The sequence below is a fragment of the Solanum dulcamara genome, chromosome 9 (assembly GCF_947179165.1).
Source record: "Solanum dulcamara chromosome 9, daSolDulc1.2, whole genome shotgun sequence".
In the NCBI taxonomy this organism is placed as follows: Eukaryota; Viridiplantae; Streptophyta; class Magnoliopsida; order Solanales; family Solanaceae; genus Solanum; species Solanum dulcamara.
In genome coordinates, this window is record NC_077245.1 from 73,418,960 (window position 1) to 73,491,048 (window position 72,089).

At 34.8% G+C, this 72,089-nt stretch overlaps 5 protein-coding genes across 5 annotated transcripts; 2 read left to right on the plus strand and 3 right to left on the minus strand.

Moving 5' to 3' along the window:
- Positions 1-625: 625 nt before the first annotated feature.
- On the plus strand, positions 626-4,369 carry LOC129903792 (uncharacterized). The gene is made up of 4 exons (XM_055979314.1): positions 626-1,658; positions 2,445-2,623; positions 2,927-3,132; positions 3,793-4,369. Exons 1-4 carry the CDS (start codon positions 626-628, stop codon positions 4,367-4,369), a joined length of 1,995 nt encoding a protein of 664 aa, XP_055835289.1.
- Positions 4,370-20,665: 16,296 nt separating this feature from the next.
- LOC129903718 (uncharacterized) lies at positions 20,666-22,641 on the minus strand. Its single transcript, XM_055979263.1, has 3 exons — positions 22,355-22,641; positions 21,655-21,835; positions 20,666-21,047 (listed from the first exon to the last, which is right to left on the minus strand). Exons 1-3 carry the CDS (start codon positions 22,609-22,611, stop codon positions 20,763-20,765), a joined length of 723 nt encoding a protein of 240 aa, XP_055835238.1. The 5' UTR covers positions 22,612-22,641; the 3' UTR covers positions 20,666-20,762.
- Positions 22,642-23,920: 1,279 nt separating this feature from the next.
- Positions 23,921-29,951, minus strand: LOC129903329 (pectinesterase 31). The gene is made up of 6 exons (XM_055978856.1): positions 29,543-29,951; positions 28,364-28,468; positions 28,195-28,272; positions 27,576-27,763; positions 24,884-25,057; positions 23,921-24,647 (listed from the first exon to the last, which is right to left on the minus strand). Exons 1-6 carry the CDS (start codon positions 29,786-29,788, stop codon positions 24,485-24,487), a joined length of 954 nt encoding a protein of 317 aa, XP_055834831.1. The 5' UTR covers positions 29,789-29,951; the 3' UTR covers positions 23,921-24,484.
- A 1,217-nt stretch (positions 29,952-31,168) lies between these two features.
- Positions 31,169-36,478, plus strand: LOC129902410 (casein kinase 1-like protein HD16). Its single transcript, XM_055977642.1, has 16 exons — positions 31,169-31,732; positions 32,605-32,736; positions 32,839-32,912; positions 33,024-33,093; positions 33,178-33,233; positions 33,337-33,408; positions 33,818-33,912; positions 34,046-34,112; positions 34,215-34,344; positions 34,427-34,645; positions 34,730-34,872; positions 34,948-35,122; positions 35,280-35,370; positions 35,464-35,621; positions 35,714-35,902; positions 36,007-36,478. Exons 1-16 carry the CDS (start codon positions 31,394-31,396, stop codon positions 36,064-36,066), a joined length of 2,070 nt encoding a protein of 689 aa, XP_055833617.1. The 5' UTR covers positions 31,169-31,393; the 3' UTR covers positions 36,067-36,478.
- A 2,826-nt stretch (positions 36,479-39,304) lies between these two features.
- Positions 39,305-55,721, minus strand: LOC129903431 (protein SAWADEE HOMEODOMAIN HOMOLOG 2-like). Its single transcript, XM_055978988.1, has 9 exons — positions 55,534-55,721; positions 50,280-50,365; positions 50,138-50,183; positions 49,920-50,055; positions 46,262-46,325; positions 40,434-40,485; positions 40,104-40,247; positions 39,839-39,958; positions 39,305-39,760 (listed from the first exon to the last, which is right to left on the minus strand). The coding sequence occupies exons 1-9, from the start codon at positions 55,591-55,593 to the stop codon at positions 39,704-39,706; spliced, it is 765 nt and encodes a 254-aa protein (XP_055834963.1). The 5' UTR covers positions 55,594-55,721; the 3' UTR covers positions 39,305-39,703.
- Between the last annotated feature and the right edge of the window lie 16,368 nt (positions 55,722-72,089).

Sequence of the window (72,089 nt, forward strand, 5' to 3'; positions counted from 1 at the left end):
AGCCATTGTTTATTTTCTGTTATCATTGAAAATGAAAAACCAAATACTAAATAATTGCTATAGAAACACAGTTTTCTATATAATGTAATACTATTTGTTTGTTTTTTTCAAACAGGGCTAAACTAAGATGCATGTGTGGCTTAGTAACCATATTATGTTTAGGCCATGATATTTAATGTTTTCTTAACACCAATTACTTTTAAATTGATAATTTAGAGCTCCGATGTATCGGAGAAGACGAAGGAAACAAAGCCACCATTAAAAGACTTTATTGCAGAGAAAAGGAAATGTAATAAAGTACTATGAAGACATTTGATTTCCTCCAAAGACACATGGCCACAAATAAAGCAAAATGATCACATGCTATGCATTAAGTGTAAATATAGTTTGTTATGGCAAAAACCAATAGTATAGGGACAGGTGTATAGTTAGTGGCTCTCAATTATTCCCTTTCATTGCTATATAAACATGTATTGTGCAGATGAAAAGAGAACAGAAAATCCACTTCAATTTGTTTCTTTGTCATTTTTTATTTTTATCATGGTATCAGAGCTTTCGATCTAAATTTGCTCTCATTTCATTCCTTTTGTTTGTTTTTTTTCTTGACTTTTACAAATCTGTTACAATGGCAGATGATAGTAGTGTTGCTTCTGGGACCCAAGTTCCCATTACAGTGACCAATACTAATCATAATGAGTTTAACAATACCTCTCATCCTTACTTCATCTCACCATCAGACTCTCCTGGCACACTGCTAACCAATGCAGTGTTTGATGGGAGAAGTTTTGGTGGATGGAAGAGAGGTATGTGGATAGCCTTGACAGCAAAAAATAAATCTGGCTTTGTTGATGGTTCATCCCCAAAATCAAGTGCAGGAACTGATAAACACAGAGCTTGGTCTAAGGCCAACAACATGGTTATTTCTTGGCTTTTAAATTCTCTATCTAGAGAAATTTCAGAAAGTGTTCTCTATTACTCTACTGCTAAAGATATATGGACAGAGCTGGAAGCCAGATTTGGCCAAAGCTCAGGTGCTAGGCTCTTTCAACTCCAAAAGGAGCTTAGTGACTTAACCCAAGGTGCTTCTGATATTGCTTCCTATTTCACCAAGATGAAACGACTCTGGGATGAGTTGGATACCTTGGACTCTTTTTCACCATGCCTTTGTGTTTGTTCCTGTGGAGCAAAACAAAAAAATATCAAGTTCAAACAAGATGAAAGATTGCTTAAGTTTTTGATGGGTTTGAATGATACTTATTATGGTGCAAGAGGAAATATTCTCATGATTTCACCTCTGCCCACTGTATCAAATGCCTATGCACTACTAATTCAAGAGGAAAAACAAAGAGAGGTCCAAAACACACCTAAATTTCCAGGGGAATCATCCTCTTTTGTTGCTGCAAATGCAAATAATGGAAACAAGACCTTTACCACTGATTTTAGGACACAAAGGCAAACTTATGAGAATAAGAAATCTGGGATGGTTTGTAAATATTGCAAGAAAACAGGACATCTGATTGATAAGTGCTATAAACTACATGGTTTTCCCACTAACTTCAAGTTTACTAAGCAAAGTAATTTTCAGAATAATGTACAAGGAAATGTTGTCTCATCAAATGATTATTCTGGGGAAATTTTTGCTAACAACACAGATGAAGGTGTGAGAGGCTGGCCATGGATGGTTACAGAAGAGGTAGGGGTAGGTCGAAGAAGTATTGGGGAGAGGTGATTAGACAGGACATGGCGCAGTTACAGCTTACGGAGGACATGACCTTAGATAGGAGGGTGTGGAGGACCTACATTAGGGTAGAATGCTAGTTCATAGTCTCGTTATTCTTCTTTATTCATAGGCGTAGTAGTGCATTACGATCTCTTGCGCTGTGAATTCTGATTTCTGTTATTTCTGTTATTATTTATTACTTTCTATGCTTTGATTACTCTATTGAACCTGTGATGCTATCATTATTTATTTAATCGTTATTTGTTATTTATATTTATTTATTTGTATTTATTTGTTATCTATTCGTTATTTGTTTGTTGTTTTTCTCATAAAGCTTTTAATTTTCTATATTTATCTAACATTTTTTATGCATTTACTTCTGATTTTTGTTATTTCTGTTATTATTTATTACTTTCTATGCTTTGATTACTCAATTTTACCTCTGACGCTTTCATTATTTATTTAATCGTTATTTGTTATTTGTATTTATTTATTTGTATTTATTTGTTATCTATTCGTTATTTGTTTGTTGTTTTTCTCATAAAGCTTTTAATTTTCTATTTTTATCTAACATTTTTTATGCATTTATGCTTTTACTGAGCCGAGGGTCTCCAGGAAACAGCTGTCCTACCTTGGTAGGAGTAAGGTCTACGTACATTCTACCCTCCCCAGACCCCATGTTGTGGGATTTCACTGGGTTGTTGTTGTTGTTGTTGTAACACAGATGAAGGAGTTCAGGGAAAACCCTTATCTACTAAACAACTTGCTCAGGTTATGCAGATGCTGCAAGACATGAACAAAGATGATCAAGGTCCTACCTCTGAAGTCACTGCATCTGCTAACTGCACTGGTATAAAATTCACTCCTAGTCCATTTTCCTTAAATTCCAAAATGTATTCCAAGGTCAATCATAGATTATTCACAAAACATAGTTGGATCATAGACTCGGGTGCAACAGAACACATGAGCTATAACAAAGAATTTGTCTTTAATCTTATGCCTCTGCCCAGGTTCATTAATGTTAGTTTACCCAATTCTCAAAAGGTTAAGGTTTCTTCCTCAGGATCCATCAAGTTTTTCTCTAATTTTATCATACACAATGTTCTATTTGTCCCTAGTTTTCATTTTAATCTTCTATCTGTCCATAAGCTGTGCAAACAGTTTTCCAGATTTTTATTATTCACCACTTCTCATTGTTTTATGCAGGGCCCTTCAATGAAGAGCCCAATAATGCAGCTTGGTGAAGAACAGAATGGCCTCTATGTCCTCAAAGATACAATTCTAACTGTTCCATCTTCTAACAGTCTTATTTCTAGTCTTTCCAGTTCTAAATTTTATTCACAGAAGGATATATCATCCATTTTATCTTGTAGTTCGATTTCTGATGTTCAAAGCCAATTATGGCATGTAAGGTTGGGTCATATGCCCCTTTTAAATATGAAAAATATCAGTAATGATCCTTTTAATGTGTGTTCAAAATTTTCTGTTCCATGTCCTGTTTGTCCATTAGCAAAATAACACAAGCTTCCTTTTCCTAACAACAATATTTCCACTAAACAACCTTTTGATCTAATACATATTGATACATGGGGACCTTATCAAACTCCCACCTATGATGGTTATAAATATTTTCTTACTATAGTTGATGATTTTACTAGGGGAACCTGGACTACCTTATTGACAACTAAAAGTAATGCTTTCCCAATCCTCAAAAGTTTCTTAGCCATGACACAAAGACAATTCAACAAAAAGGTTAAGGTTATCAGATCTGATAATGCTTGGGAGTTAGGATCAAGTTCAGAAAATTCCAGTTTCTTGTCTTCTCAAGGCATTTTACACCAAACATCTTGTGTGGCAACACCACAACAAAATGGTGTTGTTGAAAGAAAGCATAAACACATTTTGGAAATTTGTAGGGCCCTACTTTTTCAATCTAACCTTCCACATAAGTTTTGGGGGGATGCACTCATGACTGCAACCTACATCATTAATAGATCTCCTACAAAATTGTTATCTTTTAAAACACCTTATGAAAAGTTATATGGGACTAATCCCTCATATTCTCATTTAAGGAGTTTTGGATGTTTTGCTTTCACCTCTACACTGTCACAAGGTAGATCAAAATTGGACCCTAGAGCTGAGCCATGTGTTTTTCTTGGATACCCATTTGGAAAAAAAGGATATAAGTTGTTTAGTCTCAAAACCAACAAGGTTCTTGTTTCTAGAAATGTTATCTTTTATGAAAATATTTTTCCATTTGCTTCCGCTACTTCTACTATGCCTCTGTTTCCTTTGGTTCCTCATATTCCTCCTATAGATTATGCAAATGATACTCCTCTCACTATTCAAGAAAATGTCAATGTCCTACCTTCTGCTAGTCATCCTTCTATAACTACTTCTCCCTCAGTTTCTCCTAGTTGTTCATCTTCTCCTATCTCTACTCTCCCCACTGATGTTTTAGAATCTGATAACCCTGCTATTTCTACCATTTCCAATGCTCTCAGAAGATCCATTAGGTCAGTCCATACTCCTGCCTACTTGGAAGATTATGTTTGCAACAGTATCCAACTCTCTAATGTATCAAATTTCTGTTTTACTCCACCTGAAAAATCTCCTATTGCTTTTGCTGCCCTATCTAATCCTAACTAATGTTACATAAATTCTTTATCACACATTCAAGAACCCACAACCTTTTCCCAAGCAATTTTATATCCAAGATGGAAGGATGCTATGACTAAAGAGTTAGAAGCTTTAATCACTAATGACACTTGGGAAGTGGTCACTTTACCTCCTGGCAAGAAAGCATTGCCTACAAAATGGGTCTACAAGGTGAAATTAAACTCCAATGGCAGTGTGGAGAGACTCAAGGATCATTTAGTTGTTAGGGGAGATATACAGATAGAGGGTATTGATTTTACAGAGACTTTTAGCCCTGTTGTTAAAATAACCACTATCAGATGTGTTTTAGCATTGGCAATAAAGAAAGGTTGGGGTTTATATCAATTAGACGTAAACAATGCATTTTTACATGGAGAGTTAGAAGAAGAAGTTTATATGCAGTTTCCTGCTAGTTTACAAGTTACTGATCCAACTCAGGTGTGTCGACTTAAGAAATCATTATACGGTTTAAAGCAAGCATCGCGACAGTGGTATTCGAGATTAACGGCTGCTTTAAAGTTCAAAGGGTTTACTCATTCGTTGAATGATTATTCATTACTTTACAAGACTCATGATTCTTCTATTTCTATTTTAGCCGTTTATGTCGACGACATACTTCTTACAGGGAACAACAAGGAGGAATTGGATGCCTTGAAATCATTTTTAGACTCAGAATTCAAAATCAAGGACCTGGGGGACTTACATTATTTTTTGCGAATTGAGATTATTCGTGAGCCTCAGGGATTGATTCTAAGTCAGCGCAAGTTTCTTCTTGAGCTGTTTTCTGAGTATGATTCACTTAATTTGAAACCAGCTTCTTCACCTTTAGACCCTTATCACAAACTCCAGGCCGACATGGGTGATCAGCTCTCTGATGCTACTGCTTACCGGAGGCTCATCGGTCAACTAAACTTTCTTACCCACACACGCCCCGATATCTCTTTCTCTGTTCAACACTTAAGCCAATATATGCAATCACCCCACAAAGCACATCTTGCAGCAGCACATCATGTACTCCGTTATCTTCTCAATGATCCCGGTCTTGGTATTTTCCTTAATTCCTCTCCTTCTCTTTCTTTACTTGCATTTTGTGACTCCGACTGGGCCACTTGCTCGGATTCCCGACGATCCATCAGCGGTTTCTACATAACCCTTGGCAGCAGTCCTATTTCTTGGAAATCTAAAAAACAAGCATCTCTCTCCCTTTCCTCTGCCGAGGCCGAGTACCGCTCCATGAGACGTGTTGTCGCAGAGCTTACTTGGCTCGTTCGCCTCTTTTCCGATCTAGATTTACCCATTTCCCTTCCTGTTCCACTATTTTCCGACAGTCAGGCGGCGATTCACATTGCTAAAAATCCAGTCTTTCATGAACGGACGAAGTATGTTGACTTGGATTGTCACTTAGTCCGTCAACAGTACTTAGATGGCCTTATTTCCCTCTCTTTTCTTCCTTCCTCTTCACAACCAGCCGATCTCTTTACTAAACCTCTTCCAGCATCTTCTCATCGGGTTTTGTTAAGCAAATTGGGTGTCCGTTCCTCCCCCTCCAATTTGAGGGGGGTGTTGGAATTAATTACATCTCCGATGTATCGGAGAAGACGAAGGAAACAAAGCCACCATTAAAAGACTTTATTGCAGAGAAAAGGAAATGTAATAAAGTACTATGAAGACATTTGATTTCCTCCAAAGACACATGGCCACAAATAAAGCAAAATGATCACATGCTATGCATTAAGTGTAAATATAGTTTGTTATGGCAAAAACCAATAGTATAGGGACAGGTGTATAGTTAGTGGCTCTCAATTATTCCCTTTCATTGCTATATAAACATGTATTGTGCAGATGAAAAGAGAACAGAAAATCCACTTCAATTTGTTTCTTTGTCATTTTTTATTTCTATCAATCTGCATATGCAAGAATGATAGAATGAGGAGCCATTGTTTATTTTCTGTTATCATTGAAAATGAAAAACCAAATACTAAATAATTGCTATAGAAACACAGTTTTCTATATAATGTAATACTATTTGTTTTTTGTTTTTTTTCAAACAGGGCTAAACTAAGATGCATGTGTGGCTTAGTAACCATATTATGTTTAGGCCATGATATTTAATGTTTTCTTAACACCAATTACTTTTAAATTGATAATTTAGAGCATAACAATGTATCTATATCTCAATTTGTTTGTTTGAGTTTTCTCATCCAACCCCACCTACTCTTACAATTATTTAGTATAGAAATTGATGACCTGAAGCTTATTCTGCTTCAATGCATATGACCTGAATTAGTTCTTTGAATCCCTATTGTCCAAGTAAAGGTGAAAGGAAAAATAACCTCAACTTCATCCAAGACCGTCACAAAAACGCAAACCTTGGCTGGCCAGAAGTTTGATGTTCCCGAAGAGGTAATATAACCCTTTTGTTCTTCATGATCTGTTTAATGATTAATTTCAATGGAAATCCGGACTACACTCTTTTAATATTGTTAACTGCTCTTATATCTGCCTTAGCCACTTTCCCTGTACAATTAAACAAACTAGTTTTGTTGGTATTCCTAGTTTAGCTAACTATTTTGGAATGGAGTTAATAAAATAGAAATTTCTATTCCTTAAGGTGGGATTACTCAGCAAGGAAAATAAAATTGATACAGAGCATCTAGTTTTCATGTATTGTTGTCTGGTGTTTGACCACTTTCCTTCGTAAGAGTTTTCCTGAATTTTTGTCCAATTCTTTTGAAGATCTTCACAATCCTGAATGTGAAGAAGTAGCAGTGTGGTTCTTCATTTCTCAATATTGTTAACTGCTCTTATATCTGCCTTAGCCATTTTCCCTGTACGAGACTCCACGACAGGAGTGGGTCCTGCTTGGTGGCTTTAAGTTCTCACAGTACAAGCCAAATCTTTCTTTTTCTTTTTGATAAACATGGTGTCCGTGCACGTCACACTAATTCTAAGAGGTACCTGCTACTTTCACCAGCATAGTTTTTTATTTATTTATTTATTTATTATTTTTTATTTTTTTTACCCCATTTTGGAGGATTTATAGTGTTTCCACACTTCCCCTCCAGTGTGACTCGAACCCAGGACCTACCGGTCGTGGGTGGAGGTGCTTAACCAACTGAGCAAGCCTCACTTGTCTTCACCAGCATAGGTGAGGGGTAACTTTGTCCACCAAGGTTTGACAGGAGTGAAATATTTGTCTTGTTATGAAACTATTACCAATTACCTCTTTCATATCAGAATATCATGTAGAAGACAGAGAATTGGAATGAGGTTTGTTTTGAAATGAAAGAAGATTAATATTTTATTTGTGATCTTCAATAGACGCTTGAATTTCTTGCACTCCTCCAAAATGACTGCCTTTTTGAAATGAAAGAAGATTAATATTTTACTTCACAAGTTGATTTCCATAGCTGAATTGTTCTCTCGTTTGGTTCAACTGAGGAAATGTAACAGTCTTTTGTTTCCTCGCACACCTAAAGACAACATTTTATCCAAGATACAAAATATAGCTAAATGTGCTCCTTATATCCAACTAGCTAGCCTTTTTTCCCCCTTTTATGTAAGTCTAAGATGCTTTATTTTACTTGAAGGTACCGTAGAATGCATTTTTGCAAAGAAATAAAATGAACTTTGTTTGGTTCCTCCATGAATTTAGAAAGAATATTTATAGACTCAGTAATGTCAGGCCTTGTGTGTGTGAGATTGGAGATTTTGAGTATTAGGAAGCTGTAAAATTTTAACAACGCTTTGTTGTGTTAATGAGTAATCACAAAGGCCCATGGTCTAGGTTGGTGACTTCTATTGTATTTTAGAGGGCTGTCTGCCTCAGGTTTGGTTGAATTTGGACGAGTTGATAATGGATTGAATATATATTACTAGTACTGTTTTTATTGTTCTTTTATTCTTTCGAGTTTTCAGATACAGTTGAAATAAGACTTTGAGGCATGTAAATGCAGGTTGATGGAGCATGGTCTGTTATCCCCCGAGAGATCAAAGAAGGCATTTGAGAAAAAGCAGAGAAAGCAAAAGCAAATTCGCATGGAGACTCCTATTAAATCTCCTCCTCCGCGACCATTCATAAGCAAAGCCGAGAACTCAAAAGAGCAACAGAAAGTATCAAAGAACGACTATAAAAAGGCGAAGAAACGACTAAAAAGTGATAGTAGTGATGACGACGATGATGATTTCATTCTGAGCCCAAAGAGAAGAAAAGGGTAAAACAAAAGCTCTGCATTTGCAAGAAAGATAGACTGGAGGAGCCATTCTTGATTTTCTGTTATTATTGAAAATGAAAAAAGAAAATAAATATTTATAGTTTACCAATTGTACAATGGAACTATAGTTGTTATAGAAACACAGTTTTCTCTTTCAAGGATTAGAAGATGAATACAAAAATTATGTGTTTTTTCAACCCCTTTTTGGTCATTTTGATTAGTAAAGATGACTTAGACACAACTAATATTGTATTGGACACTTTTTTTTTTGGATTTTCCATGCGGTCTCTGGTACCCGTATAAGATCTCGACTAAATTCGGATTCGCGCCGGAAAGTCTCACATTTGAGGGTAAAGTGCTCTTCAACAAAGGCGACTCCGTATCCTGGGAATTCGAACTCGAGACTTCTGATTAAGGATGAAATTGCTACAACGTTTGAATATGTATGTTTGCTTGAAGCATTTGGTATTCGAAATTTATCAGTCTGATTAATTCAAATTCGTATTGAGTAGATTCACCAAGAACGGCAGGTAATTCAATATGGTATTTTAAATTTCCTTGAGAAAGAAATTAAAAGCTAAATTATGTGCTAGTATGTATGGAGTTTGAAAGTAATCACTTTTAATCATTTTAGTCCTATACACACATTTACAAGTGATAACAACTTTCTTTCATAGTTTATATTAAGGGATATTTCGATTACGTGATGTATATGATCGATTAAAATAGTATAATAGAAAAAAATGAAATGAACTAGTCAATTGGAAAAAAAGAAAAATAAGCAAAGACTTAGTAAAACAGGTTCTGTTAGCTTCATTTTCTCAACTGAGATCTCACTCACCTGCTTTTTAACTACCATCAGATCAGTTTCTTCGATTACATAAAACTTGGATTAGAATTGCAGCACCGATGATTATGATTCTGGTGAGTTGATTCGTTTATTAGTATCTGTTGTTTCCTTTGCTTTAGTTAGCATATTAATTTGTTGTTGCTACCTGTTCTCTTATTAGGTGTTTTTTTCCATAACTTCTAGCTTTTGTGTTTTCTTTACATGTTTGATTTTTTTATATGCTTACTTGAACGGAGGATCTATCGAAAACAGTCTCTCTACCTTCATAAGGTAGGGGTAAGACTGCGTACAAACCACCCTCCCTAAACCCCACTTGTGGATAGAACTGCGCATGTTGTTGTTGTCTCATGGTTTCATTGCCTTTTTACTTTGATACATCTTTTTAAACATAGCATATCTTCAATTATAAAGAAAGAAAAATGGCAGAATTATCCAATTTTAACAAAATTAATCGGATGGGGTGGTGACTATTATGTCCTATTTGTGCTGGTGTATCTAATCGTTTGACATGATAACATCAATGGGGTCTGGGGATAGTAGGATATATGCAGACCCTACCTGTATCTAGAAGAAGGAGGACGGTCTGTAACTAGGATAGCAGAAAAAGGAGGAAACCTTTGCTTGATAAACATAAGTTATGGTCCCATTTACTCCCTCTTGATCAAGGTATATATTGCGCATACTAGTACTGATTTGAGTAGCTTAAATTCATGGAAGAAAGAGTTCAATGTGACTGTTCCTAATATGGCTTACCAAATAAATATGACGTGGTGGTTCATCTCATTTTTTACTGATGACATGTTGGTGATTGATATTGAAGGTAAGAGTGAAATCGTTATTGATGTAGCAACAGGAATGTTGTTGAGTGAACTTCCTCGGCATGGCTCTGGAATTGTTATCCATTATGTACCAAGTTTGGTTTCTCTTTCCCATCGCCCACCACTTTTGAACTCTTATTTTAGATGCTAGACTAGACTAGATTGTTCGGATTCTTTAAATTTGTCGTTGTGTGTGTCTGATCCTTCCAGATAGTGCATTTTTGAAGGATTCGAGGTAACCTTTTCTTTTTTTGATGATGAAAAGTATTTGGCAATTCTTGTGAATTTCCAGTGTGCAAAGAAAAGAAATTGTGTAGAAAAACTTGGTCTGCATTTGTAAGAATGATATATTAATTTCGTTTCTTGTTACTCATGTGATCAGGTTTCCATTGTTTTATACACTTACATGCTACATTGGAAATCATATTGTTCATGGGAACTTGCTACAAGCTTTTAGTATGTGTATTTTGGACATTCGTATTCAAAATTTACTGATCTAATCAATTCAAATTCGCACTGAATAGATCTACTAGAAGATGTTAAACGTTCGCTACAAAATATGTTTTACATTTTTAGAGTTCGAACTCATTTGCCTTTAGTACTCAAAAGCAAGGATAGCGACTAGCTCTCAAGAACGTGGCTTAATGGTCAATGAAATGGGAGAAAAGTCATCATGAGGTCTCTCAAGTTCAAATCTCAACGATAAAAATCTACTTATAATTTGTATTTAACTAATTAATTTGAACAACATTTTTGCTAATATTAGAGCAACAATTGTGCTTATCAAAGCTTTCATAAAGTTTTTGGTGGGGAAGAACCTTTTTCCCCCTAAAAGTTGGGCAAACACTTCAGCTTTCTAAAATAATCGTCATTTTTTAAACTTTCCATATATAAGCTTGGCCAAACAAACTAAATCTTGGCTGGTAAATCAATTTATTACCTTGTACTTGTATTGATGAATAAAACAAGTATAGAAAGTGAAAAAATTGAGATGCATCTAAGCTGATCTAACAGTACTATCGCTACAATAAACAAAAAGGATAGCTACTGCCACATGCAGTTAAATACTCAATAACAAAGATATAGGTGATAACATGTAACACCATATTATGATTAAGTGGCCATTAAATAGCATGAGTATCTCAGTCTTAGCACTTGTCATACTAGAAGATGTAGCAGAACTTTGATTATAATGCAATATAAAATAAAGTTCATGAACCTGATTTTATTTTTCACATGTGAATGGAGCAGAAGAGATGGAAGATTTAATCACATCATATTTTAGATTCCCAAAAATAAGAAGAAAAATATATTCTATAGAATTTGTGCCAGAAACTCCCATATTGAGGATAAAACGTTTTCTATTAAAGACGACTTTATATGCAGAACTCAAACTCAAAATATTTTAATTAAAAATAAAAGAGTATTTATCACTCCGCTATCATCTTTATTGGTAAAGTAATTATGAAAATTTGGTAGGGCTAGCATTTAATGTGTAGGGGGACCAAGTCAGTACCAGTGCCATCTTGATTTGATAGACATATATATAGGATGAACAAATTTGGTAAAATGATCATATTTGTCTCTTTATTATCAAAAATAAGTTACTATATATTTTTCTTTTATTATACATTTTCAACAAATATATCTTTACCGTTATACTTTGATGGGAATTGTAAAAGTGCATCTTGGCTCCTTGCCTCTTCTTCCATGCGGATTTTCATTATCAAAGTCTCAAGAGAGGTTTCCTTTTGTTTGTGGTGCATAGTTTTTTGAAACTCCTTCCACGAAGGTGGAAGTTTGTCTATTATGCCACAAACAATAAGGTTGTCTCCAATTTTGACTTCCTCGTACCTGAGCTCTCCAACGATCATTATAAAATCTTGAGTTTGATCTATCACTGATTTGTCATCCACCATTTGGAAACGAAAAAAACGGCTAGCAGCATATGTTTTCCATATTTTCTTTGCACTAGAGTAAGTTCTATCATAATAATCATAAAAATTATCAGATAGACAATTAAGAATATAATACCGATACTTGTAGAAATCATTATTGTACTTTTCCACTTTCTCTTGATGAGACATAAGTTCATCATTATCCATGGAGAGGATTTCAACTTTATTAAGATTTTTTTGAGTTAACACATATGAAACATTGAGAAAACTTAAGTAGAAAAGTATTTTACCCTTCCATCTATTGAAATGATTACCATTGAACCGAAATGGCTTGTTTAGATCTCTCATCTTGATATCCGCGGATTTTTCAATTGTAGCCATAATGAATCTCCTTAAAATTGTTGGTGAAATTACAAGATTACAAATTACAATTGAAAAATAAAATGAAGGAAAGAAATTTTCTTCTTGGCTGAGGCGCAGATATCTAGCTCTCTTTAAGGAGATTCAAGTCCACTGCAGCAAATCTTTTCACCGGTCAAGCAGTATTCCTCTTGACTTGTCCCCTCCAGAATACAACAGCCTTATCAAAAAATGTAACTCAACAAACTCTGGACAAGAGTTGAGTTTAAAGCTCCACAAAAAGAAAACTTCCCTTCAACTAATAAGAACTCTCTTTTTTGACAAACTTAATACACTCAATGTTTTCTTACTCCTCAAAACAAAGAAGACTCTCTATTTATAGGAGAGGAAATCATTCAAAAGATGAAAAAATAATGGAATGTTATCATTATCATTTAATGCACCATTATGATTTATGATTTAGTGCACTACTTATTAGTGATAATTATATTAAAAATACATAATGGAATGATTTAGTGCACCACTTATTAGTGATAATTAGATTAAAAATACATAATAGAATGATTTTGTCTTGCACTAACTAAAGATGATAATGAAAAACATTTTTATGCACTAAAGAGAGAATTATTACATATGTCACTTATGCAAATTAATATCACTTAATATTGATATTAAAATGCTAAAACTAATAATTAGCATATGAATTTTTTGAGATATTGTTGCTTCGAATTCAAAGGGTCCTTCTGAAGGACCTATGCTTCGCCATAATTACTAGCGTAACTCAATTTTTTTCGCGTTTCAAGATCTCAAACGCTAGTTCACATATATTCTATCTTGTTAAAATAAAATAAAATTATATATCTAAGACCTATTTAGAATTTCTCTAAACACAAACTTTTAATAATTAATTTTTTTTTAATAAATAAACAGTCATAATCAAAGGGAGAACAATGTCTTCGCTCAAATAGAAAATGTCTTTTTTCAAACTAAAAGAGCATTTATTGTGTCTATTTTATGATTGTTACGTATGAGGACAAGACTTTTAAAAGGTCCTTTGATTTAAGTCATCCTTGATGGCTCGATCTTATATTTTCTTAGTAGATTTAATCAACATGGATTGTGGTACAGTCGTGAGATTGTTTCATCCTTAATCAGAAGTTTCGAATTTGAGCCTTGGATGTGAAAAAAAAATTATTGGGAGCATTATCCCACTAATGCGCGATACGAATTTAATCGGGACTTCAATACGGACTCTAGACATCAAGTGGGAAATAAAAAAAAAGTTCAAATTATTTTTAAAAAATATATTGTGCTCCGAATAGACATATTTACCTCTATAGCATTAAATCTCTATATTTCACCTTAATTTTCCTATGTGAGACATTTATTTTTCAACTAAATAAGAATGAAATACGAAATCAAACAAGTATAACTTTTGTGTGCAATAAATCTAGATCACATTTTTTAAAAAAAAAATTCTAGCACAGTTGGTGGTGAAATGAACAGTAAAACGTTGATGAAATTAGAAACCAAAAAACATATAGTGCCAAGTTGATCGAAATTGTAGAAATTAATGAGGTTTACTAGAATCACCAAATTTAATTCTATCATGGGTCCCCTTGTAAGATCCACTCCATGAGTGTATGGAAGATTTTTATCTTTCTTTGATAAAAATAATTATGCCTTGGAAATGTGGTCAATCGGCCAAAATATTTGTTCATACTTTATTGAAATGGAAACCATCTAAAAGATATCTTCACACATTTTTGTTGAAATTGACAATCGTCCAAAAAGACACATCTTTTTTGAACCGGTCAAAAAGATCTATTCACATTAAAATGTTAAAATTTCTACATTTGCTTATGTCATTGGTGACATAAGGAGGTTTTTTCTCTTCCTATAAATTGATTGATTTTGCTCATTTGTAAATATACCCAAGATAAGAGAGAAAACATATTAGAGAGTAAAGTGAGGTATTTCATAGACTATAAGAAAATAGTCTGTGAAAAAAAATAGAGTGTGAGCGATATTTTTAGTAGGTGGGAGATCGTGTTATTCATTTTTTTGAGTGTGTGGTAGTCATTATTGAGTATTGTACTTGATACTACCCAGTGTAAAATTCTTTACTATAGTAATATTAGTTGTTCCTCTTGGCCCATGGCTTTTCCCTTATTTAAAAGGGTTTCACGTAAAATTCTTGGTGTCATTATTTTTTCATGATATTTCTATTATTTTAATCATATATATTTTTGTGTTAGTCCGCATTTTCCTAACACCCCTTCCTACCCTCCCCCCCCCCCCCCCCAAAAAAAAAAAATTCCATTATAAGTAAAAGTGTTATATATATACATATAACTTGTTTGTTGAATGAATTGCAAAAAAACAAATAGAAGGAAAGAAGAAGAACAGAAATAGAGAGGAAGTATTATATAGAGGTGTACTTATGAGGAATTGGGGAAAATTGGTGTCTGAAATTCGTGAGCCTAGTAAAAAATCTCGTATTTGGCTTGGTACTTATTCTTCACCTGAAATGGCAGCTCGAGCTCATGATGTTGCGGCTTTATCAGGTTATTATTTTTCTCAAATTCTTTTGGACATGTGAAATGTTAACATTTCGAGATGGACCATCGTAGGTGACAAGGATAAGACGAGATAATTTGCCAACAATAAAGGTAAGGTCAAAATAATATATAAAAAAAGGGCAGCCCGGTGCACTAAAGCTCCCGCTATGCGCAGGGTCCGGGGAAGGGCCCGACCACAAGAGTCTATTGTACGCAGTCTTACCTTGCATTTCTGCCAAAGGCAAATTTGAACTTTTTTTTTATTTATTTATGAATTTCAACATGTCATTCACGCTCAAGTTCGATTCTATTCCATAAATCAAACACGAGAAAATTATATTTTGATAATGATAGCGATGAATGTGAACTTATAACATATTGAAATATGCGATTATCTCATCTGAAAGTAGGTGATGCAGTAATCCTCAACTTTCTGGAACTTGCAATTTATCTTCCAAGACCTGCCCTCGCGACATTCAAGCAGCAACAACAAAAGCGGCTTCTATGAAAAATGTTGGTTCTTGATAAAATGTGAGCTTTAAGAGCTCAAAAACTCTATTACAAGCTAGAGAAGGAACACAGAAGGAGGCAGAAGAGAAAGACTAAATAATTCTTTATTCATCTGACTCTCTTGAATGAGCTGTACATCAACTTTTATAGCCATGGTGAATTACAAACAAAATATCTTCTAACTAACAACTAGCTTGCCATGTGCACTGTAACTAACCATGTGCACACTTCTTCACTGCACTTCACGCTTTAGTGCACTGCCTTCACGTGCTTGTGTAACTAACTGCACGTGCTTATGTAACTTACTTCAAATGATAATACAATGTATACAACATATTTGAATACACCCCCTCAAGTTGAAGGGTGCATAACATTAAGCACACCAAGCTTGCCTAAAAGGGACAAATGTTGAGCTTGACTTAATCCTTTAGTTAGAAGATCTGCTAACTGTTGCTGAGTATGAACATATATAGTGCCAACCACCCCTGCTTTAATCTTATCTCGGATGAAATGACAGTCTATCTCAATATGTTTCGTGCGTTCGTAGAATACTGGGTTCGCAGCAAGTTGAATTGCTGATTTACTATCACTGAAGATGGTGATAGGGACCTGAATATGGACATCTAACTCAGTAAACAAGCCTAACAACCATGTGACTTCAGAGACAACTGAAGCCATGCTCCTGTACTCAGCTTCAGCTGAGCTCCTAGATATAGTCTGCTGCTTTTTTGACTTCCAAGAGACCAGAGATTCTCCAAACTTAACAATATAGCCCGTAATAGATCTCATTATGTTGGGACAGGATGCCCAATCAGAATTACACCAATAGGTGAGCATAGTTGTAGGTTCAGAGTGTAACCAAAGTCCTTGACCAACTCTGCCCCTAAGGTACCTTACCACTCTAGTAGTCCTCATCTAGATCACCTTAAAGAAAAGCATTGTAAACATCCATTTGAAATAATGGTCAACCTTTAGATACAGTTAAGGCAATTACTTCTAAAGGAGAACCATGGGAACCGATAGAAGTATCAATAGGAGATGCATCTCCAAAAGGAAAAACAGATTCATGAAAGACCACATCTCTATTCACAAAACACTTCTTGGAGTTGATATCTAATAGTATATACCCCTTCTGTAATTCAGAATAGCCTAGTAGAATAGCAGAAATAGCCCTTTCTGAAAACTTCTCCCTTTGGAACCACATAAGCATAACATAAGCATCCTATGACTCTTAAATGAGACAAGTTAGGTTGCTTGAAATAGAACATTTCATAAGGACTTTTGTTATTTAATGCTGAAGAAGGTAGTTTGTTGATCAAATATACTGCAGCCTTAATGCAATAGCCCCAGTATCTGATGGGTAATTATGATTGAAATCTGATGGCTCTAGTTATGTTAAGAATATATTTGTGCTTCCTCTTCGCCATACCATTTTGTTGTGGTGTGTGAGGACAGCTACTCTTGAGGTTGAAATAGTTAAGTACATTGAGAATTAAAGAACTCGGTTCCATTATCATATCTAATAATTTTAACATTAGAATCAAACTGAGTCTTGACCATTTGAAGGAAAGTTTTGATAGCCACAATAGTCTCAGATTTCAACTGTAATAACTGAATCCACACAAATCTACTATAATCATCCACTATAGTCAAGAAATAAACTTTTTTTGTCTAAAGTAGGGGTCTTATAGGATCCCCAAAGGTCTATATGGACTACATTGAATCTCATACATGCTCTAGAATTACTAACAAGAAAAGTAAGTCTTGTTTTCTTAGCTAATGGGCAAACAGGACAGCTAGCTAATGGTTCACTACTTTTATTGCTGGAAGCTAGATTTAAGGACCTCAAGGTTTGTTGGGATGGATGTCCAAGTCTCTTATGCCATAGGTTGATGGAAATATTGCTCCTGCAGCTACCACTTTCTGAGTGCATTGTACAACTTCTTTTTGTTTCAAGGCTCTCTTGAATATGTACAGACCACCTTTTTCGTTACCAATCCTCTTCACCTTGCCACTGAAGAGGTCCTGTAAAACAAAGAAATTAGGGTATAATGATACAAAGCAGGACAATTCCTTTGATATCTTAGATGCTGACAATAGATTGAAGTGAAAGTTTGGTACATGTAGGACATTCTTCACCACTTCTTTGTCAAATATAGATACTTCTCCCACATGATTGATTTCTACTCTATCACCTGTAGGTAGATGTATTTGATTCTTCTGTGACTTAGGCAATTCATGACTCTTTATTAATAAATATTTGTTTGTTATGACATGATGAGATACACTAGAGTCTACTATCCACTCCTGAGAAAGAATTCTTGGCATTAAACAAGAGCAATACTTGCCATATTGAGTCTAGGTTCTTGAACATCTCTATTCAACATATCCAGTATCTGTTATACTCTTTGTTAGTGAATGTTTGTCCTTTGGCTGGAATTGGATGATTCTCCATTTGACTGGTTGATGCCATCTGAGAATGATCATATTATCTATTGGTAACATTGTTCATTGAGTGTTCCTGCCCTCCATGACTGCTAGCATATGAAGAGTTGGCTATGTTTCTCAGATTATTTGTTGTGATCTGTCCCCCTCCACGTCTATCAGAATTGTTCCTCATTCCATCATTTCCATAACCTGACTTCTTTCTTTGCTTCCAATCAGCTGGATAGCCAATTAGCTTGTAGCAATTCTCTTTGGTATGACCTGCAAAGTGGCAGTATTCACATTTCCTTCCTTTGTAATACTCCCTTCCTTGGCTCTTGTTCACATTTATTATTACAGAATCTATTTTTTCAACTACATTAGCATGCAAGCTGTGTGTTAAATCTCGTCTTCAATGATCATAGCATAAGCTTGATTGATAGATGGTGTAGCTCCCTTCAAAAAAATTTGTCTTCTAGCCCGATCATATGCTTCATTTAGACTAATCAGAAATTGAACCAATCTCAGTTCTTATAGATGATCTGCATATTCCTTTGATTGAGGACATAAGCAACAAGAACTTGGTATCACTGCATCATACTCATTCCATAATGTCTTCAATTGGGTAAAGTAATGAGATACTGAATTGATGCCTTGTGTAAGTGTATTAATCTCCCTATGTAATTGATATATTCTCATGTGATTTACCTTGTCAAATCTTTCTTTCAAATCTGCCCAAACTGAGAATGTAGTTGTGGCATAAAAAAATACCACTGAGAAGCTCTTCACTGACTGTGTTCATCAGCCATGAGAGAACAACTGCATTACAAGTCTCTTATTGCTCATGAAGCTCTTCTATGTATAGTGTTTTAGTGCAGGCACCTATCACGAAACCATACTTTCTTTTACCCAACAATGTGATCCTCATTGACCTAGTCCAAAGTCCATAGTTTTTGGATCCAACAAGCTTGATTGGAATCATTACAACACCAGAGGTATCTGAAGGGCTAATGTACAGAGGATCATTTTGATCAATCTTTGTGATTGTCATTTCTGCAGAATTTAGTAACAAACTAAGCTATTATCTAGTAGAGATCTAAACTCTTATCAATCTAATTCTAATCAGCCAGCATCGAATGCTTTGATACCATGATAAAATGTGAGCTTTAAGAGCTCAAAAACTCCATTACAAGCTAGAGAAGGAACATAGAAGGAGGCAGAAGAGAAAGACTAAGTAATTTTTTGTTCATCTAACTCTCTTGAATGAGCTGTACATCAGCCTTTATAGCCATGGTGAGTTACAAACAAAATATCTTTTAACTAACAACTAGCTTGCCATGTGCACTGTAACTAACTATGTGCACACTTCTTCACTGTACTTCACGCTTTACTGCACTGCCTTCACGTGCTTGTGTAACTAACTGCACGTGCTTGTGTAACTAACTTCAAATGATAATACAATATATACAACATATTTGAATAGTTCCTTATCATCATCATCTTCTTCTTCTTCCACTTCATTATTAGCAACAACAATCAATTTGGGGACAACGTCGAAAGAATTGTCCCAAACCATCGAGCTATCACCACTCGAAACTTGTATTGATAACTCGTTTGATCAACTAAAAGATGAGTTATTATATGTTGATGACTTGAATATGGATGGGTGGTTATATCCTAACAATGGAGAAATAATTTCAAGTTGTATTGAGTTGTCTCATTTATTGTGGAATTAGTAAATGTAATTAATATGCATATGCAAAAATTGTTGGGGGGAGGAAGCACCACAACTAAAGTTTGATATGATGAAAATAATGAAAATAAATTAGACACGAGAATTTTACGTGGAAACCCCTCTAACTGATAGAAGGGAAAAACCACGGGGTAGAAGGATCTCACTATAAAAATATGGAGTACACAGCTCTCAAATACAAGGAGAAAACAACAATTAACACTTCTCTCTTGTAAAAGGAACAACTACTAAAGAGGACACTCAAGACTACAATATTTATCTTGGTGTATAACTCTCTTTGTATACTTACTCTCTCTTTCTGGGATGGGATAAATGAGGGCAAGAGGTCTTCTATTTATAGGAAACTAGAAACGCGTAAAATCCGCGTATTGAACCTCCCTTTTTGATTACGCGTTCAAAACGTGTTTTGTTCCTTTTTTGACTACGCGTAAACGCGTTTTGTTCCTTTTTTGACTACGCGTTCAAAACGCGTTTTGTTGACTACGCGTTCAAAACGCGTTTTGACTATCTTGCAAAAATATCATTAATGTTGATAATTGTTATTATGGATGTATGAGATCTCGTTATTCTTAATAAAAAATTTGGGATTTGAAGTTTAAGGGAAGTTTTAGCATCGTCGCTAATCCGGATTCAAACAACATGTAAGCTGTCATCTGTGTTATATTTTGTATATATATATATATATATATATATATATATATATAATCGTATTTGACTGAATATAAAAAAAAGACCTTTTAATATATATATATAAATAAATAAATAAATTAGCACATACCCAATAAAAACTAAGAAATAATAATTAAATTGTAAAAAAAAACCTATATTGCTCGCCTCACAAATGTTAAATCTTAAAAAAAAATGCATTACTTTTAGATGATTCAATACACACATGCATCTGACGATATTTTTGAAAATTCTACATAACAAATAGAAAAGATAAATTAATTTACAATTGTTCTTGATTAATTCTTCGAACTTCTGAGCCCCTGCATACTAATCCATACAAAGATTCTGATGATTTTCACTCATTTCATTTTCCGCGTTACTAGTAATATATGATGATAAATTCAAATACTTATCTCCCTCTAATTCATTCCTCACATCTCTCCACCTTGCACGACAAAGCACACAACTAATTGATTTTCTTCTACTATTACTTCTCTTCCATGCCATCAAACATTCTTCATGAATAGGGTTTCTACATGTAACACAAGCTGCTAATATTTCCTCTTCATTCATCTCTTCCAAACACACCGGACACGTCGTCCCATTTTCGACCTATCAAAAAAAGATTTGAGACGTGAAATCAACTTTTTTTAAAAAGATATATTGCTCGTATACAAACAAACCCTTTCAGAATATACTATGGAGCAAATTTTTTATAGCCACTAATAAATTACATTATCGGGTCATCCAAAAGATATTTGTACATAAGCTTTCTTAAAATATGCTATTTGTAATCTTGTAAAGATGACATGATGATATGCAAATTCTTTACACCAATATATATATATAGAGAATTTAAGTTGAAGTCTTCAAATATAGTATATATTTACGAGTTTAAGTTATATGATCATCATTGTAAAAAACAAAATTAAACTATTAGGTGATCCTAATAATATCTACATGTTAGCCTCTATTAAAAAGAATGGGATTCTTGAAAATAAGTCTGTGCATCTCTCTCTCTATATATATATATATGTATAATTTAAACCTTCACTAAAACAAGATAATAATTCTAAAAATAAGTCAAATTACTCGCTATAACTGATAAGTGATAAAGATGATCTGAAGGTATAAAAGTTCTCTACACCAACGTTGTATATAACTTAAATTTTGTATAATAATATGATATTATTTATTTATATTTAGAAACTAGACTAACCTTTATTATTACAGGTGAACTCCTCTGTGGTTGTTGAGAAAACAATTGATGAAACATTTCACGTACTTTTGAAGTAGCTAATGCTTCTGTTGAAATTGGTAAATTAAGAAGACGTTGAAGATGATATGGCCGTAGACTCCGTCGATACAGACACATGTCATCAATCGATACGCCCAATACCCTAAATAATTAAGCAACAAATAATATATATATCAACAACAACAACAAATTCAGTGTAATCGCATAGATAAGATATACCCAAGTAATCCCACGTGTTATTGATCGATACGCTCAATACCCTAAATAATTAAGCACAAATAATATGTGTAGGTATGACGCTCTCTAAAATTTTAAAGAATTCAACTTATAATATCAAATGCGGAGTCAGAAATTATAGTTTATGGTTTTGAATCACTATTTTTTTTTTGTTTAAAACATTTAATTTTCGAACCCATAGCTTTCAAAAAATTATTTTTACTCCGCTCCTGATAATATACACTAGCAGTTTAAGAAATTTTCTTGTTGTCGATATATACATACATTTTAACATGTTATAAGTTATAACAGATAGTGTATATATTATTTTCATGTTAGTAATTATTGTCGAGAATTATCTTTTAGATTATCTGATACAATATCAATATAGTTAAAATTCATTTTTTAAATTTTCATAAAATGAACGAAGGATTGGAAAATTTACCTAATGAGCACAAATAATATGTGTTTGCATGGGGTGGTACGATCAGGGCAACTGCATGAAGGGGTGGTGGTGAGAGTCACGGTGTAGACATTACACGTTGCACCTAATACGTAAAAAGTTGCATCGCGACGGTGGAGGAGACGGAGGTGGTTGCTGAGTGCTCGGAATATTCGGTCAGCGAGGGGTTGAGTTGGCGTTATACGACGACGACGGTGCTGATGGTGGTGGTGGGAAGAACTAGAGGGAAGGGATTCCATAATTTTTGGAAATTAGGATAAGGAAGTTATGATTAATTATATATAAATATGTATAGATAGAAATTAAAAAGAATGGAGGAGATTCTTTATAGAGTATGAAGGGATACGTGAGGGATAATTTAAGGTTTAACTAACGTCAAATTAAAGGATACCTTTTGACTTGGTCTTTTCTTTCTATAAAATAAATTGGGTTAATTTAATCTTAAGGCACGTTATATGAAAGTCCAAAATTTGATCTACCCTCACCGGACATCGAACATCGAATGAAAAAATAAAATTAAAAAAGTCCAAAATTTGACATAAAAAACTTTACTTGTACCTAATTTCTTGTTAATTATATAGGGAGGAGCGGAATTAAGTAGACCCTTGTGGTCGAGCCCTTCTCCGGACTCTGTGCATAGCGGAAGCTTTAGTGCACCAGACTGTCCTTTTTATATATATATATAGGGAGGAGCGGAGTCAAGTAGGACTAACGGGCTTCATATGAACCCTTTTTCGATGGAAAATTATAGGGAAACTTACATAAATCAGTAAAGGGCTAATTACTATTTTTCTTACCCTTTTTCAATTTACAGAACCCTTAAAAACATGGTAATCCAGATACATTAATTCAGTAATCCGGATACATTAATTAGGGTTTTATATATCAGCAGGTAGCATTTAAAGCATGATACATTGAACATAGAGATAATTTATGAATCAGAATTGATATATCCGGATGGAAAGAAGGAATTTTTGAATTTTTTTGAAATGGATGGGAGTAATGAAAAATATGATAAATAAAGGAGTGTAATTAGATAATTTTCCCAAAATTATGTTATTTATATATGATTAAAATTATTTTTATATATATTTATAAAGATATTAAATCTCCTTCTGCTTTTTTGTGCGTTTACTTTTTCATATTTTGAATTTTCTTAGGAAAAATCTTGAGACTCCACCTCGGGGAGAATTGTAGGGAGATGGATAATATAATCTTGTTACGTATAAGAAGAATGGTATTTCATGTGTCTAATTTAAGTGAGGCCTATCAATTTCATGTGTATAATTTATGGATAATTATATTATTTTTTTGGTGATAAAAATACACTACTTTTTTTTATGATGTGTGTATATATATATAGGTCAATTTACGATCACCTTGATTATTATTCATTACGACCACATTCACCAATTTGAACTCACTTCAATTAATGTGAGTGTTAGTTGCAGGGGCAAAGTTACTTTGCAACCAGCAAACAATAGGCATGATTCAAAGCTATAAACAAAAATAGATTAAAAAAACAGTACAAATCGTGACAGATAGATATATTATATAATCTAATCAACTGCATTAGATGGAATAAAACTGTCATTCAGAGAATATAACAATAATCAATCCTTAAGATTAAGACTTAGGAACTACCATTTTATTCAGCACACACATATTAACAAGACGCGATAACATTCTTACACATCATCCAATGAATACATAACACGTCACACACCGTAATCACTAAACCATAGCTGATCAACACATTCTCGACTCAATTTATCATTTTAACTATGGTAAATTAACGTAGTTTGGTGTAAACATCAAGTGCGTGTAAACTTTTACCATCTCAACCCCCATAGCTGCTGTATGGAGCTATTTCCAATGGTGAAGGCTCAAGGATGATCTTCATAGCAGTAGAAGATACTCACCCAGAAGCTTTTGTTAACTTGGTACAATAATGAAAGCAACATAGCTACTAGAATGTAACCTCACTCTCACTAAACCTTCACTAATGTTTACTTATATCGCGTGGAATATCAAGATTATACTTTCACAGTCAAAATTAAGGTATTGATCTGCAAAAGGATATCTAACAAGGTAGTGGCGAGACACTGAGCTTTATGCTGAATATGGTATGCGCAATGCCATCCTCTGACACAGCCAAGGGCTTTGTTGATCAGGATCAATGAAGCCATGCATGATAAATTGTTCTGCTTCTTCATCCATCAATTCTCTGGCCCAGGTGACACGTTTTGACGGGCAACTACCCGGTCCATAACAACTGCAGTCGTTTCACCAACAAGATAAACCACCTCAGAGATGACATCTTAACGTTGGCTTCTTTTATAAATCAACTTACACACTTCTCAATGAGATTGTCACTAGAGAGGATTTAGGGCAGATTGAAATTCCTACCTTAATCTATAGTATGCAGTACATGTCTAAAATGTTCTGTGAAATAAAAGTTAATATGATCATTTAGGCCTTGTTGTAAATTAAGGATTTCAGAAGACTAACCGATACTCATAGAAGCAAGCAGTTCTCTCATTTTCTGTTTTACCCCAGTTATTCCAACCGACATGCTTAATACAGTGATCCATATAACAATAGGCAAAAACCACCCTCCCAAAAGGCCCCCATGGGCGTCCAAGATGTGTATAGGAGGTTGCTCCGCTACCGGTGATCACACATCTGCATAGTCCCAGGAAAAATGTTTCAAAAGAATGACAAAATTTAACATGAAAAAGGGAAATTGCAGAGAATAAGTCTCTAAATATTAATCAGACATTGAATTCTTTAGTGAACCAGAGACCAGTGTGAGGTACAAGTACAACCTTAATGTCCCGCAGCTGAGTTAAGCTCAATATCAAGCCTATCAACCAAGATGAAGCTCTATATCAAAAGATTCCTATTGACCCTTTCACGATAAAGCTGATTGAAAGATGGGTTTAATTTAGACTGATGACTCACTAAGTGAAACTTCAACAAGATTGAGGATGTGGCATCATCATAACCTGAAGTGAGCTTTTAACGGGAGACTTTCCAAGAATAATTTAAAGTGAATGAACAATGGAGAGAGATCTTAATGATGCTTTGACATAAACATTAGTGATAAAATGAAGTTTATACTTTCTATAACGCACCATACCTATAGCTAAAAGATTATCTAATTGAGGCATGGTGGAAAATGGTAAACCTCTCTTGAACAGCAAGTCACCGCAGTGAATAAGAGATATTTTGAATGAGAACACAGAACAAAACAGCACTCTAGGTAAAAAATCATCAAGACACAAAACTCTTTCACCCTACTCAAGAACAGAATTTTCCTCGACAGAAAAATGTGTTAACCCTTCAAGTTCCGAGAAACATCACAGAAAACTCCCTTCTATAATATTGAAGTATGATTTTTAGAAGTTCTGCTTGTAACATTCTTTATCCGTAAAAAAGAAGAAGTTATGCTTGCACACCTAAACTTTTATTCCACACCTAAAATGTTGTGGCTATTAAAGCTTTGCCATTAAGGGTAAAATGAAAAGCTCACGTTAAATAGTTTTCAAATTTAAAAAAGCTGTCCTTCTTTCTGGATCAAATTTAAAAGGAAATGCTGCCACATAAACTGGATAGAGGGAGTCGTAGTTATACATTTTTCTTGGGGACAGGTTGTACCGAATGACAGTACCTAACTAAGGTTACTAAGAAGTTCCGGACTTGTGTATGAGTAGCTTCTTACTTCAAATCAAGGAAGTTAATTGCTCAACTTATTTTGAAAAGAAAGACAATATACAAGAAAATATATTGTTCTGCACCTGTTGTAGATTAGTAAAAGAACCAAGCATAGTTTCTGAAACTAGTACTCATCTTGCAAATGCTTATATAGCTAAAAACAATCTACTAGATAAGTAAACTAAAGCACTTCCAGACATAGATGAAATAGTTTTATCTCCTTTTTAGAGAAGTCAACTCCAGTCCCTTTGTTGGAACAAAAAATCCAGTCCCTTTACACAGTCAATGAAATGAAAAGGTGAAGTTCTATTTAGACACTCGGCATTATCACCGCATCAGATGCTATACATTATCCTCAGATAGCGGAACTAGGAGTTGCCTTTCCGAGATAGGGGTGCAAGAATCATTTCCGAGGTGAAAAGGGAATAAAAAAACACTAACAAACTTGATGTCCATCAAGATCTAATTAAGAGCACTTCTTTAGATTCAATTATAGTGACAATGTCACAACACACATGCGAGCGCATGCGCACACACATACATATACATGTTTATGTTTGCATCATCTTGTTTGGATATGCAACTTGATTTCAAAAACAGCATTTAGTAAATAAAGCAAAAACATCTTAGAAGAATCTGTTCTTTGTTATTTCAAATGTACGTTGGTTTCGAGAAGACCTTGTTCAACCTTTTATATAATCTGTTGTGGCATCCAAATGAGGTATCCCAGGATTTATGCATTCAACCATTTACTTTGTGCATCTCATATCCCATTATCAATTAAATCAATGGGACAGGAATGTTCATAGACAAACTAAGTACTATTAATACAGGCTACTAGCATAGAGAATCTGAAACAAGGTGGGCTTCATACATACGAAATCAAATGGAAGATCACCTTGAATGTAATGAAACCAACAAGAAATCAAACAAGCATACCTTTTACAGAAAGTTCATGTATAATGTTCTATTTCTCAAGGGTTCAGACAAATACAAACAACAACAACAACATACCCTGTATAATTTTAAAATTTGGACCAGAACTCGATTTGAGTGCGTCATCCTTGCACATGGGAAGTTTAGGCAAGATAGCAAGACCATCGGATCAGAGAAAGGGCAATGTATCCAGGAATTAGGAATTAAAACCAATATCCCATGGATAAGGTAACTCAATCGGCCAGAACTGGATTAATGTCAAGCAATTAAAGTTTCTTGACAGAGCCGAGATTTTTAGATGTCAAGAAATTTACTATAGCCTATCAATTTAATGATAAACTCGAATCTGCACAAATCTTACTAAGATGTCAAGAAATTTCTTATAGCCTATCAGTATAATGGTAACCTCAAATCTGCACAAAATTTACCAAAAGAGCAAAGAGAATACTGAGTGACAAACATAAGAACCAGCCTGAAGGCAAAAATAAGGTGGTTTATTTTCTAAATAATTGGAGATCTGAATGATAACCAAATCCAACTACTTACAAACCTCAGAAACACATAGCCAGTTGTCTCTTGAGAAGATTTCCTGCTTTGTGCAGTAATGAATCCAGCACCTTTGCAGTGTATGTGACAACTCTCTAAGAGAGCAGTGCTATTACCAAAAATAAAATCTACACTTCCTTCGATATAGCAATCTTTCAAATATTGCTTCCCGTAGTGCAAATACAATGTATCCTGCAAAAATAAAAATAAAAAGTTAAAACCCTCAAGGTCAACAATCATAGACAACACAAAAAAGAGAGTATGTTAAGCAACAATATTCCATGCAATCATGAAATAAAAGTGCTATACACATCTAGCAGGGAGACAAATTTTGGGGAATTAATTAAGGCAGTTGTACTCTTTGGAGCATGGAAGGAAAATTGAACGTAATTCAGAAATGATCCAAAAACATATGAAATCACTCTTGGGGGTAAATCAGAGCACACATAAGCTAGGAAGTTTCTTCTTTGACATGAAGTCCTTGACACACGCCAGAACTAGGAACTGACTACCAAGTTGGTTTCGCCACAAGGTATATACTGCTTCTATACTATAGACATGAAGTTCGAAAGTTCTGGTGAACTGTAAAATTTGACAAAGCATAAAAATTTTAGTAAATGCACCTGCCAACCAAGAAATCTGCAATTATAAAACGCACAACGATCAGCTGTAACTCTGATTGCCACTGCCTGTCCTGATCCCTATTACAAAAGATCAAAAAGAAAGGAAGCACGATGAATCTAGCTACATGCACCATTTGCAAAGAGCAATAGGAAAAAAAATATAGAGTACCTCAGGAGCAGAGTTTTCAAAGGTGATGTTCTCAGCAATAAAATCCTCTCCTTCCACTATTGTACTCCCACATCCAAATGTACCAGTACCAATTAACCTTGCAGCCTAATTGTCAAATACAATGAATATTAAGAACTGAATTACACAATGGTACGCATATAGAGGAACAATGACGTTGAAGCATGTTTGAATGTTTCAGCTAAAATCTTAAACCGTTAAAAATTAACTTTTTACTTAATTATGTTTTACACGGCCTATCACCTATTTGACGGCCAATTTTTCTGTTTCATTTAAAGCTACAGTTTTATACTTATCTATGTCTTCAACACGTCCATCACGTGTATAACATGCCTAGTTGAGATATTTCATTTCATCTAAAAGCTTAAATTATAAAGATAAGACACTTTCCTTCTCTTTTTTTGATAACTGTGGTGTCCGAACCATCTTGCGCACAACTTGATTAATTCCACATCATACCTGCCACCTCCCACCAATAGCACTAGGTATCAGGTAACTCTGTCTACCAAGACTAGAACAAATGAAAAGAAATCACCTAGTGTTTTGTCTCCGTTGGATTTGAACCTGAGACCTCAACCCACTTAATTGAGCACTAGGCCACAACCTTGGGCGCCAAGATAGACACTTATTTAGCTTACTTATGTCTCTAACACATCCGTCAGTTAAATTGTTCTATTCAACTAAAAGCTGAAACTGTTAAAGATTGATACTTCTATAAGCTGAAACTGTTAAAGATTGATACTTCTATTAATTTCATTATGCATTTTAACATGACCTGTATGCTATTAAATTGATACTTTTATTACCTTAAAAAAAAATAGGGCAGTCTGGTGCACTAAAGCTCCCGCTATGCGCAGGATTCGGGAGATTTAGTGCACCGGGCTGCCTTTATTGCCTTAATTATGCCTTTTTTTCCACTGTCCAATACAAGCAACGGCGGAAAACTAAATCTGGATTTGTGCCAGAAACTCATGGAATCCGAGACTTCTAGTCAATAATGAAGGAGTGCTTACTACCCACTACAACCCTTGTCGGTTTCATTATGTACTCACTACATCTACCACATGTATTCCACCAAAAAGATGCCACAAAGGAACATTTTTTATGATGTCTCTAAAAATTTAGAACATAAAATGAAGCTAAAAAGGAAAAAAGATGTACCTGATGGTGATCAATTTTAGTGGCGGTATTATTCCAGGTGAGAACAGTAGCTTCAGGACTAAACCCAGCAAGTGTAATGTAATTTTTCGTTTTCGGAACATAAATTGGCTGCTTATAAACACCAGGAGCTACACGAATCACAGTCCGACACTTATTTGATAATGGAACGGCGTCTATGGCTTCTTGCACTGTCCGGTAATCACCGGTTCCGTCCTGTGACACTGTTACCGACACCCTCGATGACATTTTCGCTAGATTCGACGGTAGAAATTCGCCGGCGCCGGCGATAATATTTTATTGACGGCGGTGTAAGGGCGGTGATGGTGGCGATTCCGATCGGGTCGCGGCGAAGATGAATTTTTTTTAAAAAGGAAACAAAGGAATGTTTTTTAGTGTCCCAATTTCGAAGTGCATTTTATCCTTTAGAAAAAAGAAAAAATAATTATATAATATATTTGATAATAAAAAATATATATTGGAAAAGTTACCTAAGTTCATAATTACATATTAGTAATCACCATTAATTCTAACCATGTTTGGAGAATTAAATAGTATAATTACATTTTTATAATTTCATACTTAATTAAATAATTTCGACAAGACAAAAATGTTAAATTGTGTAATTACATTCCGTTCCAAAAAATAAATCAATTTCAAGATAAGTTTCCAAATAAACTTTTAGGTAACTAAGTATAATTTTACTGTTATATACTCAAAATATATTTACAATTTGATTTGGATAATTGTTACGTATTGTTTCATGATGATCATATTGTATTATATGATATGTTCTAATAAATATAATATTTGAATATCTTATATCGTTCTCCATTATTATATAACATCACGCACCAACAATTAAAATGATAAATTTAACGAAAAATAAGGTAGAACTAATATTAAAAAAATTGACTAAAGATTAAAATAGAATTATCAATAAAGACAAAAATAAAAAGAAAATATTAAGATAATTACGCGATCACGCGAAATCGGTCATTACTGAAATGAAACTTTCTGTCATTATCTAACGATACAATAAATTTAAACAACAATCGAAACAAAAACGATACTTAAACTAAAAATACAATACATTAGATAATAACTATTCAAACAAGATATAAATTATACAATAACAATAATATATTCAGTGTAATTTCATAAATAAAATTTTTAAGATGATAAAATTTACACAAATTTTATCTCAATATTTTTGAAGAATATCAAAGTTATTTTCGATATACGGTGCACCGACATATTACCAAAACAAGCTAGAAGTTCATGATAATCATATTATTTTATTTTTTTTACTTAACGCTTTGAACTTCTTGTACTTCTTAGCCTTATTTGATCTCTTTTTATGCTTCTATTGAGCCGAAGATCTCTCGAAAACAGTCGTTCTGCCTGCATTTTACCTTTTTCTGTAGAATTTCACTGGGATGTTGTTGTTGCTTATTTTAAATATGTTATATTATCACTCTATGATATAATTTTAAATACTCATGTATATGGACACGTTTTTACCATGTAGTTCAAGTTCATATAATTAAATGGAGTTTTTCATATTATTTAATCATAATTAATTGTTATTTTTCATATAATTATAATTAATTTACATTTTTTACAAAAATTAGCTAAGAAGAAAATTTCTTTCATCTTTCTTCATTGCTCCCTAGATTTGGAGCCATTTTTCACTTTCATTTCCCTCCACAGATCTTCACAAATCCAAAACCCTAATTCATGTATATATACACCCATTTCTCCGGCCTCCGATTTCAGAAATTCTCAGTTTGGAACGGCCTGTAGAGATTCTAGAAAGTTCGATTTTTTTTTGTGGTTTTCAAAAGTTGATGGATGATCGATATGCGTCAACTGCGTAGTGCTGTGCGTAAAGGCCGTCAACCGATTGCTCAGAACGTACCACACGCGCCGTCACCGGGAAACGACGAACCGCACGCGCCGATTACAAGGTTGAGGAGGAAAGGTACAGGGAATAGAGCGGGAGGAGGGAGGAAGAAGAAAAACGACGTTGTGAGTGGTGATGATGTTTTGAAGGAAACGACGTGGCACAGAACTGGTGAAGAGGAAAAGGAGGAGGAGAAGATGGATGAGTATGAGAGTGGTGGAGGAAGTGGTAATAAAGGTTTAGCAGCTGCAGAGGATGAAGGCAACACTCCTCCATTGCCTGAAAGGGTAAGAGTATACTAATAACTCGAGCTAGTTATGATTTGTTATATGAATTCTTCGTATTCATTTTTGCTAAATATAGGTCCATTTGATTATGATACTCTGTGTTGTTTGTTTGAGTTTTTGCAAATTCAGATTTTGAACTCTAATCCATTTGATGTCCGCCACCCCTTTTATCGATCTTGATTCGTGTATAAATTCCGGAACAAAAATCGAAATTCTTGATCAATGGAGAAAAGTTGAGTTTGAAAATCTTAGAAAAAGTTTTTTTTGTTGGGGGGCAAAAGCTTCTCAACCAAACACTTCTTTTTCTAAATAGTTTTGAATTTAATTGGTGATGGATTTTGTGCGTAATTTAGAGCTCGAAGTTGGAAAGCTCAGTCTTTAGGGTGTTTTTAGTACACAAAGTCACATAGACCAAAAGCTTCTACCCTCTTTTATTTGTGACTGTTATGTTTTCTTCACCTGATTTCTTGAGTGAGAAGTTTGTTATTGTTTTATTATTTAGAGGTCGTTTTAGAGTTGGGGGTCTTTCGGAAACAACTTTTCTACTTCTACGAGTTAGTGGTACACTCTAACCTCTCCGGACACCACTTGTGGGATTCCAATGAGTATGTTATTGTTGTTTGTTTTGAGGTCGTTTTAAAAGGAATGATGAATGGACGAATGACTGATATGTGTAAGTTGGTTTTTTAACCTGCCTTCGTATCTCTAACATGTTAGGCCTTTGTTAAGTTTCACTTGTCAATAAACGAGTGACTGATTTCCATGTTGCTGTCAGCATAGACAAATTTTTGGTGTTGCTATTCTTGTTATTTATGTAATTGAAGGATTCAGCTTGAGTTGTTGAATTACTAGTTTCCTTGTGTGGGTAACAGGTCCAGGTTGGTGGATCACCAGCTTATAGGATTGAGAAGAAGCTTGGTAAAGGAGGATTTGGTCAAGTGTATGTAGGTCGTCGTGTAAATACAACAAATCCTCACGATCGAACTGGCCCTGGAGCTGTAGAGGTGGAACTTTACTTTTTGCATTTATTTGCCTTTTCTGCTGAATATGTCAGAGAGGTGTCTCTTTAATGTGGAAAATAATCCTACTTTCATTTCTGATTCTAGGTTGCCTTAAAATTTGAGCATAGAAGCAGCAAAGGTTGTAACTATGGGCCACCTTATGAGTGGCAGGTCTACAAGTAAGTCCTCATTTTATTTTATTCATTATATCTGTAGGTCCTTTATTTTGATTTTGATTACCTGGTAATAACATTATCCTACACTTCATGCCATTTCCTTGTTTTCCCTAGTGTCCTTGGTGGTAGTCATGGTGTACCGCGTGTTCATTATAAAGGACGGCAAGGTGATTACTATATTATGGTATGTGATGTCTTCATGTAGTTGAGTTACTTGCATTTGATTTCCAATCTCCACTACTATTACTGATATCCTTTAATATTGCAGGTCATGGATATGCTTGGTCCTAGTTTATGGGATGTCTGGAACAACAATTCCCATATGTAAGATCTATTTTCTATTATTTGTACTCTGGAGCTTATCTTTTGATATCATATGCTGGTTCCTGGAACTAAAGTGTTGGATCTTTAATGTTGTCAAATTCAGGATGTCTACTGAAATGGTAGCATGCATTGCTATTGAAGCTATCTCAATATTAGAGAAGTTGCACTCTAGAGGGTAAGTTTATCTTTCTTATATAAATGATTGTTATGTTACTTCATGCGGATAGCTGTGTTCTATTTTAGAGATTATAAGTCCTGTGTAATCGGCATATTGCCCACATTGATGGAGTTTGGCTCTCTACAGAGGAAAATTGTTATTTGGATGTTATAGAAGGGAGTTATCAAGTTGTCTTGTCGTAACAAGTGGATGTTATCAACTAGATATCTTAAGAATGAGAGATTTCACTAATTACATCTATTTATGTGTTGAAGTCTATGAATCCACAAAATGCTAAACTACTTTACCATATTTGACATGATCTTGTTGAGTGTTGACAATGGTGCAAAAATTTCAGTATTTCAAGGAAACAGTGTATATTGGTTCTGAAGTAAGTCTTATCGTTCTGGCTGCTGTTTTTCCACAGGTATGTTCATGGAGATGTAAAACCTGAGAACTTTCTTCTTGGACCACCTGGAACTCCTGACGAGAAAAAATTGTTTCTAGTTGATCTTGGATTAGGTATAATATTGATTGGAACTTATCTAGAAAGAAAACATAGATGTGTGTTGATCTGTCTTAATCTTTACATTTGATATCTTCGTCATGCTCGATTAATGCAATGTCTCTTCTATTACCTGTTTGAATACTTCAGCGACAAAGTGGCGTGATACATCAACTGGTCTACATGTTGAGTATGATCAGCGGCCTGATGTCTTTAGGTACAATTATCAACAGTTTACCTTAGCTTTTCTTTATGTTCTGTGTCCTTTATGTGTATTTAGATGTGCATTCAATAAATAGTGAGAAAAACATTGCTTCAGAGGAACTGTAAGGTATGCTAGTGTGCATGCTCACCTGGGACGGACTGGAAGCAGGAGGGATGATCTAGAATCTCTGGCTTACACACTCATTTTCCTTCTCCGAGCCAAGTTGCCGTGGCAGGGTTATCAGGTCTGCACTTTTCTCTACTTAATAGCAGTATTTTGTTACTACAGAGTCTCCTTTTTTCTGATAATGAATTTTTTTCATCTAGGGTGACAATAAAGGTTTCCTTGTCTGTAAGAAAAAGATGGCAACCTCTCCGGAAACTCTTTGCTTACTCTGCCCTGTTCCATTCAGACACTTTGTGGAGTATGTTGTGAACTTGAAATTTGATGAAGAGCCTAACTATGCTAAATATATCTCCTTATTTGATGGGATAGTAGGCCCAAATCCAGACAATAGGCCAATTAACACTGACGGTGCACAGAAGGTACTTTGCATGTTTCATCAGTTCTAGGCTACTCCTTGAGTTGAATAACTGAGAGAAGCTGAATTTCATTTTTGATCTATGTAGCTTATATATCAAGTCGGACAGAAGAGAGGCAGACTGACAGTGCAAGACGACGATGATGAACAACCAAAGAAGAAGGTGCGAATGGGAATGCCCGCAACACAGTGGATCAGTGTTTACAATGGTCGTCGCCCCATGAAGCAAAGGTATATACACTTTTGGCCATAATTTGTTTATTTAAGGCTTTCGAAAAATAAAGCGACTATAACATCGGGTTGCAGGTATCACTATAACGTTGCTGATGAGAGGCTAGCTCAGCATATTGATAAAGGAAATGAGGATGGACTATTTATCAGCAGTGTGGCCTGCTGTTCGAACTTGTGGGCCCTAATCATGGATGCAGGGACTGGATTTAGTGATCAAGTTTACAAATTGTCACCTTGTTTTCTTCACAAGGTCTCTTATCTATCATTGAATGTGATCAAACTTGAAGAATACCAGATAAATCTATGTTGCAGATGTCCACGCTATATCTCTTAATCTGATTCAGATATGGTTCACTTTTTACTGATAAAGAGTTTAGCTAATCCTCTGTGCTTCTGTTTGAATATAGGAATGGATTATGGAGCAATGGGATAGGAATTATTATATTAGTGCTATGGCAGGAGCTAGCAATGGGAGCTCTTTAGTCGTCATGTCAAAGGGTTAGAGGAACATCACTGACTTGCTATATATGTGTTTCTTATGTGATTCTGTGAATTAGAGGGTACTAAATTTAGTTTTGCGGTGATTATCAGGTACTCAGTATCTTCAGCAATCTTACAAAGTCAGTGAGTCCTTTCCATTTAAGTGGATAAACAAAAAATGGAAGGAAGGTTTCTATGTCACTGCCATGGCTACTTCGGGAAATAGATGGGCAATTGTTATGTCTCGTGGGTCTGGGTTTTCTGATCAGGTTTAAACCTTTTTTTAATTATATTTTTGGGTCATGTACGCGGCGTTTCCTAATTCCTAATTGCGTATTCATGTGCTTCTATGAATTTTCAGACAGTGGAATTGGATTTTCTGTATCCTAGTGAAGGGATCCATAAGAGGTGGGATGCTGGTTATCGTATCACAGCGACTGCAGCTACATGGGATCAAGCAGCTTTTGTTCTAAGTATACCAAGAAGGAAACCTCCTGATGAAACGCAAGAAACACTTCGTACCTCTGCCTTTCCCAGCACTCATGTCAAGGTTGATGTTGCACCAGTTATTGCCTAATTTTTTTCTTGTAAACCACATCCGTGTGTCTGTGCCTACTAATCTGTAAGCTAAGCTGTGTATATGTCTGTCTGCAGGAGAAATGGGCAAAGAATCTTTATATTGCATCTGTCTGTTATGGACGAACTGTATCTTGAGACAAAAAGTGTTCCTAGAAGTACTTCCAATGGTGCCATGAGATTCAATATTGTAGTGCTTGAACAAGTGCCTGCTATCTTTGGTCTAATTGAGAGAAATGGATGGCAATATCTACTCGTCAAATCTGACTCTTTTTTCTCCTCTGAAGATGGTTTTTGCAAAGTACCCTGGCCATTAGTGTATGTGATTGTTCCTCATGTCCAGGATGGTATTTTTGTCAGTCAGTTCATGAGTGTAATTTTTGAGAGGTGGGGTGGGGTGGTGGTGGTTATTATTGGTCAAAGTTTGTATAGGTCAAATAGATCCTTTTAGGGATTAAGCCAAACAGGCTTTCTTTGTAGTATTATGAACCATGCAAGTTAAGATTTTGCTAAGGAGTTGAAACATTGGCAATCAATCTTCTCTTTATTTCTTCTGGCCCTTTTTCCTGGTTTGGACCTCTGTCCTCTGCCTTTATGCTAATCAATTCTCTTATGCTGGTTCAACCTCTAAATGATAAACTTTACCTACCTAAATTGTGAAATATTCTTTGATTGTCTCTGCTGCTCTGTATGCTCATTGATCAACTTCGGCAGTTTTTGTTATTGGACAGGAGAAATTTCAGCACAAATATCACTCCCCCTCGCTTGTACAAACAAATAGGTGCTGTAGTTGGTTTTTGTCTTGGATGTCTTAATTAGTTTATTTTTTCTTTATCAGAATACATCTGACCAGTTAATTATGGCTATTTTCGAAACAGTAGCTCTCGAAAAGGGCTGTTCCTACTGATGTTAAAGAATTTGACTTTTAGTATGAAATATTTTGATTCCTGAATTAGTATTTGAGGTCTCATTATAAAAAGCTATATGCAATCATTTATACTCTAAAAAAGTTACATGGCTGCAGATTTTGAGCCCAAGGTATTGAGTATTAAACAAGGTTTGAGCCACTTTAGATGCGGAAGTTACTAGTCTGCTTATTCTGTTCTTAAACTCTAGATTGACGCAGTTTTACTACGCATGTGAACTCTGGTGCATATTTTTGGCAGTTTTGTCAAGTATGTAATCTCTTTTCAGGATAATTCGAGTTGCCATCTGAAGAATGAGCATGTTACTCCTAAGGTGGCTCCTTGGGGATGTAAGTTCCTATAGCTCATCACTTTTTGTCATTTCATTGTTTCTTATCACCCTGTGCACAATCTAGAAGTTAATTTGGAATATTTGGCCTTAATCAAGGTCAAATTTCTTGCCTGTTTGGATGGGCGTCTAATGGTATGGGTCAGAATCCTTAGAGAAGAAAGAAGATGACCTACGGTCGGGTGGAAGTCATCAATTCAGTTCTCTTTGCCCTCTTCAGTGGTTTATGCACGATTGTAAGATCTGGCCAAAACTAGAATAAGGGTCCTAAACTGGATGAAGCGTAACAGTTTTCCTATTACTTCTAGTTTAGCCCATTCTTAAACTGCCTGTTTACAGCAACTGTATTTCTCATAGAGGGTCCTCTCAATTGTGTTGTTTCTTCTTGGAGTCCTCTTTTACAGTTCCTTAACTATTGTCCTCGATACAAGCTGTGTAAATGGGCACCATCACTTTATGTCTGTTTGGTACTTTCTTTTGATTCTTGTATTCACATGATTAATTTTTGGATTCTGCATAGATATGTTTTATCAGAAGTGAGCTCCACTCTTTGCCCTCAGACTTTTGGAAAAAATTAGAGGCGACAAAGGTTGGGCAGATTCTTCTATTCTGATACTGTCTCATGGGATGATTGCTTCAGCTGTGATATATATTTGGAACCTATTAGCATATCTTTTGGATATGCTTGCCTCATCTACTATAGTATTACTTGCATATTTGGTTTTAAGACCAGGTGGTTCAAAATTGCGTTAACAGTGTTATCTGACATTTTCTCAAGGTGTTCATTCTTTCTGCAGGTGGCCCTCAACTTACAAAATTTCTGTGGACGTTGATTTTGCCAGCTTGTGGCCCTAATAAAATGAGCAAAATAAGGGTGTAGTCCTCATTCTCCACCCAAGTCTGAAGTCCAGCAGCTTTCATTGTTGACGAACACCTGCGTGGCTGTGCAGTGGAGAACAGGTGTGCATCACCCTGGTGCTACTTGCAGGAGCAAAGCTTTGTGTCTGTTTGCCTTTTCTGGCCTTTGACAAGTCGCCGTGCTCAGCTGCATTATACCTATATTGAAACTTTTAACTGAGCAACAACCAAGTGCCTGCTTGACTATTGTGATATATTTGGATTAAATTGGAACTGTTTTGCCACCTATATATGTAGTTACGAAAATGGATGGTGGCATTCATATTGATTGTGAATCTGTTGAATAGATGCAAAGGAACTGGACCGGGAAAGAAAGTTGATCTATTATCCTTAATATTCCTTTCGTTCACTTTTACTTCACCTAAAGCTCTTTTGTTGGACTTTCAGTATGTAAGCATAATTTTGAATTTATGTGAATGTTAGGTTGAAATCTCAAAGAAGTTGTCATTCTTAGATTGAGCATGTCACTCTATGGTTTGAAACAGTCTTCTCAAGCTTGGTTTGGGAAGTTCAATACTGCAATTTAAGAATTTATTACTCTGTGTTATATTATAATTGGCTAAAATTTTCAGGCGTGTGCGTCTGAATTCATTTTTTGTGAAGAATTTAATAATTTTATTTTTTAAATCTCAACAACGAAATGTATCACGATCCAAAAATCAAGATCATGACGACACACATTTCAAATTCCATCACGTCTACTTTGAACTTTGCACACCCTTTAAGAAACAATGATTAATGAATATTTTACCACATTAACTTAAGTATAGTTTTAGGTTTTGGGAATTTAGTAATTAAGGTTGAGTGTAAAATATTTTTAAAAAATAGCGTCTTTTTTGATATGTTAAAAGTGACAAGTAAAAGTGAAAATTTTACTTTTGAATATAGTGAACAACTAAAATTGAATGAAGGGAGTAATAATAAAATATTGTTGTCAGAATTATTTTTGGGGAACATGAAAGATTATCAGAAAGAGAGTTCTTACTAGCCCACACAAATGGAACGACATTTCTTCAGTAGTGAAATAGCATTCAGACATCTTAGTGTGTCAATTGCTTTCTGATTTTTATACATTGTTAAACTACTTGTACAGATAAACGACCAAAACCTACAAAATTAATCACATCAAAATATATCTTAATGATCATTTCTGCAACTTTTGCATCAATGATAATGGTAACTTCAACATTTTTTGGGTAGTCCATATTGAAATAAAAAAAAGTATAGTTTAATCCTTTCTTTTAACACAACAATTTCAATCTTGCTGGAGCATAATTGAACCGATAGAGTCTAAAGGAAGATGACATAACAATCGTTTCCACCACCATAGCAGTCAATGACCTAGTTGGCAAGAAAAAGCTAAACTAGATGTACTCCTAGTTAAATACGCAAGCACAACAATTCACAAATTTCTTTTGCATCTACCAAAATAGAGGACAACTACTATGCCTTGGTCCCAAACAAGTTTGGGTCCGCTATCTCAAATAGAGTAAGATAATACGATCATCTGACTTCTTTCTTCTTCATCGGAGACAATTCTATGATTGAGCATTTGAGCAGCATATGCTGGCGACATCTTACCATATTCGAAGTTCAAACTGCATCAAGGACGCGCTAATATGCTTGGTCGAACACACAGTCGCCACAAACGAACTGTTTCCTGAGCAAGAAGAAGTGAAATCTTGGTAAACTTAGTCCATCTCCAAAATGTTAACTCATTTATTTAACTAATACCTACCTCGGTGACATCACTAGTGTAACGAATCGCAAAGAGACATCTGCAGCCCCTTATGTCATGCAATTTCTTCTGAATTCCTATAACATGAGCTTCAAAATATTTTGCCTGGTTCTTTCCCTCCTAGATAAGTTAAAAACGAAGAGAACAAAAAAAAAAAAGAAGTTATGCACACTCTGACAAACTAATGTATGCCAGGGCCTGAGGCAATGAGGAGAGAAAATACATTTGTGACATTTTGAAAAAATAACTTTGAATAAAGAAGTACCTGGAAGCACAAAACAATATCCCCAACCTTCACTTTCTTACATTCTGAATGCTCAAGAGCAACGGAACGCTCACGGACTGCCTTCCTTACATTTACCCATTCATCCTCCCCTAATCCAAAGCCCACAAATCTCACAAGAGCCTCCTGCAATACATTACATTGTTATATTATGCTTACATAACGAATTTCATAATAGAAATATGTTTAGGAGCTACTTTAGCTCTTTGCTAAACATTCATTAAGAACAGTTTGGCCTATCCCACAATGTCTTGTTGGGTTATATGGTATTAGTTCTAAAATAAATATAATTGGCCAAGTTCAATTGCTTACAGGTTCTTCAGAGTTAAGAAACCGGTGAGAGATAATTGTATCAATGTCGTACCTGTAAAATCCAGAAGAAAATACTATTAATCATGTCGCCAGAATGTACTAATCTTTCGACTTCATAATCCCACAAGGAATATGTAAATTGAAGTGTCATACAATTTTGGGCAAAATACAATCCTCGTTGACAAAAAAGCTTGATTTTTTTAAAATTTAAACTAAGATGATTGAAGAAGCATATAGTCATTGCTCTAACGGCCTCTCACCAGTTTCAAACATCCAGGAAGCACATAGGAGAAAAGGTGGACGTATACGCACAACCATGTAGTCAAACAACCTAAAAAAATTCTGCTTGATCTCGAAAAGAACAATGGGGACGGGGAGATTGTTGAGGATGTTGCATGTATGAAGCAGGGCGGGTGAAATGGAAGTTTGCATTAGAGGCACTGTTCGATAAGAATGTGTCGCCAAGACTTAAAAGTAAATTCTACGGCGTGGTAGTTAGACCGACATTGTTGCATAGGGAAGAGTATTAGCAAGTCAAGAACACCCACATTCAGAAGATGAATGTAGTGAAATGAGGAGGCTCGTATGTATGTGTTAAAATAGTAGGAGAGATATGATTAGGAACGAAGTTATACAGGGTAAGGTGGGAGTGACACCCGTGGCGTAAAATAAGATGAGAGACAAGGCTAAGATGGTTCGGACATGTGAGGAGGAGGTGCATGAGCATTCATGCACCAATAAGCGTGAGAGGTTGCCCATAACAGAAGTCAAGAGAGGTAGAGGTAGGTCTAAGAAGAATCGATGGAGGTAATTAGACAGGACATTACACAACTTCAGTTTACTAAGGACATGACCCTAGATAAGAAAGTGTGAAGGGCGAGTATTAGGCTACACAATTAGTAGGTAGCCGAGTGTTGTTGCACACATGTGGCAGATGCAAGGGGCTAGCCTCATCTCCGCGTCTCCTTATTAGTAGTATTATTTAGTAATCGAGTAGTTTCTTTTCTTCAATATGTATTACTAGCTGTTACTTCATTTGCTTTGTATCTTGTTATTTTGCTGTCATATTTCGTGCTACCATGCTTCAAATTCTTCTCTTTTCTTTCGAGCTAAGGCACTCGGAAACATATTCTCTACACCACAAAAGTAAAGGGTAAGATATGTGTACATCCTACCCTCTCCAGACCCCCACTAGTAAGATCATACGGGGTATGTTGTGGTATCTCGAGAAGAACAAAAAAGAGAAGGGCCTCCAATAATAGGAACAAAGTTCCAATGATTTAAATATTGATCTAAAACCAGGAATTCATGATTAAGCCTCTCAATACTTTTGGGAGAAACAAACTCTTTGATCTTGGAAGCAAAGAAGCAGCAAAGATCAAGCCACACAAAATATTACAGACTTAAGATTATGGATCCTAAGATTAATATGCAAATGATCAGCAACAACAACAATATACCTAATGTAATTCCACAATGGGGTCTGGGGAGAATGGGGTGTACGCATACCTTACCCCTTACATTGTGAAGGCAGAGAGGTTGGTTTTTTTATAGACCATCGCCTCAAGTAAAGCATTTCAAAGCAGGTTTGAAAAAGAAATATAACATTGCAGAAGTAAATAATGTAGAAAAGCATAGTAACAACAACAAATAATATGATAACCAAAGCAAAAGAAACATCAGATAACAATAGCAATCGAAGAATAAAATAATATGAGAGTAATAGTAATAATACTTGAGATGGAAAACTAGATAATGCTCGACTACCTATTAGCTTTCTACTATAATCACGGACCTCCATATCCTCCTATCGGGGGCCATGTCCTTGATAAGTTGTAGGTATATTGTTATAACTCCTTAGTCTCCCAATGGTTAACAATAGTAGTTATTTGCAGCAGTTATTCCTTTCTAATAGTTATTTGCAGTTTCTCATTCTAGTAGTAGTTATTTCTTTGTATTAGTTTGCAGTTTCTCGGTCCAGTAATGTTAGGAAGTCATGTCTTAGTTTCTAGGGATAATTTTCTTGTAAATATTGTATTTAAAACGCTCAGTTTATTGAGGAAATCTAAGAAGAAACTATCCCCTTTTTGAGTACTTCAACTCAAGAGATTCCAGGTTCTCTCTTAATGACCACCACCACCAACAACAACAACATACACAGTGAAATCCTACAAGTGAGGTCTGGGGAGGGTAGAATGTACGCAGACCATACCATTACCCTGTGGAGGTAGAGAGGTTGTTTCCGAAAGACCCTCGGCTAAAATGCAGCAATTCCAGATATAAAGAAGAAATATAGCATACTACAAGAAAACAGTGCATTGTCTACCAAAAGGGAGCAGCAGCAACAACAACAATAAAATAGTACAACAATCAAAAATTCAAACCACAATAAACAACATACTAGGATAGATTGTTGAAACAATAACAAGTACGGAATATCAAAAACAAGAACTACATTAATGCAACTAGTACACTGGCAAACACCAACCACCCTAAGCAAGACAACACTACTCTATCTACTAACCCTCAACCCTAATACGTGTCTTCCACACCTTCCTATCTAAGGTTATTATATCCTTGATAATCTGTAGATGTGTCATATCCTGTCTTATCACCTCTCCCCAATACTTTTTGGATCTAACCCTGCCAACCTCTCGCACCTCCTCATTGGTGCCTCTACGCATCTTCTCTTCGCATGTCCAAACAATCTCAGTCTCTCTTCTCTCATCTTGTCCACCACGGATGCCACTCCCACTTTATTCTGAATATCCTCATTTCTAATCTTATCGCACCTAGTACGACCACACATCCATCTTTGCAACATGCATCTACTGAACATGAGAGTTGTTAAATGGCCAGCACTCAGCTCCATACATCAATGTCGGTCAAACCACCACTCTATAGAACTTACCTTTGAGTTTCGGTGGTACCTTGTTATCACACAAGACTCCAAAGGCAAGCCTCCACTTCATCCACGTTGCGTCAATACGATGTGTGATATCCTCGTCAATGTCCCCACTCCTCTGGATTATAGACCCAAGGTACTTGAATCTATCACTCTTAGGGATATTTTGTGTGTCAAGCCTCACTTCCACGCCTTCCTCATGCATCATCTCACTGACGAACCAGCACCATAGGTCAAAAAAAGAAAACCTCTTTCCAGACTGTTAATTCAATCTATATTAACTCTAATTTTGTCGTGCAACGTCCCATAACTAGATCCATTACAGAGGGCCATAACAACTTGGTATTAGAGCCGGGAGTTGTGGGAGACCAAATTCAACATCAACTAGCACAACTGGTGAACTTGTTCCAAGAAGAACATGCAACCAATTCAGCCAGACAGGAAGCAACAAATGCTCGCTTGGATGCACTCAGAAAGGATTTAGCAAATTCGAAGGCCGATTCTGATTCAACTGAACATACCAGTCAGAATCGCAGTTGGAAGGGCAAAACTAGAGTGGTAGGAGGATCAGGATCGTTGGATTTCCCACGATTTAATGGCCAAGAAGACCCTTTGGGGTGGTTGAAAAGATGTGAACACTTCTTCGGAACCAACAAACTCCGGAACAAGAAAACGTTGGACTTGCTTCTTTTCATTTGGAGGGCAATGCACAACTTTGGTTTCTTCAACTAGAGACAAATATGCCTCAGTCGTCTTGAGATGAATTCAAACGTCATTATAACCTTCGGTTTGGGCCACCACTCAGAAGTCAGAAATTGGGAAAATTGGCTAAGTTACGCCAGATCGGGTCTGTGGCAGATTACCAAGAAAAGTTTGAGCAGTTAGTTTCGTGAGCTGGTACACTCGCACAATCGCAAAAAATTGAACTTTATATTAGCAGTCTTACTGCTTATATAGCAATTGAGGTTGAGTTGCATAATTCTCCAGGTTTGGCTACGGCGATGAGTTTATCCTGGCTTTATGAAAGAAAGGAACAACCCATTTGTTCTCAATTGTTAGATGCTTTCAGATCAAAGACAACAGATTTATCACCATGCCAGATTTGTGAAAAAACTGACCATATCTAAAATGGAGGAAAGGCGCCTTAAGGGATTTTGTTTCAACTGTGATGAACCATTTACTCGAGGTCATTAATGCAAGAAATTATTCTGGATTGACTCTATATACGATGAGGAAGAATTTTTTGAAAAAAAAAAGGGAAATACTAATACTTTCCACACACAGCACTTGAGGAGCGTAATTTGAAGGAGGGGAGTAATGTTATCACTCCTTAGTCTCTCAATGGTTAACAGTAGTAGTTACTTGCAGTAATAATTATTTTCTAGTAGTTATTTGCAGTTTCTCATTCTAGTAATAGTTATTTCTTTGTATTAGTTTGGTGGATCTCATTCCAGTACTGTTAGAAAGTCATGTCCTAGTTTCTAGGGGTAGTTATCTTGTAAGTACTGTATTTAAAACTCTCAGGTTATTGCAGGAAATCTAAGCAGAAAATTATCCTATTTTTGAGTACTTTAACTCAAGAGATTGCAGGTTCTCTCTTAACGAACCAGCACCATAGCTCGAAAAAAGGAAACCTCTTTCAAGACGCCTAGTTCACTCTACATTAACTCTGATTTTGCCTTGCAGCGTCCCATAACTAGATCCATTATAGGGGACTGTAACATATATCATGTCATGTCTAATCACCTCTATCCAATACTTCTTCGGTCTACCTTTACCTCTCCTCAAACTCACCATAGCTAACCTCACACACCTCCTCACTGGGGCATCTGTTCATATTCTCTTCACATGTTTGAACTCTGAACCATCTCAATCTCACTTCCCTCATTTTGTCCACCACGGGGGTCACTCCAACCTTGTCCCAAATATCTTTGTTCCTAATCATATCTCTCCTAGTATGACCACATATCCATCTCAACATACTTATTTCCGCTACTTTCATCTTCTGTACATGTGAGTTCTTGACCGGAACCATTCAACATGGTCCAACAACCACTCTATAAAACATATCTTTAAGTCTTGGCATCACATTATCATCACCCAAGATACTAAATGTGAGCCTCTATCTCATCCACCCCGCTCCATTATGATGTATAACATCATCATTGATCTCCCCGTTTCCTTGGATTATTGACTCAAGATACTTGAAACTTCCGCTCTTAGGGGCGACTTGTGTATCAATCCTCACTTCCACATTTGCCTTGTGAATTACATCACTAAACTAACACTACAAGTACTTGTCTTAGTGCTTCTCAACTTGAACCCTTTAGACTTCCGGAAAATATTTGGACAGTGTTAATTATTGAACCAATAACTTGAACTAACAAACCACGCAGAAGAAGTCGAGAGTTTTCTGGTTCTCCATTTTTAAACTGATAGGGTCTAATATTGCTCAAATTTCAAAACAAATTAACATAAAGACATTCTCCAACCAGCAGTCATTGAGCAGCCATCAAAATAAAAAGGACCGAAAGAGAAAACAGTTAAAACTTTCCAAAAATGAAAAGATAGAAAAATAGGATAATGTTGATGACACAGATGTCCTATTCAAGCAATTAATTTCATTTTATGGAACCTCTTGAGCTATGGGCTTCACAAACAAATAGAAGCACTGGCATAAGTTTACATGCATCAAAAGAAGTAGTTCAACGAGAGGTAAATGCAAACAATATCACAAGAATATGCATCTCAAAGTTAACATCAATACAGCTGAGAATGCATCTAACGCAAAATGCTAATAAATCTGATTTATGCATCCAGAAGAAAATGCTGAAATTTGTAGTGTAGCCAGTAAATAATTTTAGTCTGTTTAAAAAAATTGACTGAAAGACCAAAACCTTCTTGCTTGCTAATGTAGTCTTACCATGCCCCATCTTTAGAAGACCTAGCCTCAAATTCCAATTCTGACAGCACTGGATCTTTTTGGCCTGCGAAAAGTTTGTCAGATCTATATTTGTACATTTCTGATACAAAAAGAAATGCAACTCTTAACTTTAGAGGAAGGAGAAGCAACTATTCAGCATGAAGATAGTTGCAACTATCTACAGTAGAAAATAGAATTAAGAAAAAGAAAGGGCTAGGCGTTTTCATATCTCAACAACTACTTACTTTCTCCACTGAAGTACCAGATAACCTCAACGTGATTACTCTATCTCTGCATCGCATTCTATGTCAGTTGGATGTAACTTTAAGTAGATGTTAAGCTTTCAGTTGGCCCAACAACAGTCAGATGGAAATTCTTTGTAAACTTAAATTATTGGAGTCATCCTATGTGTTTCAGATATTATTTTCAAACTTAGAGAAGATATGAACTTCAAGATAAATGCCTTGAGGATAATGTATCACTAAGAATTAAATATTTAAATGATAGGCAAATAAGTGGACTTGTAGTCCACCTTAGACATTCTTGGGGTACATAACATTGCTGAATGCAGTTTGCCCAACATTATGTAGTAATGAATAGTTTAATTCAATAAATAGTGCAGGATAACTGCATGATGTCAACCAAATGCATTACTGTGACGGAGGTTTTCTCACTTAACAATTAAAGACAATTGTGGAATAGTCACTTCGCTCCCATAACTGATCTTTTGGATACCTGCAAACAATATTACTTATAAGAAATGGACATTAGGTCTAACTCAACCCAAGAAGCTAGCCCACGAGGTGAAGATCTCTCAGATATATAAGTAGCCAAAATACCACATTCCAAGACTATATAAGGAGACCAAAATATCACATCCCACCGATGTGGGACAACTCAAAACCCTTTCTTGCCTAGGCTTGCCAACTAGAGTGTGGACAACATAGTTCGGGGGCCAACATTGGGTAAACCAAGAATTGGGATAAGTCTCGCACTAGTACCATGACAAGAAATGAACTACGGGCCTAACTCAACCTCAAAAGCTAGCTCATGAGCTGAGGATCGCCTAAAACCAAATATACCACATCCTAGTGATGTGGAACTACTCAACAATTACTTCCTCAGTGGGAGCCAAGGAATATTAATAGAATCTTATCTCCCCAGCATATTTATAGACAACAACAACAACCCAGTGAAGTCCTACAACGTAGGGTCTGGGGAGGGTAAATTGTACACAGACCTTACTCCTACCAAGGTAGGACGGCTGTTTCCGGGAGACTCTCGGCTCAAAAAGCATATTTATAGACACCAAGACAATAATTTTTTTTTGAAATAGTGTATATTCCACTAAGGCATAAAGAGGTGCTAAGGGTAGTCCGGTGGACAGAGCATCCTGCTTTCACGTAGGGTCTAGGAAAGGTCAGCATCCCTTCCCTATTTCACGGCTTGAATCCGTGACCCATAGGTCACACGGAGACAACTATACATTTCTCCAAGGCTCTCCTTCATCTAAAGATGCTACTGTTTAATTTCTATATTATGCTTCAAATGAGATTTAGGGAGAGGTGGAGAAAATGTATTTATTTTTGCATTTCTTCGGTGAGATTTCTCTGTGTTGGTGAATGGTAGCCCATGCGAATTTGTTGGGAGTTTGAGGGATTTGAGACAAAAGGATCCTCTATCACCAAAGTTGTTTATTCTAGTTATGGAAGCTTTGAACAAGATGATGGATACAACCATCTTGGGGGCTACTTGAAGGGCTTTGATGCAACACTTGGGGTGCAGGGACAGTATTGGTGTCTCATTTGTTGTTTGCGGATGATACCTTGATTTTTTGTGATGCAATTGAGACCCAACTGGACTATTTAGGCGAAGTCCTTTTCTTAGTTTCAGGTGGTGTCGGGCCTTAAATTTAATTTCAGGAAGTGTGAGATAATTTTGTGGGGGAGGTGGAGGTGAATGACATTGGATTGCTTGCTCAAGTTTTCAATTGTAGGATTGGGGCTCTCCCAACCACCTATCTTGGAGTACCATTGGATGCGCCAAATAAGGATTTTACGGTGTGGAGCCCGGTTGTTCAGAGGGTTGAAAAGAGACTAGAGGGTGCCACAAAAGATATTTGTCCAAAAGCAGGAAGGAAGTGCTTATTAAGAGCACATTATCGAGCATTCTCACATATTACAAGTCCTTGTTTCATGCTCCAACTTTGGTTACTGAAGTTGGAAAAGATTAGAGAAATTCCGTATGGGATGTGGCAGGTGGGTCAAAGAAATTTCACTTGGTGTGGTGGTAGATTGTCACATCTCCTAAAAAATGTGGACGTCTTGGAACTAAAGATATAAAGGTCTTTAATAAAGTTTTTGATGGATAAATGACTTTGGAGGTTTGGGGGGGAAGTACAAGCTTTGTGGAGGGGGTGATTGTTGATAAATATGGGATTTTGGAAGGGGGTGGAGAACTAGAGATATCACTTTGCCTTACGGTTGTGGTATGTGGAAGAATATCTTGACACGATGGGATTAGTTTTTGGAAAATATCTCATTCAAGGTTGGAGACGGAAGGAGAGTTGATTTTTGGGGACATAGGTGGTACTGGGACACGCTTTTGAAAGATGATTTTTAGAAGTTGTACAAAATATTTTGCCAAAAAACTTGACGATTCAACATATTAGGGGAAATCAAGGTGGAGAGACTTTTTGGACTTGAAGGTTTAGAAAGGTTATTTAACAATTGGGAAGTGACTAATTTTCAAACATTGTTAGCCTTACTACATAGACAAACCAATATGGTGGATAATCCTGATGCTTGGTGGTGGGACTCAGGGATTAACGGAGTGTTCACTGCAAAAATTCATATTATGAAAAACTTTTGGTTAGGGAGGGACATGTTTTTCCATGTAATGCAATATGGATCCCTAAGGTGCCGAGGAAGGTGTACTTTTTCAGTTGGCTAGCTGCTAGAAGGGTGATTTTGACAGTGTAAAACCTTAGAAAGTGGAAGGTTGTTTGAGTATGTTGGTGTTACATGTATAAGGAGGCGGGCGAGGACAAGGATCATCTTCTTCTTCATTGCGGGCTAACCATAAGATTATGGTGGGATATGTTTAGGTGGATTGGCACTTCGTGGGTGATGCAAAAAACTGTGAGAGATCTGATGCTTAGTTGGAAGAGTGAGAGGAGGAAAAGATGAAGGGTTTGGAATTATGTTCCACTTGCATTAATGGATTGTTTGGAGAGAGAAATAGGAGAGCTTTTGAAGGAGTAGAGTCGAGTTTCTTTCGGTTGAGAAGCAGTCTCCGGTTTCTTATTTTCTTTAGGTGAGCACAAAAAGTTCCTTGTGGCATAGATGATTGGGCGGAGTTCATAGAGAATCATGTCCTATTGTAGATTTTCCACCTTGTGGTATACCATTTGTACACAGCCAGTTTGGCCATGTTTATGAATGAATTGCATTTACTTGATCAAAAATATATTTCTCCAGAGAAAGCAGCTTTTGTAGTCAGTTCAGCAGCCAATCTTCTAGAATTTAAACATAGTACTATTAACGTTCACTGTTAATGGGCCAGTGAGAAAGTAACAGAATACTGCTGCAATCAACCACATCAGTCTCATATAACCATTCAGATGTCAAGAACATAGAGAAGATATGTTGAAAAAGACCTTCAGGAATATGAGAGCTTTCATTTGCTTTGTTCAAAGTGCATCCTTCTGTATAATCAGGAAGTTTTTGGTTGGCCTCAGCTGAATGATCCTTTGACGGACAGCATACCAACCTATTCTGGAACCAAGCTTGTACCTAATCAAGTACAATAGTTAGTGCCATGTGAAACATCAAGCTAGAAGATCAGGTCCTAGGGGAAGGTTGCTGAAGCACGAACCTCAGTCCACTTAGCAATTGGTTTCCCAGCACGTCCTTTAGAGCGCCTAGAAACACAAGACAATGAAATAAAGAGCATGCATGTACAGATCAGTTTGGTTTATATTAAAAAGAACTGTTACTTTGCCCAAAGACAAACTCACGTGAACATCTTTGCCAATTTCTTGCATATTTCTGGGTCACAAACTTGTTCTCTTGATTCAATTAGTAACTTCTCCATTTTCTCAACCTGCTTGAATGAAAGAGTTGTGAAGGCGATGAAAAAATTGCATGTCACAGGAAAATAACTGAAACTAGAGTTGACAATTCCAATACATTTGTTTGTGGATTGACTTCATTATGTCATGCAAACTTCAACTCAAATGTAGCAAATTGGGAATGTGCAAAGAAACTCAAACAGATCTTTCCTCAAAAAGAAAATTCTAGCCAGTCAAAAGATCAACAAAATAAGATAAAAACGAAATAACTATCTATGTAAGAGCCAGAGCTTCTGAATCTGAGAAATGATCCCAATATAGTTCAAGAAGCTCTTTTCTACCTTTCTTCATCATTTTGATGTAGGGCATTTTTCTCCTTTCTTTTTTTGAATTCCACCACCCTTGCAATATCATGAATCAAGACACCAACACTCAGTGTCCAGCAAGCAGAGTTTGCCAGACGATTGCGCAAAGACCACCCAAAGCAAGAACACTATGAGCTAATGCATGAGTTCCCAATAGAAGCAACTCGAGAATTATTCAATGCTAGAAAGGATAAATTACTCCTACAGCCACATACTCAGAGAAGCAAGCAGGTGTGATCACCACAGCTCACTCACTGCGAGCAAAACGATAGGGCTGGCAGTGGTGATGGAATTCACAATCACAATGAAAAATAACAACAATCTTTTAAAATAAAACACTAAGACTGCCATTTCTACGAAATTATGCAGAAAGGTTGCAATAACTGGATGTTAGAGTGATATATATCAGTCAAAGCAAGAACCCGTTCACTAGTCACTCTAACTCTGACATATAGAATGCAAACTAAACCAAACCCACTAGTTTGACCAATTCCAAGAGTTGAGACTTGCTAACCTTTTGCAATAACTGTCGTCCAATTGTTTTCATCCTTTCTGCATTGTTGCAGACCCTTTGTAACAGCTTAAACTTTTATATTACGTGGTTCATATAATTTAAGATGATACAGAACATATAGTGGTCCTAAGTTTAAGTCTAACGGTCACATATCAACAAGGTATATCTCCATACTTGGGTTAGGAAAAAGAACAAAGAAAAATCAATAATGTGTGTAAGGTGCATTTCACGAACATGAGCAAAAAAAAAAAGAACAATATTTAACCCAATGAGCTCGTCAAGCTTTTGCGAGGAAAAAAAACCTACTACTGCCTCCTATATGAGTTTCAGCCATGTCTCAGATCCAGTGTGGACAATGAAAGAGCACAACGACAACAAATTTTCAACTCTATAACCAAATATAATCCAGCTAAGGGTATTGGGGAAAAAGAGAAAACTAATTTTAACAAGCACAAATTTAAACTTTTGGTAGGAAGGGTTCATTACGACAATTCCAAAATAAACAAATCAATTACACCTAAATTGGAAACAAATTGGAGTCACCAATATAAATCCTCTGCATCCAAAAAACATTCATCAGTGTTTGAGTATTATTATACTGAACCTTAACCTACTGCAACCCCAGCCATTCTTTGCACACAGGCAAAGTGACAATGCATATCTCATACTTATTACATATACATAGATTATATTAATGCAATTTTCGAACATCCCAAATTCCGAAACTTGAAAACAATAAAAGAAATTTGAAGTAGAGCTCAAATAAGAATCAACTTAATGCACATTTACATATCATCTTAATGCACATTTACATATCATCTTAATTCAATTCCTTAATGACCCTTCAAAGACCAAACTTGGAAAACATAAATTTCTTTTTCCAAAATGGGAATCCAAAAAAAGAAATTGAAAAGCACCTCAGCTCCTGTGAAGCCATAGATCAACTGTATCTGTTTCATTCTGGGACAAAGGTCCATTTTGACAGTTGTTCGAACGAAACCCGCAATCCTATTGATGAACAAATTCTCAAGAAATGAGAATAAAGAGATTATATAGGATCAAAGGGTCACAAAGCTCTTTCCATGATTTCGTTGGGTGCCTTTTCCAAAATATAGGCTTAAAGAAATTACCTAAAAACTGTCCTAAATCAGTGTATAGCAGAGATGGCCGTAACCACTAGGAGTTGTGGTGAATGTATATGATCCCTTCACCCTTAACTAGAATCCTAGGGTTTGAGCCGTGGGTATAGAAAAATCATGTTAGTGAGGGTTTCCCTTTAAATGGGCCTTACGCAGTGCCCGGATTAATCAAGGCCCAAAGACCCCATGCGGGTTCCCAACACCGGATGGGAAAGATAGGTGCACAAATCGCATTTTACGAATGCGAGTTCTAAATCTCATTTTTGGAATACTATTGTATGTCCATCTATAATGCAACTTATGAATCGAATTTAGTAAGCGCAACTTATGCCTTTATTAATGCATTGAAATGTTTTTGGCCAAAAGTGCACATTTTGAGAAAAGAGTCTATTTTTGACTTACGTATGGAGTATAATAGTTGCAGTAGAAAAACATACTAACAATAGAAGATCATTATTTTGACAGAGAAAATACCAAACTAAAAATTCAAATGATTTATAATGTCTCAAAATGAGAGTGTAATATGTAAAAGCAACAACAAAACATACCCAGAGTAATCCATCAGTGGGATCTACGGAGGGTAAAGTGTACGCAGACCTTACCCCTGCCTCGTAGAGATAGAGGTTGTTTTCGATAGACCTCAACTTAAATAAAGTCTATGTAATATATAAAAACACGACTAAAAAAAGAGTGTAATATAAATTAAATTAAAACAGATTGAAAATGTGTAGTTTTACCCCACAAAGGTAGGGGTAACGCCTACTTACATCCTAACCTCTCGAGAGCCCACTTGTGGGATTACAGTGTAATCAACTACACCAACAAGTTGGAGTCACCTATATAAATACTATGTATCCCTTCACAGATCATTCATCATAGTTTGACTATTTTCACACTAAACCTTAACCTACTGCAGACCCAACTATTCTTTGCACACAGCCTGAATAATAATGCATATATCATATTTATTACAAATGCATGTATCATATTAATGCAATTTCCAACAACTTCAAAGGCCAAAACTTGTAAAGAATTAGATAAAATCTAAAATAGAGATCAAATAAGAAATATATCAACTTAATGTATATTTCACATAGTAATATCTACCATCTTAAAGCAAATTTCAAAGACCCCAAAGGGCAAAAACTTGAAAGCAATAAAAGAAATTCAAAATTGAGATTAAGTAGGTAAGAAATAGTATATCAACTTAATTCATATTTCATATACAACTATCTACCATCTTAAAGCAAATTTCAAAGACATCCGGCCGATCAAACCTATCCTTGGGTTTGATCCAGTAAGTGATTCCTCCCCAAAAGAGGGATAGTCGTTAGGTCATGAATGGAATGCGAGGAAGAGAGATAAACAATTGGCGGGGACCATCCATTATCGGTCCATATTGGGTAGATCTACCCCTCTCATCCTCTGATCCTTTATCTACCGTTCAATCTATTGATGAAATTTCTTCTCGACTGGCCTATTACCGACTCGGGCCAATCTACTACACGCTAATAATGGTCTTTTGGATTTCATCTCCTACAAAAATACCAAGTGGTTGGCCGTTCGATCGAGTCCATCCCTTGAAGTCATACCCTCCCAGCATGCGTGAGCCTTCTGCCGATTGACAGAAATGCTAACCGAAATTCGAGAATGGTCCATCCCACCATAATGGATCTCTCCTAGCGCTATCTACTAGTGGATCGATATCCAAAGGGCCAAAACTTAAAAACAATAAAAAGAAATTCAAAATAGAAATCAAATAGGTTAGAAATATATCAACTTAATTCACATTCCATATACAAATATACCATCTTAAAGCAAATTTCAAAGACCTCAAAGTAGGGGTAGGCATAAACACTGAAAAATCGAAAAACCGAATCGAACCAAACTAATTTGGTTTTTTGATGTCGGTTCTTTGGTGTTTCGGTTCGGTGTCGGTTCTTCTTTCGAAACTTCGGTTCTTCGGTTCGGTGTTCGGTGTAAGGGTCACGAAACCACGGTGCACCGAAGAAACCAAGTTTTATTAAATAAATTTAAATAATATTTTAAATTATATTACTGATATATTTGACCCAAAGTATTTTAATATTTACCCAATCCATTTTGAATTTGGCCCAAATATTGAAGCCCTAAAGTCTAAACTAACAAAACTCGCAGAGACATAGTCACGCAGACCACAGTCGCAGTTCAATTCTCAGGCAGTAGCATGGCTAGGCATTTAAATGTAATGTTTGTAAATTCGTGTTAGTTTGGGCAGTAGCATGGTTGAGCATAACATTGAACATGGTTGGGAAGTAGCATTTAAAAATTAAATGTAAGTTTGTACTTTGTACATTGGCACTTGGCTGGATGTTTAAAGTGCACTAGTGCGGTGGATGTTTTCATTTTATTTTTTATTTGCACCGAAAAATCCGTTTAAAAACACTGAAATAAACCGAATCGAAGTTGAAAAAACCGAACTGATCTAGTTTGGTTTGGAATACGGTGCACACTTTTTCAAAACCGAACACCGAAGAACCGAACCAAACTTTAACAAAACCAAACCGAAGAACCGAATGCCCAGCCCAACCCCAAAAGGCCAAAACTTACAACAATGATATACTCAATGTAATTCCACAAAGTGGGGTATAGAGTGGGTAGAGTGTGCACAAACATTACCCCTCTGCTCAAGAAAAAACAATCCAAAGCAATCCAGCGAAATAAGTAACAAAAGTAACAAGAACCAACATCTAATAACAAAACAAAACACAACAAAATAGCAACATAACATAAACTACAACAAAACAATACAATAATCAAGGTACAAGGGAACTACAAAGGAGCAACACTACAACTACTAATACAAAGACGAACAACAAGACAACATATTACTGCCTACTTACCTTCTATCCTAATCCGTTTCCTCCACACCCTCCCCTCTTATCTAAAGGCCAAAACTTGAAAAAAAAAATAAAAAATCCAAAATAGATACAAATATATCAACGTAATTCACATTCCACATACCATCTTAATCCATTTTTTCAATGACCCATCAAAGACCAAACTTTGAAAACATGATTTCTTAATCCAAAACTGAAAACCCAGAAAATATCCAATTTTTCAACGACCCATCAAAGAATAAAATTGGAAGACATGATTTCTTAATTTAAAACTGAAAACCCAGTAACGAAATAGAAAGGTACCTCAGCTTGTGTGAAGCCAGAAATAGACTGTGTTTGTCTCTTTCTGGGACGAAGGTCCATTTTAACAGTAAATTCGAACGAAACCCACAATTCTTTTGCTGAAAAATTCTCCAGAAAATGAGAGTTAAAGAGAAAAATATAGGATCAAACGCTCATCCGAAAAGCTCTTTCCATGAGTTTTCTTGGGCGCTCTTTTCAAATGAAAGTAAAAACAAGCGGGTCGGGTTTTTAGTTTCGGGTTAGTTAAATGGGTGGGGCTTTCTGTGGGTGATAGCAACCATCAAAATAATAGTCGGTAAATATCTATATTTTAAATATTAATTATAATATATAAGAAATATACATATTTTATATATAATTAATATACATATTTCATACTTGCATATAATATTCATCGACCTAGAAAAGGCTTACTATAAAGTTCCACAAGAGATACTATGGAGATGTCTAGAGGTTAAAGGTGTATCTGTGGCGTACATTAGGGTGATCAAGAACATGTATGAAGGTGTCAAAACCAGGGTAAGGACAGTAGGAGGGGACTCAGAGTACTTCACAGTTGTGATGGGGTTGCATCAAGGATCAACTCTTAGTCCGTTTTTATTTGCCTTGGTGATAGATGGATTAACACGACAAATTCAAGGTGAGGTGCCATGGTGTATGCTTTTTGTGGACGACATAGTCCTGATCGATGAGACTCGTAGTGGAGTTAATGCTAATCTGAAGGATTTGAGACATACCTTAGAGTCTAAAGGGTTTAAGTTGAGTAGAACCAAGACAGAGTACTTAGAGTGCAGGTTCAGTGAGACACCTCAAGATGTTGGCGCGGAAATTAGTCTTGATGAACAGGTCATCCAAAAGAAAGCAGTTTCAAGTACCTTAGGTCTATCATGCAAGGTAGCGGGGAGATTGACGATGATATCACACATCATATTAGGGCAGGGTGAATGAAATGGAGGTTCGCTTGCGGTGTGCTATGTGACAAGAAAGTGCCACCACAACTTAAGGGAAAGTTCTACAAAGTGGTGGTTAGACCGGCTATGTTATATGGGGCGGAGTGCTGCCAGTTAAGGTCTCTCACGTTCAAAAGATGAAAGTTGTTACGATGAGATGTTGAGATGGATGTGTGGGCATACCAGGAGCGACAAGATTAGAAACGAGGCTATTCGGGACAAGGTAGGAGTGGCCTCGGTGTAAGACAAGATGCGGGAAGTGCGACTGAGATGATTTGGGCATGTGAAGAGGAGAGACACAGATGCCTCAATGCGGAGGTGTGAGAGGTTGGTCATGGATGGTTTCAGAAGAGGTAGGGGTAGGCCGAAGAAATATTGGGGAGAGGTGATTAGATAGGACATGACGCAGCTAGAGCTTACCGAGGACATGACCTTAGATAGGAGGGTATGGAGGACCCATATTATGGTGGAAGGCTAGTACATAGTTCCGTTATTCTCCCTTATTAGTAGGCACATTAGCGCACTATAATTTCTTGTGCTCTGATTTCTGGTATTATCTATTACTTTCTGTACTTTGATTACTCTATTTTATCTGTGTCGCTCTCGTTATTTGCTTTCTCATATCGCTTTGAACTTCTTAGTCTTATCTAACCTCTTTTTATGCTTCTATTGAGCCGATGGTCTTTCAAAAAGAGTCGTCCTACCTTGATAGAAATAAAGTCTGCGTACACTTTACCCTCCCTAGATCCACATCGTGGAATTTCACTGGATTATTGTTATTATTGGCTATTAATCAAATGTGTAAAAGCCCTTTTTTTATATTAAAGTGAGATAAGTGATTTTGGGAATGATAAAATATTGACACATCATTTAAATGGAGGGAAAATAACTTCTTAACTTATGAATGACTTTTTACGTAAAATGACAGAGAGAATTTTTTGTTTATCTAAGATTTATAACAAAGAATATTAAAAGATCGTTTGAAAGAGTGTATAAAAATAAAGCTAAATAAAGTGTATTTGTATTTAGTAATGCTTGTACTTAATTTTATGCTTGTATTAATTATACAGAGATTAGTTTTTATGCATTATTTGATTTGGTATATTAAAAATAACATACATTGCATAAAAATATTTATTTATATGGACCACATATATAGGTGATTTCGGGCATGTCCAAACAATTATTAGCGATTTCGACATCATGTATGCCAGCTAGGGGTGTACATGGACCGGGTTGGTTCAGATTTTTTACAGACCAAATCAAACCATTTATGTCGGGTTATTAAATCTATAAATCAAACCAAACCAATAAAAGTCGGATTTTTCGATATCAATTTTTCTTGGGTTTTTCAGATTTTTTCGAGTTTCTCGGCTTTTTCATAGTATCTAATAAAAAGCACAAAGCAGTGCTTCTTAAAAAGAGTTCTAGTACAAAATATCAATATATAAGATAGAGACAGAACACTGTTTGAAGTTTTAACTTTATAATATAACTTTATAAGATGATTTTTTTGTATATTATTTAGATGAGCTTCTGAAGTCCAAATCTAAATGTAAGAAAGAAAACAAAAATTATGGGAAAAAAAATTTTAAAAATTATAAATTACATTTTAATAAATATTTTTATGTATAACATAATTTAAAAATAGTATATTTATAATCGGGTCGGTTTGGGTTCGGTTTCACTTTTTTTAGTTTAAACCAAACCAGCCCTATAATGGTTGAGTTTTTTTTTCAAACACCAAACCAAGTCAAACCAAACCACTAATCAAATTTTTTTCCGATTTAATTCAATATATCAATTTTATTCAGTTTATCAATTTGCCTTGTACAGCCCTAATGCCAGCCAATACTGTGTATCCACTAAGCAATGGGATTCTTTAATTGATGATGAGGATGAAAGTCAAATGGTATATATTGTGAACCTTTAAGGATAACTTATGGACGATCCATATTTTCCTTTACTTTTTTCCTCTTTGATTTCACTATTATAAAAAGGATAAACAAAAATGATAAAACAAATGACATGACTTTTGAGTTTGTTTGCTTTTTGCTTTTTTGATATTTATATTTGAGTTTGATTAATTTAAATTCAAATTGAATAGGAATTTTTTATTAATTTTTTTTTATATTCAAGATTCAAAATTAAAATCAATTATCGAATAGGAATTTTTTATTAATTGTTTTTTTATATTCAAGATTCAAAATTAAAATCTCTGAGAGGGTCGTATCAAGTGCATCACATCCTTCTGATGATGACTTTTAAGTTGAAACATGGAATATCTGATTTCTTAATTCTTATAGCCCAATTTATGTTCTGCAATCAAATTACTAGATTATATTCAAATGAATACGATGTCAATATGCTACGTCCGCCCTCTGCACAAAATAAAGAAGTGTGTTAAGATTTAAATTTTATGTGCTTGGGATTCTAGGTTAATAGCCTTGAGTGTTAATGTATAATTGGATTCAAAGTTTAATATTTATTGATATTTTGTGAATTTGTTAATACATATATAAGATTTGTGTCAAAGTTCTCACATTCTACTGGACGATCTAAACTCATATATGTTAAATTGTATAGTCGGATTAGAAGGTTTGTTGTTATTGTTGCTATCCATTTTTTTTAAAAAACAATTAATATACCTAGTGAAATTTCATAAGTGGGGTCTGGAGAGGGTAAGATGTACACAGACCTTATCATTACCTCATGGAGATAGAGAAACTATTTTCGAAAGATCCTCGGTTCAAAAGTCACAGTCTCAAGTAAGAGAGAAAACAAATAATACATATAGCATAGTGGCAATTAAGCGATGAAAATTTTACAAGACAAGAATAATAACAAGAGCAAAGTAATGTGACAATCAAAGACAATAACAACACAACTATAAAGGTACGCCTAGACCTACGACCCCTTTAAATTGACACACGACAAGACATCATTCTAACTTAACTAGCCTTCTACCCTAATCCACGATCTCCAATTGCTATCCAAATTAAGAAATGCAAAAATAACTAAAACTGAATACATAAATTATCAAAAATATTTTATAATATTTTTAACCAGAAATGCTCTTGTGGAAATATCGACTCGTTATGGGCGTTGTTTTGCCTTACGCAACCCATACAATTGCAATTGAATGAAACCACAACAATAGTTCTATTATTAATATGCCTGTGATATATTTTGGAGCGGAGCTAGGTAAGGTCGAGAGTCTTCATCTGAATTTCTTTTGACGGAAAATTATATGTTTTATATATGGTTAATTTCTTTTTAGGAAAAAATACTTAAATATACAACTTATTTTATCATATTCTCTAAAATTTCCTACCATTTGAAAAAATTACAAAAATCCATATTCTCTTCTATTTTTTGATACATCATTATACGTGATGTATCAGTCAGATACATCACTTTACGTGATGCGGACTAAAGGTAAGTTAATTCTTGAAAATTCTTAATTAGCAAACTTTATCATACTTCATTATTGTGAGGTGTATATAGAAGGTATATATACCCAAAAAAATGATCATATATAACTCTGACGAGGTGTATTCCTTATCCCCAGCATATACAAGAAAATAATTGATTTAATCCATATATTATTCACTTTTATAAAAGGTTTGGTGGAAGAGGAATATAAATAAAAGGCATGTCAAGTTATTCTTTCATATTTTGGACATTTAGTTGACATATTAAATAACTATTTTCTTGGAACGTACTCTTATATTTTGATACTAGTTTTTAGGAACGTGCGTTGCACGTTTGTCTTAAAATATTTAATTCAAATTTTGTATTCCAAATGATAAATTAATAAAAATATATTATTGAACTTTCTTTGTGCTATAATATAAAATCAAAACATATAAAAGAGAGAGAGAAGAAGAAGTAACAACTCATAAATTGAGGTTACAAATTTTTGCAAATTTAATATTATTTTAGGGACATAAATAGTACTTTAATTTTTAAATAAATACATGCTAATAATGCTATAGTAGAAATGTTTGTCTCCTAAGGTTAACCACAATGCATGACAAATAAAAACTAAATAGATAAATATTTCGAATCGCATTATGATCCATCTAAATACAGTTAGAAGTCATTAAATCTTGTTGTGACTCAAACACTTGAATATTAAAAATGTGTAGAAAAATTTCGGGGAGATGATAGTTTCTAGTAGAAAAGAAGACTCAAAAAATTTTGAGCATTTTAACCAAATGAAATAGTCGAAATGACTTGCTTATAATTAGATATTAGGAATATCAGAAAAGACTCATTTTATTATGAGTAATAGTAAATACCCAATTTATTTGAGATGTTTTTATTTTTTTAAAAAAATATTATAGAAATGATAATCTAATATAGCAGTAAGCAAAAATATATTTGTACAACAAGAAAAGAAATATACGTCTTGAGCAAAATATTCGAAGCTAGAAGATCCATTAGGTTTTTATGAAAAATAAAAAGTTTAGCAGAAAAAAAAGAAAAGGAATACAGTGGTAAAATGATTTTTTTCATTATGTGCTTTTATAAAGTACTCTATAACAAAGAATATGAAAACACTATACATTAATATAACATTTTAATGGTGGAAACTCAAAAGACCAAATAAATGATAGTCATATATATATATATATATTGCACAATAACTACCTACAGTTATGAAAAGAAGATGAAGCTATTTCTACAAATAACTGTCACAGTAATAAAAGGCAGATGAACAATTATTTTCACTTACCGGGTTATTCAATGAATATTTAATTATCATTAGTAGAAGGCTTTAATTATCAGGTAGTGCACTAATTATCATTAGTAGAAGGCTTTAATTATCAGGTAGTGTACTGATACAGGATCGGGGAAGGGCCTAACTATCTGATCAAATGATATCAACTTTATCAGTTACTTCAATGCTTCCTTCACTTTTATAAAGGTAAGTTAATTCTTGAAAATTCTTAATTAGCAAACTTTATTCTAGTTCATTATTGTGAGGTGTATATAGAAGATATATATACCCCAAAAGATGATCATATATTACTCTGACGAGGTGTATTCCTTATCCCCAGCATATACAAGAAAATGATTGATTTAATCCATATATTTTTCACTTTTATAAAAGGTAAGTATATATGTCACCAGATGAATAATTAATTTTCCAGACTAAGGATAGTGAGAGGTCAAAGGGTTCCCATATGTTTTTTTTTGTTTTACTCAATTTGGTGGAAGAGGAATATAAATAAAAGGCTGTTATGAAGGTGGATTGTCCACCTTATGAAATCGCATATGAAATCGCATGAAGGTGGATTGTCCACCTTATGGAAATGGATTGCCCACCTTGTAGACATCATTTTTACATTGTTCTTTTCATTCCTATAAAAGCCATGTCTTGGCATTGTAATATGATGAATAAGTATAACTTCATCTTCCTCTCTCACCTTCATATTTTCTACTTATTGAATTGTGAAGTTATTTAATATTTTGCTTCTCTATTCTCCTCCTACTTACTCTAAAATAGTTTGCCACAATAATTTTTATAACACGTTATCAGCAAGAAGCTCTAATTTTTTAGAAAATTAACTTCTATATCAGGTATATCTATTAAAGAAATTTAATTTTTAAGTTGTCTTTGTTACTTTCAAATTAATTTTCATCATGTCAAACTTGTCAAAATTGGAATTTGTGGCACTTGATATTTCTGGCAAGAATTATTTGTCATGGATACTTGATGCTGAAATCCACCTTACCGCTAAGGGTCTTGGTGATGCTATAATTGAAGGAAATACAGCATCAAGTCAGGATAAAGCAAAGGCTATGATTTTCCTTCGTCATCATCTAGATGAAAGCCTGAAAATGGAATACTTGATAGTGAAAGATCCACTTGAATTGTGGAAAGACTTAAAAGGGAGGTATGACCACCTCAGGGCAACGGTATTGTCAAGGGCTCGTTATGAGTGGATGCACTTACGGTTTCAAGATTTTAAAACTGTAATTGAGTATAATTTTATTGTATTTAGAATAACTTCTCAATTAAAATTATGTGGGAAAACTATAAATGACGAGAACATGTTAGAAAAGACACTAACTATTTTTCATGCCTCTAATGTAATATTACAGCAGCAATACCGTGAAAAGAGTTTTAAAAAATACTCTGAATTGATCTCATGTCTTCTGGTGGCTGAGCAACATAATGCTTTTTTAATGAAAACTCATGAAGCACATCCCACTGGAACTGCTCCGTTACAGGAGACAAATATGGTAAAAGCACATGGCTAGTCTGAAAGAAGACAAAATAAAAATCATGGCCACAATAATGTGCGTGGACGTGACAATGACAAAAGACGATTTAATAATCGTTGTGGTGGTGGTCAACATAAAAGGGAGAACAATATCAGTTCTCAAAATGGCTCTTCAAGAAGTAACTGTCATCGTTGTGGCATGAAAGACCACTGAAAAAATGAATGTCGGACGCGTGAGCATTTTGTAAGACTTTATCAAACTTCTTTAAAAAAAAAAAGCAAATAGAGGTGGTGTTTCTTCTTCTAATGCTCGGATGGAGTCACACTTGACGTTCGAAAATAATATTGAGGCAACGCCTTTGAATAATGATAATATTGAAGCAAATCTGGCTTTAAGGGATAATGATTTTAATGACCTCAATGATATTACTCATTTGGAGGTTGAAGATTTTTTTATGGATCTTAATTGATGTTTAATTTCATGTTTTTCAATATGTTGCCATTTTTATTTACTTTGAATTATCGTGTTTTTACGTTTATGTATTTTAAAAAAATAAAAATAAATAAAAAATAAAAAATAAAAATTAGGGCCACATTTTTATGATAATTGTATATTGTTTATTACATTATGTTATTTTACAATATTGTAATTAATTACTATTGGTGTGTTATTATTTAATCTTAATATCATATTGTTACTAAAAAATAATATTCATTTTATTTATTGTCATTATACTAATTGTTTATTCTTGTTAATTAATATTATATAATGATTGTATTATTTTTGCCAAATAAACAAATTATCTATACATGATGAATAATATTATATTAATGTTTTATAATTTTATTTATTTTATATTTGTTTTTAATACTTATGTATAATATTTATTTAAGGTTAATAAGTATATTTTGCCATAAACATTTTGAATTCTAAGTTCATTAAACTAATTCACTAGTAAATTATTAATTTATATAAAATTATGTTTATTATTAACGTGTCACACCTCAGTTTGTTAATTCTTATTCTAATAATTTGGTACGTTAGGTTCATATTATCAATCATTTTTCTGTGTTACAAATTCATTACAATATAATTCCATAAACTAAATTATTGTAACATTCACCATAATTGAATCATATAATTTTTAAAATTCTAAATTACCATAATTTAACTTTTAAGAAAAAAAAAGGACTTATGTTTTTCTATCAATATTGTTGCTTATTTTATTTCTTATAATGCATTTTTATTTTATGAACATAAATAAATTTCTCAATCTTCAATTCGATTCAAGATGAATAATGGAGATATGTGTATTTTGGATAGTGCCACAACTCATACGATATTAAAAGAAAAAAAATATTTCTGTCATTTGATTATGAAAAAGGCCTATATCAATACTGTTATATCGAAAAAAGACGGTTTAAAATTAATTTCAACTTTTTAGAGAAAAAAATCAATTTTAGAAAAAAAAAGAGTCGCCACTTAATTTTTTAAAGAAATTAAGAAAACTTAATTTAAAAAACCCTAACAGATTTAAGTCTTAAAAATTCAGAGAAAAAGGTACGAGATTCTTATTTCCACTTTGAGAAGGTGTTAAGCATTCAAAGTGGCTGCTAACGCGCGGTTATCCGACGATTTGAAAATTATTTGACTAACTTTTGAAAATATTAATTTAAAATGAAATGAAGACTTTAGAATTATTTTTTTGGAAAAAAAGAAAAAAAAAAGATTAAACTTAAACATTGAAAATAATATAGATGTATATATAAAAAAATTAAAGTTTATCAAATAACTAAGTAAAGGTAGAAAATCATTTAAAGAGTAAAATTAACATGAATTGGTTTATCTTTAGGGGAATCTAATTAGGTTAAAATAAATTAAAATTAATATCTAAGAAAGTATAACTAACATATGTAACTAAATTATTACAAACCGAATCAATATAAATACAATAAATAATACATGAACAACAATAATAATAACAACAACAATAAGAAGAAGAACAACAATAATAAGAACAACAATACTAATAACAAGAGCAACAACAACAATAATAAGAACAATAATAATAATAAGAAGAACAACAATAATAATAATAAGAACAATAATAATAATAAGAAGAACAACAATAATAATAATAATAACAATAATAATAATAATAACAATAATAAGAACAACAATAATAATAATAAGAACAACAACAACAATAATAAGAACAATAATAATAATAAGAAGAACAACAATAATAACAATAATAATAATAATAATAACAATAATAATAATAAGAACAACAATAATAATAACAAGAACAACAACAACAATAATAATAATAAGAAGAACAACAATAATAACAATAATAATAATAATAACAATAATAATAATAATAATAACAACAACAACAATAATAATAATAATAATAATAATAATAAGAACAACAACAATAATAATAACAACAACAACAACAATAATAATAATAACAAACAACAATAATAATAATAGTAATAATAATAATATCAAACTACTTGGAAAAATAATGAACAAAACTAAGTGCTTTCATGAAATAATCCTAACATATTCTAGCTAATTAACTCTAACACATGCTAGCTAATTAATCCTAACACATGCTAACTATAACAAATTTATATCATTAATCTAATTATTCTTATATACATACTAACTAAAAAAAATAAGACTATGAATCAACTAATTATAAAACATGAAATAATTAAATAAAATAAAACTGAAAAAATATTTTACCTCTTTCCAGGCCAAGATTGAAAACGATGAGCGGAAGACAACTTCACCACCACCCAATAGCTTGATGGAACTCCAATCTACAAAACAAAGAAAAAAGATTTTTTTAAAAAAAGTTTAGACTCGAACCTTCGTGGGTTCTTAGCCTAAATTTCAACTTTAATCTCCTATTTTTCGTGAAGAAAATATAGATTGAAAGCTAGAAATTTACACAACTTTTAGGCTGGGGACAAAAGTCCAAAATCCTAGCCAAGTTAAGAAAATTTCTAACTTTGGGGTGGTTAAAAAACCTCCTCATTCTCCTCCTTCCTAATGAGAATATGAGCCTTTATATAGGCTCCAAAACCCCAAATTTTCCATGTATTTTCGATGTGGGAGAAGTGCATTTTTAGTTTTTTTTTAAGAAAAAACTAAAAATTTCAAAAATACAAACCATAATTAAACTAGCTTAACTAAAATTGTATTTAGTAAAAATAAAATCTTTTGAGATAATTTTTGAATAATCACATAAATAGTAATCAAAGATATAGTTATATAGAAATATGTATATTATACTAAAATTTATATAAAGATAAAAATAGTTAAGAATAATATGAATATATATATATATATATATATAAGCTAATTATTTCAAAATGTTCGAATTCAAAGAAACTCGATAGCTAATTTGCATTGTGAATGGTCAAAATTGGGTGTCAACAAATACAATATTTGGTAGTACAAAATTGATTGAAGACTCTGGAAAAGCAGTCTTATTACTACCTGGATGAACGATATTGTGGAGCATTTGCAGGAGTTAAGACGAGTCCTTGAGAAATTGAGAAGTGCTAGAGGTGATGTGGGGTTACGAAGGACCCCTAGGACCAAGCTAAGTCCAAAAGATTCGTCGTGGCTAAGTTTTAGGATGAGTTCATATGAGGGGTCGACTTCTAACGATCCTATCTTTTGAAAGACGACAATTTGGGTGGCCTACGACCCATCAAATTAAAGGTCATCGAGTCTTCTTTCCAACGCCACCAAGAATGTAATTTTTGGAATTCGGAGTCAAAAGATATAACGATCCTAAGTTGAACTAGCACAATAGAGATTTTCAGGCCTAGGTTGCAATTGCTGGAAAACTGGGCTTGGCGCCGCAGTGGTGCGACGCGCCACTATCGCGCCAGAAACATGCCTCAATAGTTTGGGCTTTGGCGCGGCGCGCCACTAAAAAGTGTGTAGGGTTTTTCAAGCCAATTTCCAGAACCCAGAAAATATTGGCCTTGGCGCTGTAAGGGCGCGACGCGCCACTATCGTGCCAGAAACATGCCTCAGTAGTTTGGTCTCTGGCGCGGCGCGCCTCTGTGAGGTGTGCAGGTTTTAGGCGTAATCAGCCTGGCGCTGCAATGGCGTGATGCGCTACTATCGCGCCAGGTGCATTTTTGCCTATTTTTCAGAACTTTTGAGAAGGGGCAATTTGGGAACTTACCCAAATTATATATGTATCACCCTAGACTATTTTGAGATCATATTTTCAGCCCCCACTCTCTCTCTAAAAAGCCTTAGGAGTTCTTCTCTCTCTCTCTCTTCTTCTTCCTCTCCAAATCCTCCTCCAACAAGAAGAGTTCCAAGAGCTTCAACGTTTGAGTTCTCCATTGAAGACCCAACCACAAGGTTTTCTTCAAGTCTTCACTAAGGTATTTAAGGCTATCCAAAACATGGGTTGAGTCCACCCATGTGCCCTACTCTTGCTTTGAGGTTAGATGTCCATGAAAATGGAGTTTCTTGGTATGGTTTATGGTTGAATGAGTTTTGTCCCCAATTTATTTGATTCTATATGTGTTGATGTTGTTGAGCTAGGAAGTCCCTAAAATGAGCCCTTATGTGAGTATGAGTTGATGGAAATGAGTTGTTAAAATATATTTTATTGATCTTCTTAACTATGTGGATTATGATAAAAGATGTTATTTTCTTAAGAAGTATTGCCTATTTTAAAGTGTGATTTAAAGTCTTGAAGTTGTGATGAGTCTCAAGGATTTCTCAAATGGATGGAGTAAATGATTGGTTATGTCTATATGTTGCTATAAATGTGCTTTTAAATTTCTTTTGAAAGATATGATTGAGATTGATCGGATAGTATGATTGAGAGAGATTTGAGCGTGATAGAGTTGATGAGTTGATGAGTTGACAAGGTTGTAATGTGACTTGTCGATATGATTTGATTGAGTTGATTGGATGGAGTTTTATGAGCATTTAGTCTTGGGAGGAGTCTTGAGCACCGAATTGGGCAAGGGTATAGTCCATACTCGAACCCAATAACTGCGTCGCCAAACGTAGGGAGGATTGAACCGTTAAAGTCGGATGCTTCCCCGAGATGTTTGTCCTGACATTATAAGACTTGGTTGGATTAGATACATGATTGATTGATTCGTTCATACCCTGGCAATGTATGAACGGATGCGGCAACAACGTCAGTTTGTTGTACTTTCACTAGCTCATAAGTGATGGTTGTCGGGTAAGAGAAACTCCCAAATAGGCCTTGCTAGTATTCTGTATCAGATTGAGTTGAATTGTATGTGATTGGTTCCGTCTAAATCATATCCTTGTTTAGACTTAGGACATATGATTGAGTTATTATCCCTTTTGAGTTGGGATTCTGAGTTGATCGATTCTTCCTTGATGTTCGTTGCATTCGGCCATATTACATACTCGTACATTCTATGTAATGACGCCATTTGGCCTGCATCGTTTCATGATGCAGAGACAGGTACTAGAGATCATTAACCGGCGCTCCGTTGAATATCCACATACACTCTCAGCTAGTTGGTGAGTCCTCCTAGTTTTCGGAGGATGTTGAGATTTCTTGTATAGTGTGTTGTCGTTTCCTTTATTTTGATTATTGGTAGCCATGGACTTGTCATTGGCACCTCTTAGACTTTGATAAATGTTTCATAGACTGGAGTGTGGAGAGGTTGAACTATTATTTTGAGGAGCCTTATTATATTGTTTTGTTGGGTTGAAAATGCTTGGCCTTCGGCCCCCATATATATATGAACAGTAATTCATTAATTGAGTTTTCCGCTAAGAGAACATGATTGAATGAATGTGTGACTGGACCAGGTGGTTCGCTCGGAGGTCAGAAATGGCCTTCGAGTGCCGGCCACGCCTAGGGTACCCTCCCGGGGCGTGACAGAAAGGTTGAATACCTTTATAAAACTACAATAAATATGGACAAGAAAATTGTGCATGAAAAAAATTACCTGCACTTTCTTCTAGGTTGTACCATACAAATATTGGTACTGTTGAATCACATGCCATAGTAAACAAAAGGTTTACTGATTCCAATGATTTTATCAGTTGGCATGACCGGTTGGGCCATCCCGGTTATAATATGATGCGCAGAATTATTGAGAATTCACATGGACACACTTTGAAGAATTAGAAAATTCTTCAATCTAAGGAATTCTCTTGTGTTGCTTGTTCCCAAGGAAAACTGATTATCAAACCATCAATAACTAAGGTTGGGATTGAATCCCCTGCGTTTCTGAAACGTATACAGGGTGATATATGTGGGACAATTCACCCTTCATGTGGACCATTTAAATATTATATGGTCTTGATAGATGCATCTACAAGATGGTCACATTTGTGCTTATTATCAACTCGCAACATGGCTTTTGCGAGATTGTTAGCTCAAATTATAAGGTTAAGAGCACAATTTCTAGATTATGCAATAAAGACAATTCGTCTTGATAATGCTGGTGAATTTACATTTCAATTATTTAATGATTATTATATGTCGGTTGGAATAAAAGTTGAACATCCGGTCGCTCATGTACATACTCAAAATGGTCTAGCAGAATCATTGATTAAACGCCTCCAATTGATAGCTAGACCATTGCTAATGAGGATAAAACTTTCTATTTCAGTATGAGGGCATGCTATTTTGTATCCAGCAACACTTGTGCGCATAAGGCTAACAAATTATCATGAATTTTTCCATTACAGTTGGCGTTTAGAAGGGAGCCAAATATATCCCATCTTAGAATATTTAGGTGTGCGGTATATGTCCTAATTGCTCCATCGCACCGCACAAAGATGGGTCTCCAAAGAAGGTTGAGAATATATGTTGGGTATGAGTCTCCTTCTATTATAAAATATCTGGAACCTATGACTAGAGATTTATTTACGGCAAGATTCGTTGATTGTCATTTTGATGAATCAGTATACCCAACATTAGGGGGGCAACATAAGCAGTTGAAAAATGAGATAGATTGGAATGCACTTAATGGACGTGGTCACTACCTATTTATATGGCTCATTAGACCACGATATTTTTATGAAAATTTCCGAAGGGTTCAAAGTGCCTAAAGTATACAAAGATTGTCGAGATAATTGCTCAATAAAGCTTCAAAAATTCTTGTATGAGTTAAAACAATCAGGGCGAATGTGGTACAACCGTCTTAGCGAATATTTGCTAAAAGAAGGATATAAAAATGATCCAATTTGCCCTTGTGTCTTTATGAGAAGGTTTGGATCTGAATTTGTCATAATAGCAGTATATGTTGATGATTTGAATATTATTGGAACTCCGGAAGAACTTTCAAAGGCAGTAAAATGTCTGAAAAAAGAGTTTGAAATGAAAGACCTTGGAAAGATAAAATCTCGTCTTGGTCTACAAATTGAACATTTTACAAATGACATATTTGTCAATCAGTCAACATATACTGAAAATATTTTAAAGAGATTTTATATGGATAAAGCACAACCATTGAGTACCCCAATGGTTGTGAAATCTCTTGATATTAATACAGATCCATTTCAACCTTATGAAAATGATAAAGAACTTATTGGTGCTGAAATATCATATCTTAGTGCAATTGGTGCATTAATGTATCTTGCCAACAATTCTAGACCAGATATAGCTTTTCAGTGAACTTGTTAGCAAGATTTAGTTCTTCACCAACACGCAGACACTGGAATGGAATTAAGCATATATTCAAATACCTTCGAGGCACCATTGATATGAGATTGTTTTACTCAAATGATTCCACGTCACAATTAATCGGTTACGCAGATGCGGAATATTTATCTGATCCCCATAAAGGTCGGTCGTAGACAGGCTATTTATTTACATATGGTGGTACAGCTATATCATGACGTTCAACAAAGCAAACTATGGTTGTCACTTCCTCAAATCATGTAGAGATAATACTCATTCATGAAGCAAGTCGAGAATGTGTTTGGTTAAGATTAATAATTCAACACATTCAAGAAACATGTGGTCTTTCTTTGACAAAAGACGCTCCAATAATATTGTATGAAGACAATGCTGCATGTATAGCTCAACTGAAGGGAGGATACATCAAAGGAGACAACAAATCATATTTCACCAAAATTCTTTTTCACTCATGATCTTCAAAAGAAGAGTGAAATAGATGTCCAACAAATTTGTTCAAGTGACAATTTGACAGATATGTTCACCAAAGCATTGCTAACTTCAACCTTTGAGAAAATGAGATACAAAATTGGAATGCGTCGTCTTCGAGATATTAAGTGATATTTTCATCAGGGGGAGCAAAATATGCGTTGTACTCTTTTTCCCTTAGTCAAGGTTTTGCCCCATTGGGTTTTTCTGATAAGGTTTTTAATGAGGCAGCACTCAAGGCGTATTACAAGATGTGTGTACTCTTTTTTTTCACTAGGTTTTTTTCCATTAGGTTTTTTCCTAGTAAGATTTTAACGAGGCACAACATCTATAGCTATTCAAATTTTTTTTATACGTGGACATCCAAGAGGGAGTGTTATGAAGGTGGATTGTCCACCTTGTGAAGGTGGATTGTCCACCTTATGAAAGTGGATTGCATGAAGGTGGATTGTCCACCTTATGAAAGTGGATTGCATGAAGGTGGATTGTCCACCTTATGGAAATGGATTGCCCACCTTGTAGACATCATTTTCACATTGTTCTTTTCATCCCTATAAAAGCCATGTCTTGGCATTGTAATATGATGAACAAGTATAACAACTTCATCTTCCTCTCTCACCTTCATATTTCCTAGTTCTTGAATTGTGAAGTTATTTAATATTTTGCTTCTCTATTCTCCTCCTACTTACTCTAAAATAGTTTGCCACAATAATTTTTATAACACATGTCAAGTTATTCTTTCATATTTTGGACTTTTAGTTGACATACTAAATAACTATATTCTTGGAATGTACTCTTATATTTTGGTACTATCTGGGAACATGCATTGCACGTTTGTCTTAAAATACTTAATTCAAATTTTGTATTGCAAATGATAAATTTTAAATAAAAATATATTATTGGACTTTCTTTGTGCTATAATATAAAACCAAAACATAAAAAATAAAAAGAGAAGAAGTAACAACTCATAAATTGAGGTTACAAAATTTTGCAAATTTGATACTACTTTAGGGACATAAGTAGTACTTTAATTTTTAAATAAATACATGATAATAATGTTATAGTAGAAATGTTTGTCTCCTAAGATTAACCATGATGCATGAGAAATAAAAACTAAATAGATAAATATTTTGAATCGCATCATGATCAATCCAAAATGCAGTTAGAAGTCATTAAATCTTGTTGTGACTCAAACACTTGAATATTAAAAA

Coding starts and splice junctions, on each gene's coding strand:
- LOC129903431 (XM_055978988.1), bottom strand. CDS start 55,593: ATGGACCTTCGTCCCAGAAAGAGACAAACACAGTCTATTTCTGGCTTC. Junction 40,486..46,261: donor TCTTCTAAAGATGGGGCATG/GTAAGACTACAT, acceptor TGGATTTTACAG/GTACGACATTGATACAATTA. Junction 39,959..40,103: donor ATATTGTTTTGTGCTTCCAG/GTACTTCTTTAT, acceptor TAACTTATCTAG/GAGGGAAAGAACCAGGCAAA.
- LOC129902410 (XM_055977642.1), top strand. CDS start 31,394: ATGATCGATATGCGTCAACTGCGTAGTGCTGTGCGTAAAGGCCGTCAA. Junction 33,409..33,817: donor GAGAAGTTGCACTCTAGAGG/GTAAGTTTATCT, acceptor GTTTTTCCACAG/GTATGTTCATGGAGATGTAA. Junction 35,622..35,713: donor GGTCTGGGTTTTCTGATCAG/GTTTAAACCTTT, acceptor ATGAATTTTCAG/ACAGTGGAATTGGATTTTCT.
- LOC129903718 (XM_055979263.1), bottom strand. CDS start 22,611: ATGGAATCCCTTCCCTCTAGTTCTTCCCACCACCACCATCAGCACCGT. Junction 21,836..22,354: donor ATATTATTTGTGCTCATTAG/GTAAATTTTCCA, acceptor TTAATTATTTAG/GGTATTGGGCGTATCGATTG. Junction 21,048..21,654: donor GTTCACCTGTAATAATAAAG/GTTAGTCTAGTT, acceptor TTTTTTTGATAG/GTCGAAAATGGGACGACGTG.
- LOC129903329 (XM_055978856.1), bottom strand. CDS start 29,788: ATGTCATCGAGGGTGTCGGTAACAGTGTCACAGGACGGAACCGGTGAT. Junction 28,469..29,542: donor CTAAAATTGATCACCATCAG/GTACATCTTTTT, acceptor TTTGACAATTAG/GCTGCAAGGTTAATTGGTAC. Junction 28,273..28,363: donor TTGAAAACTCTGCTCCTGAG/GTACTCTATATT, acceptor CTTTTGTAATAG/GGATCAGGACAGGCAGTGGC.
- LOC129903792 (XM_055979314.1), top strand. CDS start 626: ATGGCAGATGATAGTAGTGTTGCTTCTGGGACCCAAGTTCCCATTACA. Junction 2,624..2,926: donor ATTCCAAAATGTATTCCAAG/GTCAATCATAGA, acceptor TGTTTTATGCAG/GGCCCTTCAATGAAGAGCCC. Junction 3,133..3,792: donor AGCCAATTATGGCATGTAAG/GTTGGGTCATAT, acceptor TTCTCATTTAAG/GAGTTTTGGATGTTTTGCTT.